General features: G+C 43.3%; 3 protein-coding genes across 6 annotated transcripts in view; 2 read left to right on the forward strand and 1 right to left on the reverse strand.

The window, feature by feature from the left end:
- Window positions 1–11,776: 11,776 nt before the first annotated feature.
- Window positions 11,777–26,788, forward strand: LOC115117044 (GRAM domain-containing protein 2B-like). Its single transcript, XM_029645489.1, has 12 exons — window positions 11,777–12,020; window positions 14,418–14,567; window positions 14,683–14,740; window positions 15,075–15,147; window positions 15,513–15,616; window positions 16,651–16,740; window positions 18,054–18,125; window positions 20,351–20,437; window positions 20,682–20,763; window positions 22,558–22,657; window positions 26,079–26,189; window positions 26,557–26,788. Exons 1-12 carry the CDS (start codon window positions 11,980–11,982, stop codon window positions 26,573–26,575), a joined length of 987 nt encoding a protein of 328 aa, XP_029501349.1. The 5' UTR covers window positions 11,777–11,979; the 3' UTR covers window positions 26,576–26,788.
- A 5,030-nt stretch (window positions 26,789–31,818) lies between these two features.
- LOC115117043 (alpha/beta hydrolase domain-containing protein 17A-like) lies at window positions 31,819–39,039 on the reverse strand. Of its 4 annotated transcripts, none has more exons than XM_029645485.2 (6): window positions 38,831–39,039; window positions 37,865–37,941; window positions 37,325–37,737; window positions 36,911–37,105; window positions 35,931–36,110; window positions 31,819–35,604 (listed from the first exon to the last, which is right to left on the reverse strand). In XM_029645485.2, exons 3-6 carry the CDS (start codon window positions 37,732–37,734, stop codon window positions 35,379–35,381), a joined length of 1,011 nt encoding a protein of 336 aa, XP_029501345.1. In that variant the 5' UTR covers window positions 37,735–37,737; window positions 37,865–37,941; window positions 38,831–39,039; the 3' UTR covers window positions 31,819–35,378. The 4 variants fall into 4 exon arrangements, with proteins under 4 accessions (XP_029501345.1, XP_029501346.1, XP_029501347.1 ...); XM_029645486.2 differs by having other exon boundaries at window positions 37,325–37,740; XM_029645487.2 differs by having other exon boundaries at window positions 37,865–38,056.
- A 6,691-nt stretch (window positions 39,040–45,730) lies between these two features.
- The window catches only part of LOC115118365 (semaphorin-6B-like), a 114,002-nt gene continuing 87,643 nt past the window's right edge, over window positions 45,731–72,089 (forward strand). The window contains exons 1-2 of the mRNA XM_065013619.1: window positions 45,731–45,791; window positions 48,744–48,895. Of these exons, the coding sequence (XP_064869691.1) occupies window positions 45,731–45,791; window positions 48,744–48,895 (213 nt within the window). The remainder of the gene's footprint in view (window positions 45,792–48,743; window positions 48,896–72,089) is intronic.

Consider the following 72,089-nt stretch of genomic DNA (forward strand, 5'->3'; position numbering starts at 1 on the left):
AACCACACATGCAGAGATCATCCGTTCACCTACTCTGCATTTCACAAAGACACGGCGGATGGAACCAAAAATCTCAAATTTGGACTCATCAGACCAAAGGACAGATTTCCACCAGTCTAATTTCCATTGCTCGTGTTTCTTGGCCCAAACAAGTCTCTTCTTATTATTGGTGTCCTTTAGTAGTGGTTTCTTCGCAGCAATTCGACCACGAAGACCTGATTCACGCAGTCTCCTCTGAACAGTTGATGTTGAGATTTGTCAGTTACTTGAACTCTGTGAAGCATTTATTTGGGCTGCAATTTCTGAGACGAGTAACTTTATTGAACTTATCCTCTGCAGCAGAGGTAAGTCTGGGTCTTCATTTTCTGTGGCGGTCCTCATGAGAGCCAGTTTCATCATAGTGCTTGATGGTTTTTGCGACTGCACTTGAAGAAACTTAAAAAGTTCTAGAAATTTTCCAGATTGACTGACCTTCATGTCTTATAGTAATGATGGACTGTCGTTTCTCTTTGCTTATTGGAGCTGTTCTTGGACTTGGTATTTTACCAAATAGGGCTATCTTCTGTATACCACACCTACATTGCCTTGTTACAACAACTGATTGGCACAAATGCATTAAGAAGGAAAGAAATTGCACAAATTAACTTTTAACAAGGTACACCTGTTAATTTAAATGCATTCCAGGTGACTAACTCATGAAGCTGGTTGAGAGAATGCCAAGAGCGTGCAAAGCTGTCATCAAGGCAAAGGGTGGCTACTTTGAAGAATCTGAAATATAAAAAATATTTTGATTTGTTTAGCACTTTTTTGGTTCCTACCTGATACCATATATGTGTTATTTCAAAATGTTGATGTCTTCACTATTATTCTACAATGTAGAAAATTGTATAAATAAAGAAAAACCCTGGAATGACTTGTTCCACGTTTTGTTACATTACAACCTTATTCTAATTTTTTATTTATTTTTTATCCTAACAAGGGGGGTTAATGTAAATAGTCCGGGTGGCCATTGGATTAATTGTTCAGCAGTTCTATAACATAGGGGTAGAAGCTGTTAAGGAGCCTTTTGGACCTAGACTTGGCACTCTGGTATCTCTTGCCGTGCGGTAACAGTCTATGACTTGGGTAACTGGATTCTTTGACAATTTTTGGGCCCTTCCTCTGACACTGCCTACTACAGTTGAAGTCAGAAGTCTACATACGTAAAGGTTACCTAAGTTTACATTAGGTTGAAGTCATTATAGCTCATGTTTCAACCACTCCACAAATTTCTTCTTAACAAACTATAGTTTTGGCAAGTCGGTTAGGACATGTACATTGTGCATGAAAAGTCATTTTTCCAACAATTGTTTACAGACAGATTATTTCACTTATAATTCACTGTATAACAATTCCAATGGGTCAGACGTTTACAAACACTAAGTTGACTGTGCCTTTAAACAGCTTGGAAAATTCCAGAAGATGTCATGGCTTTAAAATCTTCTGATAGGCTAATTGACATCATTTGAGTCAATTGGAGGTGTACCTGTGGATGTATTTCAAGGCCTACCTTCAAACTCAGTGCCTCTTTGCTTGACATCATGGGGAAAAACAAAAGAAATCAGCCAAGACCTCAGACAGAAAATTGTAGACCTCCACAAGTCTGGTGGAGCAACTTCCAAACACCTGAAGGTACCACGTTCATCTGTACAAACAATAGTACGCAAGTATAAACACCATGGGACCACATAGCCGTCATACCGCTCAGGAAGGAGATGCATTCTGTCTCCTAGAGATGAACGTACTTTGGTACGAAAATTTCAAATCAATCTCAGATCAACAGCAGAGGACGTTGTGAAGATGCTGGAAACCGGTACAAAAGTATCTATGTCCACAGTAAAACGAGCCCTATATCGACATAACCTGAAAGGCCGCTCAGCAAGGAAGAAGCCACTGCTTCAAAACCGCCATAAAAAAGCCAGACTACGGTTTTCAACTGCACATGGGGACAAAGATCGTACTTTTTGGAGGAATGTCCTCTGGTCGGATGAAACAAAAAATGGAACTGTTTGGCCATAATGACCATCATTATGTTTGAAGAAAAAAAGGGGGGGAGGCTTGCAAGCCAAAGAACACCATCCTATCCATGAAGCACGGGGGTGGCAGCATCATGTTGTGGGGGTGCTTTGCTGCAGGAGGGTCTGGTGCACTTCACAAAATAGATGGCATCATGAAGATTGAAAATTATGTAGATATATTGAAGCAACTTCTCAAGACATCAGTAAGGAAGTTAAAGCTTGGTTGCAAATGGGTCTTCAAAATGGACAATGACCACAAGCATACTTCTAAAGTTGTGGCAAAATGGCTTAAGGACAACAAAGTCAAGGAATTGGAGTGGCCATCACAAAGCCCTGATCTCAATCCCATAGAAAATTTGTGGGCAGAACTGAAAAAGTGTGTGCGAGCAAGGAGGCCTACAAACCTGACTCAGTTACACCAGCTCTGTCAGGAGGAATGGGACAAAATTCACCCAACTTATTGTGGGAAGCTTGTGGAAGGCTACCCGAAACATTTGACCCAAGTTAAACAATTTAAAGGCAATGCTACCAAACACTAATTGAGTGTATGTAAACTTCTGACCCATTGGGAATGTGATGAAAGAAATATAAGCTGAAATAAATAATTATCTACTATTATTCTGACATTTTACATTCTTAAAATAAAGCGGTGATCCTAACTGACCTAAGCCAGGGAATTTATACTAGGATTAATGTCAGGAATTGTGAAAAGCTGAGTTTAAATGTATTTGGCTAAGGTGTATGTAAACTTCTGACTTCAACTGTAGGTCCCGGGCAGGAAGCTTGGTTCCAGTGAAGAAATGGGCCATACACTACCCTCTGTAGCACCTTACGGTCGGATTCCGAGCAGTTGCCATACCAAGCAGTGATGCAACTGGTCAGCATGCTCTCTGTAGAACTTTTTGAGGATCTGAGCCCCCATGCCAAATCTTTTCAGTCTCCTGAGAGGGGAAATGTGTTGTCGTGCCCTCTTCACGACTCTCTTGGTTTGATGTGGACACCAAGGAACTTGAAACTCTCGACCCGCTCCACTGCAGCCCAGTCAATGTTTATGGGGGCCTGTTCAGCCCTCCTTTTCCTGTAATCCACAATCAGCTCCTTTGTCTTGCTCATATTCAGGGAGAGGTTGTGTTCCTGGCACCACAATGCCAGGTCTCTGACCTCCTCCCTATTGGCTTTCTCATCATTATCGGTAATCAGGCCTACCGCTGCTGTGTCGTCAGCAAACTTAATGGTGTTGTTGGAGTCGCACTTGGCCACGCAGTCGTGTGTGAACAGGGAGTACAGGTGTGGACTAAGCACGCACCCCTGAGGGGCCCGGTGTTGACGATCAGTGTGGCAAATGTGTTGTTGCCTAACCTTAACACCTGGGGGTGGCAGGTAGTCCAGGATCCAATTGTATTGGAATGTGTTTAGTCCCGGGGTACTTAGCTTAGTGATAAGCTTTGTGGGCACTATGGCATTGAATGCTGAGCTGTAGTCAATGAACAGCATTCTCACATAGATGTTCCTTTTTTACAGGTGGAGAGCAATTGAGATTGCGTCATCTGTGGATCTGTTCGGAAGGTATGTGAATTGGAGTGGGTCTAGGGTTTCCGAGATTATGGTGTTGATGTGAGCCATGATTAGCCTTTCAAAGCACTTCATGGTTCCCGACTTGAGTACTATGGGGCGGTAGTCATTTAGACAGGTTACCATCGCATTCTTGGGCACAGGGACTATGGTGGTCTGCTTGAAACAGAGATTGAGAGAGATTGAAAATGTAATTGAAGACACTTGCCAGTTGGGCTGTGCATGCTCTGAGTACACGCCCTTAATATTAGACATCACGCACCAGCAGTTATTGACAAATACACATACACCCTTGCCCCTCGTCTTACCAGACGTAGCTGCTCTGTCCTGCCGATGCACGGAAAACCCAGCCAGCTCTATATTATCAATGTTGTCGTTCAGCCACGACTCTGTGAAACATAAGATATTAGAGTTTTTAATGTCCCATTGGTAGGATAGTCTCGACCGTAGAGCGTCGAGTTTGTTTTCCAGTAATTGCACGTTGGCCAATAGAACCGATGGTAATGGTGATTTACTCACTAACCTCTGAATCCTCACAAGGCACTCTGACCTTCTCCCTCTATATTTCCACCTTTTCTTCATGCGAATGACAGGGATTTGGGCCTGGTCTCCAGAAAGTAGTATATCCTTTGCGTTGGACCATTAAGTACCAAAACAAGGTTGAAGGTAATAGGCTTGATGACTTCATCTTCAACCATCCATAGATCCCCTTGTGACAGGGGAAATTGAAGCGTGTGACAGGTGAAATTGATGCTTGTGACAGGGGAAATTGAAGCTTGTGACAGGGGGAATTAAAGCTTGTGACAGGGGGAATTGAAGCTTGTGACAGGGGGAATTGAAGCGTGTGACAGGGGGAATTGAAGCGTGTGACAGGGGGAATTGAAGCTTGTGACAGGGGGAATTGAAGCTTGTGACAGGGGGAATTGAAGCTTGTGACAGGGGAATTGAAGCTTGTGACAGGGGAATTGAACAGGGGGAATGAAGCGTGTGACAGGGGAATTGAAGCTTGTGACAGGGGGAATTGAAGCTTGTGACAGGGGGAATTGAAGCTTGTGACAGGGGGAATTGAAGCTTGTGACAGGGGGAATTGAAGTGTGTGACGGGGAATTGAAGCGTGTCACAGGGGGAATTGAAGCTTGTGACAGGGGGAATTGAAGTGTGTGACGGGGAATTGAAGCGTGTCATAGGGGGAATTGAAGCTTGTGACAGGGGGAATTGAAGTTTGTTGTGTGCAACAGGAAGGGGTAATTCAATGCAAACTTGACTAAACAATATACAGAAACGCATTGCGCTCGACCGCTCAGTTTTCCACCACAAAACACCAGAAAATGACCAAGAGTTGAACCAGCACACCTGCTTTACACTATGATGTGACTATTAGATGTACAATGTTTCTTCTGAGAAACATATTTAAAATAAATAGTTTCACCATAATAAAACAAGAGTTCAGTTCACATAGGGCTGTTGCAATCATAACATTTTGTCTGACTGTTATTACCATGCAAAAGAGCAAGTGTGCATATGAAGTGGCTATGTTGAGTGTAAAAGTGACCATTTGAAATAGGTCATATATGCTAGATTGGGAGTTACTTGGCCACTTTAGTTGTGAATGATACAAACCTTACAATGTCTCAGAAATCAAAACATATATGGGCTGTATGATATGACTATAGGCTATTGATGATTTTAGAATGTAGCAACAAAAAAAGCTTGCGCACACTGTTCTTTCATCAAATGATGACATTTTCACATCAGGCTATTCTCTATTTAATCTCGTCTTTAATAATATGTAAAAGTAGTTTCGATATAGAATGGCCCATTATCAAATGGGACGGAAGAGGGGCAGGAGAATAAAGATGGCATCCATATGCACAAGGTGGCAGTTTTCCCTTTGGTTCGTTTTTCAGGCTACTCCGGTTATTTCACTCCACACATCAACCACTGTTTGAGGAGCATGCAGCCTCTAGCTGTGCAACGTCATATTCCACCCAAACTCTGCATGCCATGGGCAACCCTGTTCCTACATTTACCAAGTGCCTTTTTTCGGAAGCCAAGTGAAATCTGTTCATCTATAGTAACATGTTTTCACAACGACAGCCTCTCTCTCTGCCTGCTGGAGAAAGGAATGAAGGACAGAGAGGAGGAGATGAAAACGCACGGTGGTGATGAAATATTCTGTATCTAAAGGTAATGTGACAGCCTATTAATTATGAAAATGTAAATATATATTACTAGGCTATTCAAAATCAAATCCAAATTCACTATAATTGTAGGCTTAGCCACCATGCACAATCAATGAGCCAACAGCATCGCCTAGGCCTATACGTTCTCTTCCAGACTCATTAATAGAATGTTTGGAGAGTAGCATAAGGTAACCATACCATACAGTATGCATAATAAAACAGCCCATGCTCAAAGGCCATTACTAGAATGTGTTTCATTTCAGAGTATAGGCTAGACCAGTGGTTCCCAAACTTCTCATAGACCCTTCAAACATTCAACCTCCAGCTGCGTACCCTCTCTAGCACCAGGGTCAGCGCCCTCTCAAATGTTGTTTTTTGCTATCATTGTAAGCCTGCCACACACACACTATACAATACATTTATTAAACATAAGAATGAGTGTGAGTTTTTGTCACAACAAGGCATGTGGGAAGTGAGAAACAGCTCTTATAGGACCAGGGCACAAATAATAATATAATAATAATGTATAATTTTGCTCTTTATTTAGCCATCTTACATATAAAACCTTATTTGTTCATTTAAAATGGTGAATAACTCACCACAGGTTAATGAGAAGGGTGTGCTTGAAAGGATGCACATAACTCTGCAATATTGGGTTGTATTGGAGAGTCTCACTCTTAAATAATTGTCCACACACAGTCTGTGCCTGTATTTAGTTGTCATGCTAGTGTGGGCTGAGAATCCACTCTCACATAAGTACATTGTTGCAAAGGGCATCAGTGTATTAACAGCACGAACGATTTGCCAAGACAGGATATCCTGAGCGCAGCCCAATCCAGAAATCTGGCAGTGGCTTCTGATTAAATTGCATTTTCACAGAACAGCTTGTTGTAATTTCGATGAGGCTCTTGTTCAGATATCGGTAAGTGGACTGGAGGCAGGGCATGAAAGGAATAACGAATCCAGTTGTTTGTGTCGTCCATTTCTGGGAAGTACCTGCGTAATTGCACACCCAGCTCACTCAGGTGCTTCGCTGTATCACATTTGACATTGTCCGTAAGCTTGAGTTCATTTGCAGACAAAAAATCATGGAATGATAGAAATACCTGTGTGTTGTCCTTGTTAATCCAGACAGAGAAGAGCTCCAACTTCTTAATCATAGCCTCAATTTTTTTCCCGCACATTGAATAAAGTTGCGGAGAGTCCCTGTAATCCTAGATTCAGATCATTCAGGAGAGAAAAAACATCACCCAGATAGGCCAGTCATGTGATGAACTGTGGTCAGACAAGTGAAAAGTATGATCAGTAAAGAAAACTTTAAGCTCGTCTCTCAATTTAAAAAAACGTGTCATTACTTTGCCCCTTGATAACCAGTGCACTTCTGTATGTTGTAAAAGCGTTACATGGTCGCTGCCCATATCATTGCATAATTTAGAAAATACACGAAAGTTCAGGGGCCTTGCTTTAACAAAGTTAATCATTTTCACTGTAGTGTCCAAAACGTTTTTCAAGCTTTCAGGCATTCCCTTGGCAGCAAGAGCCTCTCAGTGGGTGCAGCAGGGTACCCAAGAGCCTCTCAGTGGATGCAGCAGGGTACCCAAGAGCCTCTCAGTGGATGCAGCAGGGTACCCAAGAGCCTCTCAGTGGATGCAGCAGGGTACCCAAGAGCCTCTCAGTGGATGCAGCAGTGTACCCAAGAGCCTCTCAGTGGATGCAGCAGTGTACCCAAGAGCCTCTCAGTGGATGCAGCAGTGTACCCAAGAGCCTCTCAGTGGATGCAGCAGGGTACCCAAGTGGCTTCAGGAGCAACTGCTTGCACGCATGTTACCACTCCACCATGTCTCCCTGTCATGGCTTTTGAGTCATCAGTTCAAATACTAACAAATCTTGACCACCAACGTCCATTTGATGTCACAAAGCAGTCCAGTACTTTAAAAATATGCTCTCGTGTTGTCCTTGTTTCCAGTGGTTTGCTGAAGAGGATGTCTTCCTTAATTGACCACCTATAAAAGTAACGGACATATACCAGGAGCTGTGCCAGGCCCGCCACATCTGTTGACTCATCCAGCTGTAACGCATATAATTCACTGGCTTGTATGTGAAGCAGTAATTGTTTCAAAACATCTCCTGCCATGTCACTGATGCGTCGTGAAACAGTGTTGTTTGATGAAGACATTGTCTGTATAGTTTTTTGGGCCTTTTCCCCTATCATTGTCCCAGCCATATCTGCGGCAGCAGGAAGAATTAAGTCCTCCTCAATAGTATGGGGCTTGCCTGTCCTAGCCACTCAGTAGCTCACTATATAAGGTGCTTCTAGATCCTTCTTATTAATGGTATCTGTTGCTTTTATACTTGTTTTACTACTCAAAACTCATCTTAATTCTCACTCAAAAAACTCCTGTGGGTTATTTTTCAAATTGGCATGTTTCGTTTCTAAATGTCTGTGCAACAGTGAAGGTTTCACCCACGAGAGAGTAATGGTTAATGTGATTGGATGATAATTGTTTGACTAGGCTACCTGTATTTGACATTGTGTTGTTATTTAGCTGAACACTAGATGGTTTAATTTGATTTTTGGCAGTGAAACGAGGCTACTCAGGCGAGAGAAAAAACTCACCCAAATGTATAGCCCCGTTGGAAAATATAAATGGACTGTTTGAAAATGTGAAGAATTATTATTATTATTTTTTAAATATATATACGATTTTTATTTGGCGCAACCCCGACGGCGTTGCGTGTACTCCAGTTTGGGAATACCTGGGCTAGACCAATTATGTACCAAGACATCTTCAATCTGTTATTTTTATGTTTTTCTGCCATGCATATAGATGCAGTAGGCTATGTATTGTATAAGGGCAAAATCATTATTTTAATTCAGGTTTTTTTCCGGGTTTGGGCTCATGGATATGCATCAACTCTAATATGAATATCGATGTTTGTTTGAATGAATCATTAACTTAGAAAGCGCTGTCCAGTTCGTTGTGTTAGGCTTTGAAACAGCAGCCACAATGATCATGTTTTACACTCAGTTTCAACCTGTTGTTGAACTTCTTTCTTCAAATTGATCAATCACAGCGAAGTGCGTTTTAAAAGCACATACTTTGTGTTTGATGTGATTTGTCAGAGTAGTACCAGGCCTTTAGCGACCTGAAGGTCTTTAGCAAGTTGGGTACTACCAACGCATGTCCAGAGTGGATATGAGGAGATTACCATGACTCAACGGTCAATTGTAATTTTACAGCAGTCATGACTCATGGCTGTATTATTTTCCATGTGGTTCTATATTAAAGGGGACTTATAACAGGCTTTTGAAATGCATTATTGGTGCACATTTTCTGTCAACTTATCAAAGTGATGCAAAAGGCATTAATTCAGCGGAATGACCCAGAAGCCTTGTGTAGATTTGTGAGAGGGCGGTAGTGAATGCTTTGTTTATACAGTATGGGGAGAAATAGCCAATATGCTAATTGTGCGCTTAGTTGAATGTTTGGTGTTTTTACAGATTTCATTGTTACTGGAAGGCTACATCAATCAATAAGTTGCTAACATTATGTAACAGCTAGATTATGATACATCGTACTTATTCATACCTCACTTTATACTGGAACTTATTAATCAGGCTAGCTAACAGTTTATATATATATGGGGTGGCAGGGTAGCCTAGTGGTTAGAGCATTGGACTAGTAACCGAAAGGTTGCAAGTTCAAATCCCCGAGCTGACAAGGTACAAAATCTGTCGTTCTGCCCCTGAACAGGCAGTTAACCCACTGTTCCTAGGCCATCATTGAAAATAAGAATTTGTTCTTAACTAACTTGCCTAGTAAAATAAAGGTTAAAATATGTATATTATGTATATACATACATTATAACTCAGTTTTCACAATTCCTGACATTTAATCCTAGTAATAATTCCCTGTTTTAGGTCAGTTAGGATCACCACTTTATTTTAAGAATGTGAAATGTCAGAATAATAGTAGAGATAATGATTTATTTCAGCTTTTATTTCTTTCATCACATTCCCAGTGGGTCAGAAGTTTACATACACTCAATTAGTATTTCAATTGTTTAACTTGGGTCAAACATTTCAGGTAGCCTTCCACAAGCTTCCCACAATAAGTTGGGTGAATTTTGTCCCATTCCTCCTGACAGAGCTAACTGAGTCAGGTTTGTAGGGCTCCTTGCTCGCCAATGATTATATACAGTGGGGCAAAAAAGTATTTAGACAGCCACCAATTGTGCAAATTCTCAGACTTAAAAAGATGAGAGAGGTCTGTAATTTTCATCATAGGTACACTTCAACTATGACAGACAAAATGAGAAAGAAAATCCAGAAAATCACATTGTAGGATTTTTAATGAATTTATTTACAAATTATGGTGGAAAATAAGTATTTGGTCACCTACAAACAAGCAAGATCTCTGGCTCTCACAGACCTGTAACTTCTTCTTAAGAGGCTCCTCTGTCCTCCACTCGTTACCTGTATTAATTGCACCTTTGAACTTGTTATCAGTATAAAAGACACCTGTTCACAACCTCAAACAGTCACACTCCAAACTCCACTATGGCTAAGACCAAAGAGCTGTCAAAGGACACCAGAAACAAAATTGTAGACCTGCACCAGGCTGGGAAGACTGAATCTGCAATAGGTCAGCAGCTTGGTTTGAAGAAATCAACTGTGGGAGCAATTATTAGGAAATGGAAGACATACAAGACCACTGATAATCTCCCTCGATCTGGGGCTCCACGCAAGATCTCACCCCGTGGGGTCAAAATTATCACAAGAACGGTGAGCAAAAATCCCAGAACCACATGGGGGAGACCTAGTGAATGGCCTGCAGAGAGCTGGGACCAAAGTAACAAAGCCTACCATCAGCAAGGGCATTGAAGATGAAACGTGGATGGGTCTTTCAGCATGACAATGATCCCAAACACACCGCCCGGGCAACGAAGGAATGGCTTCGTAAGAAGCATTTCAAGGTCCTGGAGTGGCCTAGCCAGTCTCCAGATCTCAACCCCATAGAAAATCTTTGGAGGGAGTTGAAAGTCCGTGTTGCCCAGCAACAGCCCCAAAACATCACTGCTCTAGAGGAGATCTGCATGGAGGAATGGGCCAAAATACCAGCAACAGTGTGTGAAAACCTTGTGAAGCGGAACATAAATGTCCTGTAAAGGAATTAGTGCGCACACACACACACACACACACACACACACACACACACACACACACACACACACACACACACACACACACACACACACACACACACACACACACACACACACACACACACAGTGTGGAGGAAGACACTAATTAGGAGAACGCTGTGTTTTTCTCACGGTGTCTGTTCCAGGTTTGCTCTGCTCAAAGTCAATCATGCCATGATGATAAAGGTTTTTTAGGAACAACTTTTTTACACATATTTCAAACATCAAACAATAATGCTGTACTACACCCATCATATCTCAAAATCTGCACGGTCATTTAGCTGTACTGGTCAGGCTGAGGTATGAACTCTTCTGACAATGTTATCGTTGACAGTGCTGCGATGCGTATCTTCCGCAGGGAGCTTTTGCGAACAGGTCTGAACAGGTCTGAGATAACCAGACTGTGACTGTCACCTGAGCATTCGTGATCATGATACAGCAAAAACAAGCCGGGTGAACTCTGTGTACACTTTCAGAGTGTGTGCCTGCGTGCTTAGGTGCGTGACTTGTGTATGCGTGTGTACAGTACATGTGTGAAGTGTGTTGGTAATTGTGTTTTGATTCATGCATTACATGTGCGCTAATTTGTGGATGGGAGTAGGATTGTACACAACACCTGCAGTCACAGTTACCATGAGCAGTAGAGGTGTGTCACAGGTGGGACCGACCGGAGGCTCCGGAGTCCGAAGCTGATTGGGTAAACTTAAATGGTATTCCCGCCCCCCCCCCAGTAGATGATAGGTGAAACCAGCAATACGCTTGAAGAGAATAGGCTGGCTGGTAACAGGAGAAAGCTGCCTCTCCCTCTAGCCATCTATCAGCTGCCTCTCTGTAGGCTAAAGCCAGGTAGTGGAGTACAGAGTTGCTACGTTTGAGAGTCGGTTTACATAGTCAGTGCAAATACCGTGTGAGGTAGAGAGGAGCTCAGTGGGAGTGGGAGAGACGCTTAACCACTCCAGGCCATGAACATGGAGCATCGGAGGTTCTCCCTCGACAGCTCAGTGTGAGTATCAACCAATCAAACTTTTTAAAATAAGTGTTTTATTATTATGCATTGCTATACATATGGTGTTTCTGTACAGTTCTAGACAGGTTCAGTTCAACTCCAGCTGTAGAGACCATCACTGTTCGTTCTGTACAGTTCTAGACAGGTTCAGTTCAACTCCAGCTGTAGAGACCATCACTGTTGTTTCTGTTTAGGAAGTCAGAATGTCCCTTAACCGAATCTTGGATTTTCTAATAGGATATTACAGTACTGAGAACTGTACATTCCTCAAACGCACAGTAGTGCATACCACCTAGATGAGAACACACACACAGGCCATTCCAGCTGTTTTATTGCCATTTCACTAATGGTTTAGTCTGAACGGAGGACTCACCAGAGTTGAGGAAGAGAAGGAAGGAAGGGAACTTTTTTGTTTTCATTCCCCAAAATGCATTGCAGCCATAGCCCTCAGGACCCTCGTCCAGCCCCAGAAATAACAGGTTGGTCTAATCGGGAGCAGGTGTATCTGCTTCCTTTAGCAGATATCTATATACTCAAAGCTTTGTTGCATAAAGATTGTTTTGTGATGTTTCTGTGCATTTTATTTGGGTTTTCACATTAAAGTTAGACTTGTTGAACTGTAAATGTAACAGCTTTCGTTAGTTAGGCCTACATTGTCCGTACGGAGTGGAACAATAATGAAGATGTTATCCTGGAATAGAATAAACAAAGATTTATATGTTGCACAGGAGGCTGGAACAGACTTCACGGGATGGCATCAAATATCTGGAAACCATGTGTTTGACCTATGTGTTACCATTCCACCGATTCTGCTCCAGTCATAAGAACAAGCCAGTTCTCCCCAATGAAGGTGCCACAACTTCCTGTGATATGTAGGATCTTAATTTGATCACCCTGTTGCATGAGGACTTTCCTGAAAAGGATGAAATGTGCAACTTGTAGTGTATTTGAGGTTTAAAAAGGCTTCTAAAGTCTTTAAATCTAAACTTTGAAATGTCCTACTTGATTTTCCCTTACGAAAAATGTATCAACCGCTACAAAAATGTCCATTGTCCACATACTAATTCACTTTTCCTGTTGCTACAGGATTCTTTTCCTGATGTAGGAAACTGTCTCAAATTAAGATCCTACATCTGGACACCTCAGGCGCTTAAACATAATGCATAGAGTGTACAAAACTCTGCTCTTCCCATGACACAGACTGACCACCTATGATCCCTTATTTATTTGATTGTATTTTTATTTAACCTTTATTTAACTTGGCAGGTCAGTTTATTTACAATGACGGCCTACCCTGGCCAAACCCGGTCAACGCTGGGCCAATTGTGTGCCGCCCTATGGGACTCCCAATTACAGCCAGATGTGATGCAGCCTTATTGATGTCATTTGTTAAATCCAACTCAATATTAGGAAGGTGTTCTTAATGTTTTGTACACTCAGTCTATAACACCTACTTTTCTGTGAAATGTTCTGATCATTTGAATTGCAAATCTTCCTTTGACCTGGATGCCACGTCTGTTCAGCGCTTAAAGACATCCTCGGGCGATTTCTTTCACTTTCCCAGTTAAAAAGTGATATCCCAAGTATAAATACAGTAAAGTACACACACTAAAGGGTATAAAAACAACATGTTTTGAACAAAATAGTCTTTTTTACACACAACTGCAAACTGCAAGGAGAAGGACATTCAAGGAGTTGGTCTGATGGTAAGTTGTGATGTCATCGGCCTCCCCCTTGCCTGACGAACTATAGAGAACAGAAGAGGAAAGCCCCCCCCCACTTTGTCATGACTGACCTGGACCACCTATTGAGATGTCCTTTTTGTTAAATCATTGAGGTGTTAAATGAGGTGAAAAAGATATTTGAGTGCCACTAAGGTGTAGTTGACTATCATAATGACTACTAGCTAGAACTGCTCTGGCAACCATTCTTCCTTATGGTTGTCTGATGGTATCAAGTTAGCCTGAGCTGCTGAGAATGTAAATAACAAGATATCTCACATCTCTAATAACTTATGTAACATGGTTGTGTAGGTTGCTTCCTGGAAAGTCAGAATTGACTTGAAATGATTAGAATCAAAATGATAACAATCAGGTGCATAGCTATGGGTATATTTTGGATTCTTGGTGCACATTTAAAAAAATGTTTTCATTAATGTAACAGCAGTTTTCACCAGCAGACAAAAAAACTATGCCCATGGGTAGGTGAATCAGTTGAGGTTGAATCCACAAATTCAATCCACAACTTTATTGTCCCACTATGGGAAATTCTGCAAACCACAATAAGGTTTAGTACAAAATAAATATGACATATAGGTAAATATGACCTCTAAACAGAGAGTGTTTACAGACACAGGGGGCAACACTGTGACGGTTTAGTGTCCTGTTCCTTCAGGTCCCTGAAGAATGGTGGTGGAGGAGGTAGTCTGGGCCTTAGGAGAGGCAGCCGCAGTAAGAAGAACAAAGAGAAGTGGAAGAGTCTAGAGGAGGCCCAGCTGGAGATCCAGGAGCTGGGACACAGCCGGAACAGGAGCAACTCTCTCAGGTCAAAGGTTACTTCTGAAAACAAGTTTAATGACTAGAATAGGCCATGGACTGGGGGAAAGTACCAAAGCCTATGCAAGTCCATTGATCCGCTCTCAATCACTCCCTATCCATAGGTCAGAGACCATAGAGGAGGAGAGCTTCCACCCGCCTGATGGCGCCGTTGCCAAAAATGTAAGCGCACCTGAAATATACAAGACAACGACCTAGAGGAGGGCTTTAGACAAGATGGTGCTGACAGACACAGTTGCACTGTTTCTAGCTCCTGGCCAACAACGAGCATTTCGCTGCACCTGCGATAACATCTGCAAATCTCGATACGCGACCAATAAACTTTTATTTGATTTGAGGTCCTAGCACTCCTTCTCCACTATATGTTTGGGTTCTTGGTTCTGGCTTGGAAATGTCTCCTGATTGAATGCTTGATTGATTACTTAATTGGTTGATTGATTAATTAATTGGTTGATTAATTAACAGAGAGTTAGATCCTTTTCTCTCTCTATTGTAGAGTTTTGTGAAATACAACAAAACCTTCCACAAATTCTTCCGAGACATTCCTACAGAGGAGAAACTAACTCATGGTGAGTAGATCTCAGTACATGGTGAGTAGATCTCAGTACATGGTGAGTCTGGAACTTATTTATGGTTTGATCATCATCGTGGTCCTGAAACTGTCTGGGCTGCATGTGGATTTCTGTCTGGATTACAGAGCTATGATGGAGTCACATCACAATCATTACTTAATGCGTTGGGATTCATTCTATTTCATTCCATGTGCTTTGTGCTCCTTGCTAACAACTCAACTTAAGCACTCACTCTGCACAATATTTAACTGTACCCTCAGCTGAATATATCACAGGTTATTCTGGGGACAAAGGGAAGTTTCAAGGAGAAACCTACGTGTCTCCCATTTGACTGTGTCCTCTGTCCTGGTTGTGTGTTTCAGTGTTCACCTGTGCCCTGCAGAAGGAGGTGTTGTATCATGGGAAGCTATTTGTGTCTGTCAACTATGTATGTTTTTACTCCTCCGTACTCCTCAAGGACACCAAGGTAAGATATTCACATATAGTAGTGTAGAATAGAGTAGAGTAGAATAGAGCAGAGTAGAGCAGAGTAGTCAGAGTAAAGCACAGCAGAGTAGTCAGAATAGAGCAGAGTAGAATAGAGCAGAGTGGAGAAGAGCAGAGCAGAAAAGAGTAGTCAGAGTAGAGCACAGCAGAGTAGAGCAGAATAGAGGAGAGCAGAGTAGAGCAGATTACAGAAGAGTAGAGTAGTGCACAGCAGAGAAAAGCAGAATAGAGAAGAGCAGAGTAGAGCAGAGCACATTAGAGAAGAGAAGAGTAGATTAGAGAAGACCAGATTAGAGAAGAGTAAAAAAGAGAAGAGTAGAGCAGAGAAGAGCAGAATAGAGTAGAGCACAGTAGAGCAGAGTAGATTAGATGAGAGAAGAGCAGAGTAGAGTAGATTAGAGAAGAGCAGATTAGAGAAGAGCATAGTAGAAGAGCAGAGCATAGTAGAGAAAAGAAGAGCAGAATAGAGTAGAGCACAGCAGAGAAAATAAGAATAGAGCAGAGCAGAGTAAAGAAGAGCAGATTAGAGAAGAGCATAGTAGAGAAGAGCAGAATAGAGTACAGTAGAGAATAGAAGAGCAGAGTAGAGTAGAGCAGGGAAGAGCACATAAGAGTAGAGTAGAGCAGATTAGAGAAGAGTAAAGAAGAGAAGGGTAGAGCAGAGAAGATCAGAATAGAGTAGAGCGGAGTAGAGCAGAGAAGAGAAAAGCAGAGTAGAGTAGGGACCCTATTCAATCCGTATTACAGAAGTTCAGCTTTACGGTGTGATTGAAATTTAAAGGCAACGTTCCCACATTAGCGCAGGCTGCATTCACAGGAAACGCTGCATATGTTGGCTCAATCGGAAATGACTTCACATTTCTATTGGGGAATCTGTAACGCTTCAGCCATCCAGACTGAATAGAGCCGTAGAGTAGACAACGCCAAGTTGGCCAACAAACAGTAGGTAGAAGTAGATGGTCTGTTGTGGTCTGTACCATGTGTTGTTGATGTAGTATCTGTGTCTTGTTGTAGGTTGAGGTCCATGTGTCCAGCGTAAAGGAAGTGAAGAAGCAGAACTCAGCCCTGTCTATGCTCTCCATCCGTACTACTGATGGAAACAAGGTCGGAAACACACCCACAACGGCCCTGTTGTTCTTGTTCGAGTGAATGTGTCTGTGACTGTGTCTGCCTCTGTGTCTACAGCTATGGGTGTGTCAGTGGTTGTTGTTGTGTCTGTGTGGTGGTGTGCCTGTGCCTGTGTGGTAGTATATTGTGTCTGTGTGGTGGTGTAGTGTGTCTGTGTGGTGGTGTGTTGTGTTTGTGAGGTGGTGTGTCTGTGTGGTGGTGTGTTGTTTCTGTGTGTTGTGTTTGTGAGGTGGTGTGGTGGTGTAGTGTGTCTGTGTGGTGGTGTGTTGTGTCTGTGTGGTGGTGTGTCTGTGTTGTGGTGTGTATGTGGGTTGATGTATTTGTGGGGTGGTGTGTTGTGTGCTGGTGTGTTGTGTCTGTGTGGTGATTTGTCTGTGTGGTGGTGTGTTGTGTCTGTGTTGTGGTTTGTCTGTGTGGTGTTGCGGTTTGTCTGTATAGTGGTGTGTCTGTGGTGGTTTGTCTGTGTGGTGGTGTGTTGTATCTGTGTGGTGGTGTGTTGTGTCTGAGTGGTGGTGTGTTGTGTCTGAGTGGTGGTGTGTTGTGTCTGAGTGGTGGTGTGTTGTGTCTGAGTGGTGGTGTGTTGTGTCTGAGTGGTGGTGTGTTGTGTCTGAGTGGCGGTGTGTTGTGTCTGAGTGGTGGTGTGTTGTGTCTGAGTGGTGGTGTGTTGTGTCTGAGTGGTGGTGTGTTGTGTCTGAGTGGCGGTGTGTTGTGTCTGAGTGGCGGTGTGTTGTGTCTGAGTGGCGGTGTGTTGTGTCTGAGTGGCGGTGTGTTGTGTCTGAGTGGCGGTGTGTTGTGTCTGAGTGGCGGTGTGTTGTGTCTGAGTGGCGGTGTGTTGTGTCTGAGTGGCGGTGTGTTGTGTCTGAGTGGCGGTGTGTTGTGTCTGAGTGGCGGTGTGTTGTGTCTGAGTGGCGGTGTGTTGTGTCTGAGTGGCGGTGTGTTGTGTCTGAGTGGCGGTGTGTTGTGTCTGAGTGGCGGTGTGTTGTGTCTGAGTGGCGGTGTGTTGTGTCTGAGTGGTGGTGTGTTGTGTCTGAGTGGTGGTGTGTTGTGTCTGAGTGGTGGTGTGTTGTATCTGTGTGGTGGTGTGTTGTGTCTGAGTGGTGGTGTGTTGTGTCTGAGTGGTGGTGTGTTGTGTCTGAGTGGTGGTGTGTTGTGTCTGAGTGGTGGTGTGTTGTGTCTGAGTGGTGGTGTGTTGTGTCTGAGTGGTGGTGTGTTGTGTCTGTGTGGTGGTGTGTTGTGTCTGAGTGGTGGTGTGTTGTGTAGTCCCTCATTCTGTTTTGCCTCTGTTTCAGTACTCGTTTGTGTCTTTGCGGAACCGGAGAGTGTGTTATGAAATCCTGCAGTCTGTGTGTTCACAAGCACAGGTATACCCAAATGATCTCTCTCTGTCTCCCTTTCTCTCTTAAAAATACCATGCTATTGTTTGAGGAGAGTGCACAGTTATGAACTTAAAAATACTATGCTATTGTTTGAGGAGAGTGCACAGTTATGAACTTAAAAATACCATGCTATTGTTTGAGGAGAGTGCACAGTTATGAACTTAAAAATACCATGCTATTGTTTGAGGAGAGTGCACAGTTATGAACTTAAAAATACCATGCTATTGTTTGAGGAGAGTGCACAGTTATGAACTTAAAAATACCATGCTATTGTTTGAGGAGAGTCCACAGTTATGAACTTAAAAATACCATGCTATTGTTTGAGGAGAGTGCACAGTTATGAACTTAAAAATACCATGCTATTGTTTGAGGAGAGTGCACAGTTATGAACTTAAAAATACCATGCTATTGTTTGAGGAGAGTGCACAGTTATGAACTTAAAAATACCATGCTATTGTTTGAGGAGAGTGCACAGTTATGAACTTAAAAATACCATGTTATTGTTTGAGTAGAGTGCACAGTTATGAACTTAACAATAGCATGGTATTGTTTGAGGAGAGTGCACAGTTATGAAAGTATAAATACCATGCTTTTGTTTGAGGAGAGTGCACAGTTATGAACGTATAAATACCATGCTTTTGTTTGAGGAGAGTGCACAGTTATGAACTTAAAAATACCATGCTATTGTTTGAGGAGAGTCCACAGTTATGAACTTAAAAATACCATGCTATTGTTTGAGTAGAGTGCACAGTTATGAACTTAACAATAGCATGGTATTGTTTGAGGAGAGTGCACAGTTATGAAAGTATAAATACCATGCTTTTGTTTGAGGAGAGTGCACAGTTATGAACGTATAAATACCATGCTTTTGTTTGAGGAGAGTGCACAGTTATGAACTTAAAAATACCATGCTATTGTTTGAGGAGAGTCCACAGTTATGAACTTAAAAATACCATGCTTTTGTTTGAGGAGAGTGCACAACAACAACATGCTTTTATCACAACAACTGGTTTGATGCATTCACCTCTGAAGGTAAATAATGTACTTACATTCAGTAATCTGGCTCTGATTTGTCTTCCTGAGGTTCCAGAGATAAAATGGAGCACAGTTTTGTTTGATAAAATCCATTTTTATATTCAAATGTAGGAACTGGGTTCTATAGTTTGAACCCCGGATGTGTCTTGTTTTGTTCTATTATCTATACAATAGGCTATCATTGATTTTGGCCCAATATTCCTGACATATTACCTCTTTCAAGGAGCTCTCTGTTTTGAGAGGATTATTTTTGCCTGAAAACCTGTAGGCCTTCCTATAAAAAAACAACTCTGTATCCCTGCCCAACCTGGAAAGAGTGGCCGAAGGGTGTTGAGCATCCCCATCCACTGTTGGCCTGCTCTCCAGGCACCATCGCATGAGCCTGAAACCACACTCTGGCCAAACTCGTGTTTCTAAAAGTGGATTCAAATGCCTAGTAAAGCCTTTTAGTTTCGCTTTTATTTCATTGTAATTCTTTCCTATATGCGCAATTTATAGACTATAATAATTTAATCAACAAAATGTTGTTTAAATGCTAAGCGCTTAATGTTCATGTCGCAATCGCAAATGCTTCACAATGTATTTGAGGGGCGGCAGGGTAGCCTAGTGGTTAGATCGTTGGACTAGTAACCGGAAGGTTGCAAGTTCAAACCCCCGAGCTGTCGTTCTGTCCCTGTTAACCCACTGTTCCCAGGCCGTCATTGAAAATAAGAATTTGTTCTTAACTGACTTGCCTGGTTAAATAAAGGTAAAAAAAATATATATATATATTTTGTAGGCTATAGCCTTGAAATCATTGAAATAATGGGCTAATAATATATCCTAAACAATTTATTTTCCTTCCTTCTTAGGCTACATGACTGTATTCTGACCTATTTAGCGTGTTTCTGTGCTGTTTAATACTACATATAGCCTGTTTTTAATTATGAGCGCTTCTTACATTCCCCTTTTTATGTTTATTCAAATACTTTATATTCAAATCATATGGTTTAGTTTCAATTCTTCAAAACCAAGTGTTGGGTTCAGTTAGTCACAGAAAGAAATGGGTGTTGGTTAAATTGTGAAGTTAATAAATGGAGCGAATATCGAGCGGCAGTTTGTTTCTCCTGTGAGCGAGGAGCATTTTTTAGTGGAGTGAGTTCAACTGCGTTTACAGACTCTGGTTTCCACAACAGCTGGGGGAGCAGGTGGAGAATGGCAACAGCAGTCCCCACTTCTCAGGAGAGAACGGCGTTGATGGCGTGGATCGGAACATAGACACAGTAAGAATTTCACTGATGGCCTCGATGTCATCCTATCCTTTTCCTCCCACCATGTAGCTTCCTGTACTGCCCTGTTTTCTTCAATCAGTGCCATCAAATAAAGTTCATTTTGTAACTATTCATATCTCACTGTGAAAATTCCAGAGTACACATTCACTTGTTTTGTGTTATTAATCAAGACACCATTTATACTGACCAGGAGATGTTTGTATAAGGACAGGTTTTAACCCTTCCCTGCCTACAGATCTCCAGCAATTCCAGCCGGGAGGACAGTGTGGAGCGGAACCTTCCTATAGAGGCTGTCTACTCTGACCTGCCCAGCAGCGGTAAGAGAGAACATCTTAAAAAGACCGTTAAGACAGACGAGAGGACAGTGTGGAGCAGAGCCTTCCTATAGAGGCTGTCTACTCTGACCTGCCCGGCAGCGGTAAGAGAGAACATCTTAAAAAGACCGTTAAGACAGACGAGAGGACAGTGTGGATCAGAGCCTTCCTATAGAGGCTGTCTACTCTGACCTGCCCAGCAGCGGTAAGAGAGAACATCTTAAAAAGACCGTTAAGACAGACGAGAGGACAGTGTGGAGCAGAGCCTTCCTATAGAGGCTGTCTACTCTGACCTGCCCAGCAGCGGTAAGAGAACATCTTAAAAAGACCGTTAAGACAGACGAGAGGACAGTGTGGAGCAGAGCCTTCCTATAGAGGCTGTCTACTCTGACCTGCCCAGCAGCGGTAAGAGAGAACATCTTAAAAAGACCGTTAAGACAGACGAGAGGACAGTGTGGAGCAGAGCCTTCCTATAGAGGCTGTCTACTCTGACCTGCCCAGCAGCGGTAAGAGAGAACATCTTAAAAAGACCGTTAAGACAGACGAGAGGACAGTGTGGAGCAGAGCCTTCCTATAGAGGCTGTCTACTCTGACCTGCCCAGCAGCGGTAAGAGAGAACATCTTAAAAAGACCGTTAAGACAGACGAGAGGACAGTGTGGAGCAGAGCCTTCCTATAGAGGCCGTCTACTCTGACCTGCCCAGCAGCGGTAAGAGAGAACATCTTAAAAAGACCGTTAAGACAGACGAGAAAAATAAATGAGGGGTGAGAGCCATAACAGACGACATACAAGAGATATATGAATATGATGCAATATTAATCCTCCCAAATCTGGGAAGGACAGCACCACTCCTAGAAGCAGCATCAGCAAAGCTCAGGATAATCAGTTCACACTCACAGAGGAGGAAGAATCAGGTAGTTAAACACACACTGAAGCAGACACAGATACAGACACACACACTGAAGCAGACACAGATACACAGATACAGACACACACACTGAAGCAGACACAGATACAGACACACACACTGAAGCAGACACAGATACAGCACCATGGTGCTTGCCTACGGAGCTGTGAGGGGAACGGCACCTCAGTACCTCCAGGCTCTGATCAGGCCCTACACCCAAACAAGGGCACTGCGTTCATCCACCTCACCTCTGCTCGCCTCCCTACCACTGAGGAAGTACAGTTCCCGCTCAGCCCAGTCAAAACTGTCCGCTGCTCTGGCCCCCCAATGGTGGAACAAACTCCCTCACGACGCCAGGACAGCGGAGTCAATCACCACCTTCCGGAGACACCTGAAACCCCACCTCTTTAAGGAATACCTAGGATAGGATAAAGTAATCCTTCTCACCCCACCCCCCCATAAAAGATTTAGATGCACTATTGTAAAGTGGCTGCTCCACTGGATGTCATAAGGTGAATGCACCAATTTGTAAGTCGCTCTGGATAAGAGCGTCTGCTAAATGACTTAAATGTAAATGTAATGTAAATGACACACACACTGAAGCAGACACAGATACAGACACACACACTGAAGCAGACACAGATACAGACACACACACTGAAGCAGACACAGATACAGACACACACACTGAAGCAGACACAGATACAGACACACACACTGAAGCAGACACAGATACAGACACACACACTGAAGCAGACAGATACAGACACACACACTGAAGCAGACACAGATACAGACACACACACTCATTCACAAGCACATATACTCAGACATACCACACATTTAAAAAGTGTTTGAATGGCCTTTTGTCTTCTTTTTCTCTTGAACAGCTGACTCGTGGGTTTGGATCGTCACTGAAAGGGTTAAAACCCTCCTCCTTATCAGAGATATGCGCAACCTCAATGTCCTCCTATCCATCTGTCTGTTTCTGTGAGTACTCCTCTCTTCTCCGTCCCTCTCCTCTCCATCTATCTGTTCCTGATCTCCATCTCTCTCCTCTCCATTCCCCTCCCCTGTAACTAGATCTATAGGTGCTGAAGCCCTTGCATCACCTTTCATCTTTTCTCAGGAACATACTGCCACGTGTGAGAATGGGTGTGTTACTCTTCAAACATACTGCCACGTGTGAGAATGGGTGTGTTACTCTACAAACATACTGCCACGTGTGAGAATGGGTGTGTTAATCTTCAAACATACTGCCACGTGTGAGAATGGGTGTGTTACTCTTCAAACATACTGCCACGTGTGAGAATGGGTGTGTTACTCTACAAACATACTGCCACGTGTGAGAATGGGTGTGTTACTCTACAAACATACTGCCACGTGTGAGAATGGGTGTGTTACTCTACAAACATACTGCCACGTGTGAGAATGGGTGTGTTAATCTTCAAACATACTGCCACGTGTGAGAATGGGTGTGTTAATCTTCAAACATACTGCCACGTGTGAGAATGGGTGTGTTAATCTACAAACATACTGCCACGTGTGAGAATGGGTGTGTTACTCTACAAACATACTGCCACGTGTGAGAATGGGTGTGTTAATCTACAGGGGTGGGATGGACTGAGAGTAGCTGAGGGGTGTGGTTGGGAGATAGGTGGGATGGACAGAGTACCTGAGGGGTAGATTTAAAAGCTTATGTTCTATAATAATATAGTGTATAATGTGCTATCTATCCAGATGTAATGTGTTTCAAATTACTTTACTCTTGCTATGTAACTTCTGCAGTAGAAAAAAAACGATATCATGTATGTAAAATGGACATGTAACAACAGAAGAAAAGCTGTAAAAACAAAGTTTATCTTTGTCCTCCGAAGAGGGGGGATGGGCCAAGAAAATCTAAATAGAGTCACATATCATTCTGTTATTCAGGTTCACAGGAAAGTCTTTTTCCAGGAAGTGTAGGTATCTTCCAAACAGTCTGTCTGGTTCAGTGGGGCAAAACAGTATTTAGTCAGCCACCAATTGTGCAAGTTCTCCCACTTAAAAAGATGAGAGAGGCCTGTAATTTTCATCATAGGTACACTTCAACTATGACAGACAAAATTAGAAAAAAAATCCAGAAAATCACATTGTAGGATTTTTAATGATTTTATTTGCAAATTATGGTGGAAAATAAGTATTTGGTCTCCTACAAACAAGATTTCTGGCTCTCACAGACCTGTAACTTCTTCTTTAAGAGGCTCCTCTGTCCTCCACTCGTTACCTGTATTAATGGCACCCATTTGAACTTGTTATCAGTATAAAAGACACCTGTCCACAACCTCAAAACAGTCACACTTCAAACTCCACTATGGCCAAGACCAAAGAGCTGTCAAAGGACACCAGAAACAAAATTGTAGACCTGCACCAGGCTGGGAAGACTGAATCTGCAATAGGTAAGCAGCTTGGTTTGAAGAAATCAACTGTGGGAGCAATTATTAGGAAATGGAAGACATACAAGACCACTGATAATCTCCCTCGATCTGGGGCTCCACGCAAGATCTCACCCGTGGGGTCAAAATGATCACAAGAACGGTGAGCAAAAATCCCAGAACCACACGGGGGGACCTAGTGAATGACCTGCAGAGAGCTGGGACCAAAGTAACAAAGCCTACCATCAGTAACACACTACGCCGCCAGGGACTCAAATCCTGCAGTGCCAGACGTGTCCCCCTGCTTAAGCCAGTACATTTGGATGATCCAGAAGAAGATTGGGAGAATGTTATATGGTCAGATGAAACCAAAATATAACTTTTTGGTAAAAACTCAACTCGTCGTGTTTGGAGGACAAAGAATGCTGAGTTGCATCCAAAGAACACCATACCTACTATGAAGCATGGGGGTGGAAACATCATGCTTTGGGGCTGTTTTTCTGCAAAGGGACCAGGACGACTGATCCGTGTAAAGGAAAGAATGAATAGGGCCATCTATCGTGAGATTTTGAGTGAAAACCTCCTTCCATCAGCAAAGGGCATTGAAGATGAAACGTGGCTGGGTCTTTCAGCATGACAATGATCCCAAACACACCGCCCGGGCAACGAAGGAGTGGCTTCGTAAGAAGCATTTCAAGGTCCTGGAGTGGCCTAGCCAGTCTCCAGATCTCAATCCCATAGAAAATCTTTGGAGGGAGTTGAAAGTCCGTCTTGCCCAGCAACAGCCCCAAAACATCACAAAACATTCTCTGAGCACAGGGTGTTCTCCAGATGGTCAAGGCTGTAATACACTGAACTTTTACCCATAAAGCCAGGTGTTGGTTCCTCTCAAGGGTTCTTCGCTCTTACCCAGATAGATTTTCCTTGCTACAGTCTCCTGTGCTTGCCCTTCATTAGTTACCTGTGGACTGTGGAGGGTAGATGAAATTGTTTGTTTGTGCTTTGCCAATACCTTCTAATTGCCCCTTAGGGGATTCATCAAGTCATATTGAATTACACACATTACACTGATAGATTATACACCACACACAGAACCACAGCACTGTGGAGAAATGGCCTTTCAGATGAAACATTATTCAACAATATAAACGTTAAAGAATAGGAAAATAAACACTTCCCCTTCTTATAGTATTATTATGTTTTCATAACACTAATGTTAAGGGAGAAGAAAAGGTTATCAGTACACACACCCGAGGCTCATAACTAAACACGTCATAACAGCAGTTAAATAGTCATAGCACTTTGACATCTGTTGAAGTAAAAAAAAAAAAAAAAAGTGTATAAATACATTTGATTGAAATAACCGATATTTGTGACAATTATGTCTGCATATTTACCCAGACTTCTGTTTGAACAACTAACTTGTAGCCTGACAAATATGGATTGCCCATGGAGTTTCCTGTAAAAGATTAGGGAAGGGAAAGGTGATACCTAGTTAGTGGCAGATTCAACCGAAAGGTTTCTTCCCGCATTTAACCCAACCCCTCTGAATCAGAGAGGTGAGGGGGCTGCCATAATCCACATCCAAAACACCCAGGGAGCAGTTGTTGGGGGTTAACTGCCTTGCTCAAAAGGCAGAACGGCACATTTTTAAAACCTCGCAAGCCCAGGATTCAAACCAGTAACCTCTCGGTTACTGGCCCAACGCTCTTAACAGCTAGGCTACCTGCCGCTGTCTGTTCTTGATTGACATACAGTACTTATGCCTGGTTCCTCATGATTGATCTGCACTGAGCAATCGGTGCCATCAACGAGAGTGCACTCAGGTATGGATGGCCCAGGGAGGTTTAACAGTTCAGGGTAATACTGAGTGCTGAGTGACGCAGGTGAAAGTAAAACACAAGCTGATTACAAGCTATCAGGAAGTACTGTATCTTACCCATCAAACTGTTTTCACATTAAAACCACCACCTCTGTGTACGTGTGTGTCTGTGTAGGGCGGTGTTGCTAATACTGTCATCGGGGTACATCGGTTTGCGGATCGTAGCTCTGGAGGAGCAGCTGAGTTCTCTAGGAGCCCTGCCGGAGTTCTCCATACACCTCAGAGAGTGAGTACGAACACACACACACACACACACTATGGGGTTGTTTTCCACAGATGACTATGCTCTGATGTGAATTTCAAGGAACTACAAACTTTGACCATTTAAAAGCCATTCAAGGTAGATCAAACCGGTTTTGTAGACAGAGAGAGAGAGAGTTCTCAGACATCAGAGGTACCGTATCAGCAGCAGAGATCACAGTACGTTAGGTCGTCACAGGAGGTTAAGAGAAAAACGGGCCCAGAGGAATGGGCATTTGAGTCTTCACTTTCATGATTAAAGGTGTGTGCGAGCGAACTTGTGCATGAGTATGCATGATAATATCTGAGAGAGTGATTTGGTTCCTCCTCTCACTGCTCCATCCTCATTCCAGGGAACAGGAAACAGCCTGAAGAGACCTACAGCCAGGGAGGATTGGCCATTTGGATATTCTGGCAAATACCAGACGGGCTGGACCATTTTTTTGTTGGGTGGGCTGGTCGAAAATTGTCACTTTTTTTCTATATATATATTTTTTTAAACATAGAAAAAGGTGACATGGCCAGCGGCCTATGAGCTTGTTAAGATAGAAATGGTAAAAAAAATAAAAATCTGTTATGCTAATATGCCCGTGCTTCTACACCTGCATTGCTTGCTGTTTGGGGTTTTAGGCTGGGTTTCTGTACAGCACTTTGAGATATCAGCTGATGTACGAAGGGCTATATAAATACATTTGATTTGATTTTGATTTGAGTATACAAAACATTGAGATGGACCGGCCCCGTTTTCTGCTAGGCTGAGGTCACACAAACTCACATTGAAAGTCAAACACAGCATCAGCAAAGATGACCTGCTTCAACTCTGTCATCAGTTAGACACCAAAGATCATGGATCAAAAAAAAATGAAAAGGGTGCCTGTAAACGTAGAAAGAGCATATTCTACATTGTCACTTCACTGAAAAACATCCTAATTTTGGGACAGCTAAAGAAATGATCTTGCCAAACAGTGAAGTGCATTATCCTCATGATTCCTGTAATGAAAGTGTCTTCCCTGTGTCTTCCCTGTGCCCTCGCTGGGGACTACTGCTGTGGAGAGCGAGCCACTCTCCTCTCCTTCCGTGCACTCCAGAGAAACATTTATTCTGATCATATAACATTTCAAAATGAAATTGCGGGGGAAAAAACACAGCTTTGGAAGCTTCATCCAATTGTCCCTGTTGAAGAGAGGAGGGTTTCAGCTTTCTGTTGGTATAATCTTTATTTCTCAACTCTCAATAGCAACTATTTTACAATCAAGACATTTGATATGGCTTTGAGATATGGAGTGGAGTGTGCTCAAAACATGCACCAGCATAGGCCTCATGGGTAGTAGCCTACAACTGAACCTTTTTTAGGACATTACACTTACGGTTGGATGAATACATGGCTACTAGCAGTGGGTATCACAGGCGGCTGGTGGCACCTTAATTGTGGAAGACGGCTCATAGTAATGGCTACAACGGAGTTAATGGAATGGTATCAAACACATCAAAAACATTGTTTCCAAGTGCTTGATACCATTCCATTTACGGCATTGCAGCCATCTTTATGAGTCATCCTCCCCTCACTAGCCTCCGGTGGTGGGTAATATATCTAATTAATGCGTTTTGAGTTTCCACTTCCTCAGGTGTTGAACCACAAATTAATTAGCCTATGATTTTAGTTGAATTACATGTTTTATGTGCACTATCTCTCTACAACAAAAAAACAAACAAATATGGATATTCTGGAATCCTATTTTGACAGTAAAATAGCAACTATAGTCTAATTGTCAACCCAAAATTCATGACAATCACTGGATTTGCACATGAAAATATGTTGAATCATGCTTAGACATGTTTCTTGAGCTAATGGCGTGCGCAGTGGTGGGCCAATGTGAATGAAATGGCAGAGGAAAATTATTTTCCCAGTCCGCCCTGCCTACAGTAGGAAGACTGAATACCAAAGCCACAGTACAACAAACTACAGTATATAAAGGGTCTCAATTAAAATGTACTCATGAGCTGGGCAATTGTTAATATATATTTATGTGGGTCCCCTGATCATTTGAGGAGACAGATCACTTAAATCTCAAATATGGAAAACCTTGACTTCACACAAAGCAGCTTTTGTTGTTTGTTGCTAGCCTATATTTCATAGGATATATTGTTGTTTGTTGCTAGCCTATATTTCATAGGATATCTTGTTTTGTTTGTTGCTAGCCTATATTTCATAGGATATCTTGTTTTGTTTGTTGCTAGCCTATATTTCATAGGATATATTGTTGTTTGTTGCTAGCCTATATTTCATAGGATATCTTGTTTTGTTTGTTGCTAGCCTATATTTCATAGGATATCTTGTTTTGTTTGTTGCTAGCCTATATTTCATAGGATATATTGTTTTGTTTGTTGCTAGCCTATATTTCATAGGATATCTTGTTTTGTTTGTTGCTAGCCTATATTTCATAGGATATATTGTTTTGTTTCTTGCTAGCCTATATTTCATAGGATATCTTGTTTTGTTTGTTGCTAGCCTATATTTCATAGGATATCTTGTTTTGTTTGTTGCTAGCCTATATTTCATAGGATATCTTGTTTTGTTTGTTGCAGGCCTATATTTCATAGGATATCTTGTTTTGTTTGTTGCTAGCCTATATTTCATAGGATATCTTGTTTTGTTTGTTGCTAGCCTATATTTCATAGGATATATTGTTTTGTTTGTTGCTAGCCTATATTTCATAGGATATCTTGTTTTGTTTGTTGCAGGTTTTGTTTGTTGTTAGCCTATATTTCATAGGATATCTTGTTTTGTTTGTTGTTAGCCTATATTTCATAGGATATCTTGTTTTGTTTGTTGCTAGCCTATATTTCATAGGATATCTTGTTTTGTTTGTTGCTAGCCTATATTTCATAGGATATATTGTTTTGTTTGTTGCTAGCCTATATTTCATAGGATATCTTGTTTTGTTTGTTGCTAGCCTATATTTCATAGGATATATTGTTTTGTTTGTTGCTAGCCTATATTTCATAGGATATATTGTTGTTTGTTGCTAGCCTATATTTCATAGGATATCTTGTTTTGTTTGTTGCAGGCCTATATTTCATAGGATATCTTGTTTTGTTTGTTGCTAGCCTATATTTCATAGGATATATTGTTTTGTTTGTTGCTAGCCTATATTTCATAGGATATATTGTTGTTTGTTGCTAGCCTATATTTCATAGGATATCTTGTTTTGTTTGTTGCTAGCCTATATTTCATAGGATATCTTGTTTTGTTTGTTGCTAGCCTATATTTCATAGGATATATTGTTTTGTTTGTTGCTAGCCTATATTTCATAGGATATATTGTTTTGTTTGTTGCTAGCCTATATTTCATAGGATATCTTGTTTTGTTTGTTGCTAGCCTATATTTCATAGGATATCTTGTTTTGTTTGTTGCTAGCCTATATTTCATAGGATATCTTGTTTTGTTTGTTGCTAGCCTATATTTCATAGGATATATTGTTGTTTGTTGCTAGCCTATATTTCATAGGATATCTTGTTTTGTTTGTTGCTAGCCTATATTTCATAGGATATATTGTTTTGTTTGTTGCTAGCCTATATTTCATAGGATATATTGTTTTGTTTGTTGCTAGCCTATATTTCATAGGATATCTTGTTTTGTTTGTTGCTAGCCTATATTTCATAGGATATATTGTTGTTTGTTGCTAGCCTATATTTCATAGGATATCTTGTTTTGTTTGTTGCTAGCCTATATTTCATAGGATATATTGTTTTGTTTGTTGCTAGCCTATATTTCATAGGATATATTGTTTTGTTTGTTGCTAGCCTATATTTCATAGGATATCTTTTTTTTTTATCAGTCAGTCCACTCCTAAAATCTATTTGGTTTAAGGCACTATTCGTTGGTCTCAGTTTAACTGGTAATGAATATGTTGTTCTCTTTGTAAAGCAATAATGTAAGTCAGAAGTGACTTTAATCTGAAATTTGCTGGCAAATTAAAATGATTTAATGACAACTTTTACTTCTTAATTTGCTGGCCTGTCAGTGGTACTAACAGGCCAGCAGGGGGCACTCTCCCCTCAAAACCAAGAGCAATGACACAGAAATACTGTACACCATGATTAGTACTATATCAATCAGTGTAGTATACTTTCAATGTATACAAGTGTATTTAAAATAAGCCGTTCAAAAAAATATTCAACACAGCTCTTGAATGTCTGTAAATAAAATTATATTGATAGTTCATACACAAGGCACTGTAATTAGAGGCAAGAAAAAGTATGTGAACCCTTTGAAGTTACCTGGATTTCTGCATACATTTTACATATCATTTGACAACAATAGACAAAAAGTGTGCTTAAACTAATAACACATTGTATTTTTCTTGTCTATATTGAATACATAATTTAAACATTCAGTGTATGTTGGGAAAAGTATGTGAACCACTAGGCTAATGACTTCTCCAAAAGCTCATTGGAGTCAGCTAACCTGGAGTCCAATCAATGAGACGAGATTGGAGATGTTGGTTTAAACTGCCCTGCCCTATAAAAATCTCACAAAATGAGATTTTGATATTCACCAGAAGCATTGCCTTGTGAACCATGCCTCAAACAAAAGAGATTTCAGAAGACCAAAGATTTGTTGACTTGCATAAAGCTGGAAAAGGTTACAAAAGTATCTCTAAAATCCTTGATGTTCATCAGTCCACGGTAAGACCAACTCTATATATGGAGAAAGTTCATCACTGTTGCTACTCTCCCTAGGAGTGGCCGTCCTGCAAAGATGACTGCAAGAGCACAGAGCAGAATGCTCAATGAGGTTAAGAAGAATCCTAGAGTGTCAGCTAAAGACTTACAGAAACCTCTGGAAGATGCTAACATCTCTGTTGACGAGTGTACAATACATAAAACAAGGATTGTGTTCATGGGAGGACACCATGGAAGAAGCCACTGCTGTCAACATTGCTGCATGTCTGAAGTTCGCAAAAGAGCACCTGGATGTTCCACAGCGCTACTGGCAAAATATTCTGTGTGCAGATTAAACTAAAGTTGTGTTGTTTGGAAGGAACACAACACTGTGGGAGAAAAAAAAGGCCCAGCACAGCACAGCACACCAACATCAAAACCTCATCCCAACTGTAAAGTATGGTGGAGGGAGCATCATGGTTTGGGGCTGCTTTGATGCCTCAGGGCCTGGACAACTTGCTATCAGACGGAAAAATGAATTCCCAAGTTTATCAAGACATTTCGCAGAAGAATGGAAGGCTATCTGTCCGCCAATTGAAGCTCAACAGAAGTTGGGTGATGCAACAGGACAACAACCTATTAGACAGATGTAAATCAACAACAATGGCTTGAACAGAAGAAAATACACCTTCTGGAGTCGCCCAGTCAGCGCTGACCTCAATCCGATTGAGATGCTGTGGCATGACCTCAAGAGAGCGGGTCACACCAGACATCACAAGAATATTGTGGAACCGAAACAGTTTTGTAAAGAGGAATGGTCCAAAATTCCTCCTGACCGTTGTGCAGGTCTGATCCGCAACTACAGAAAACATTTGGTTGAGGTTATTGCTGCCAAAGGAGGGTCAACCTGTTCTTAAATTCAAGGGTTCACATACTTTTTCCAACCTGCAATGTGAATGTTTACACGGTATGATCAATAAAGAGATGAAGAATTATAATGGTTTATTCTTACTTTAAGCAGACTGTGTTTGTCTATGGTTGTGACTTGAAGATCAGATACAATTTTATGACCAATTTATGCAGAGATCCAGGTAATTCTAAAGGGTTCACATACTTTCTTTCCATTGTACTAAATGGATTCACAGAATCAACAACACAAGTTTATATTTTTGTACATAATTGTTTATTGTTTTTCCCCCATTGTCAATAAAAAGGTCAAGATTCAGTCCTCTGAATTAATGACATTACATCATATTGTCAGTCATTTTTTCATATTACAAATCATAATAGAAACAGAATAGGTAACTACAATAACCATATATAAACCACACCCTCATGTTCTATCCCCACCCAGCCTTTCCCCATCCAAACTAGCACAAAAGTCAAAAACAATACATTAGTTTAGTTTCAGTAATAAAAAAACAACTAAATCTATACCCCCGTTTAAAAAGCACGATACCTTGAGTTGACATTTTCCCTCTGGCATCACACACACTACGTTACATACCCCAACACTTGCCCAGCAAAACACAAATAATGGACATGCATAAAGTTGTCAGAATATTGATACCTCACTTCATTATCATAGTGAGTGAGACTATTCTCTATTCAGTCTCAATGAACCACTGTGTTAATTAGTCCCCATTATATTTTGAGACCTTCTTAGCAAGAACCCATACAGTAGTGTACAGTAATGACAACTGACAGTCAGGTCTAGTCTCATTGTATCTTAGGAGAGCTTAGAACCCTGGAGAGCTTAGAACCCTAACCAGCCTAGAACCCTGAAGAGTCTGGCACGGGAGCCTGAGGGATTTCCACCTTGGGTCTGGTGACACACAGCATACTGTGAAAATGGAATTAGATTCCTGTTCAAAATGATCCCAGAAAAACAGCCACCTACAAAGTGCCACTTTGACCCAGGATGACTGCAGTGTTATGCATTGTTTAATCATCAACATACAGTGTCCCCTCAATAGAGAGTTACTGTAACTGACAGTAACTTCAGTATTCTATGACTAGGTCATTCCTAGAATCCTTGCTTCTGGTCTTTCTGGGGGCAGGTAGTCAACAATGCAAAGGAGACACAAACATTATATTTTCAACTACACTTTGGATGCTTTGTACAATAGTGCTGAACTTAAGACCTGCTTATCATGCTTGCGCGCTCTGTGTGTGTGTGTGTGTGTGGACTGATGTGGTGGAACCTGCACCACACTAACAGTGAAAGGCTCGTTTATGGCTTGGATCAATACTGCCACCATAGAAAAGCTCCTATACACCAGACATTGTATCATCAGTTCAAGAAACTGGCATCCATGTTGGCTCCATGCTATTGACTTAGAACCACCATGGAACCCAATTAAAATTCAACATTTCTAACACTTTGACGAACTCTGTGGCTCCGCTATACACTATAAACATTTGTATTACTTTGAGAGGGAAATGCACGATTAAAGATTGAGGATAAATGTGAATGAATGACTTTGTATTCCTTTCAGATCTCAGAAAGTCAGTCAAAGTGTTATATTTATAAGATGCTATAAACACCATTTATTTCTCATGAGGAATAGTCCTCAGGAATAGTCTTATGCAAGTGACAGTTGAATAGCAGCAAAGTGAACAACCATTTCATACACTACATGACCAAACGTATGTGGACACCTGCTCGTCGAACATCTCATTCCAAAATCATTGGCATTATTAATATGAAGTTGGTCCCCCGTTTGCTGCTATAAGAGCCTCCACTCTTCTGGGAAGGCTCTCCACTAGATGTTGGAACATTGCTGCGGGGACTTGCTTCCATTCAGCCACAAGAGCATTAGTGAGGCCGGGCACTGATGTTGGGCGATTAGGCCTGGCTCGCAGTCGGCGGTCCAATTCATCCCAAAGGGGTTCGATGGGATTGAGGTCAGGGCTCTGTGCAGGCCAGAGAAAGCGTTTCCACTACTCCAGAGTCCAATGGCAGCGACACCACTCCCACCGACACTTGGCATTGCGCATGGTGATCTTACGCTTGTATGCGGCTACTTGGCATTTCATGAAGCTCCCCACAAACAGTTATTGTGCTGATGTTGCTTCCAGAGGCAGTTTGGAACTCGGTAGTGAGTGTTGCAACTGAGGACAGACCATTTTTACGCACTTCAGCACTCGGCGGTCCCATTCCGTGAGCTTGTATGGCCTACAACTTCTCGGCTGAGCCGTTGTTGCTCCTAGCAGATTCCACTTCAGAATAACAGCACTTACAGTTGACCGGGGCAGCTCTAGCTGGGCAGAAATTTGATGAGCTGTCTTGTTGTAAAGATGGCATCCTATGATGGTGCCACATTGAAAGTCACTGCTCTTTCAGTAAGGCCATTCTACTGCCAATGTTTCTCTATGGAGAATGCATGGCTGTGTGCTTGATTTTATACACCCGTCAGCAACCGGTGTGGCTGAAATAGACAAATCCACTTATGAGGGGGTGTCCACATACTTTTGTATATATAGTGTATATGTGCGATCAAATGTAACAGAAAATGCCAGTTGAGACAGCCTCACGGACACCATCCACTGTCCTGCTCTCTCTATCGTCATGAGTCAACGGACCCGTCTCAAGAGCCACAGAGAAGACTGGATATAAATGAACATTATTTTCTCAAACGTTTTTCCCACTATAGTTCATTCACATTAGGAATCTATCAAGAGACAGAGGTCTCCTTACAGAAGAAAACAAACTAGATATATGTTTTTGTTGCCTGATTCAAGATTGGTTTGTGATCAAAAACAGATCTGGGATCAGACTCTCCATGTTCATCTCAGGCTTCAGAGACATCAATGTCTCCACAACCCTTTCACTTCAGACACATTAGATAACATGGACAGGCAACAGTCAAAACAACTAGTCAGAGTAATACTGCAGTACATCCTGCATTCCCCACTCTCACTCAGTTATCACAACCTTTAACTCAGAAGAAGTTCAAATGGCTGCCTTCTACAGCCAAAGACAAACACACAGGAGAGCAGACTTTCTCTTAGACTCTCAAAGGCCAGTTCTATTCTTCGCCCTAGTCCTTAGTTAGGACAGGATAGTTGAAAGAAATCCAGAGAGAAATGTTCATTATTAGAGAGACAAGGAGAGAGAGAGACGGGGAGAGAGACAGAAAAGTAGACAGACAGATGTCCACTGCAGACACAGGGAGGAGTGATGTCAGCTCAGGTCCATACAGAGAGCATCTTCAACTCTGGGAGTTGTACGTACATACATACATGTACACAGAGAAGACAGTTCGTAGTGCACAAATGCTCTGCCTCAGGAAGTCTCTAGGAACACGTATCCAGGCGTCTGACAGGTGTCAGATATCAAGATCCTTCATTCCCATGAGTCAATACACACAACCTCAACCACAGACACACAGCCAGACACACAGCCAGACACATTTACAGCATAGTGGATGCTCCTTTTCTACAGACTTAAGGCTGTAGTTTGATGTTGTACAGCTCCTCACACACACACACACCCTCACCTCCTCACTCAGGCGTGTGCTGCAGCCAGGTCTTGGTTGATGAAGCGCCGTAGTCTCTCCAGGTACTGGCTGTACAGCTCTATGTCGTTGTGTCCCGCCCCCTCCACCCAGAGTGGCTCCACAGCCTTGGGACAGAGCTCAAACAGAGCCAGGCCATGGGAGAAGTCTATCACCTCGTCCTCCGTCCCGTGGATGATCAGCACCGGGGATGGGATCTTAGACACCTTCTCTATGCTGCAATACACATGTCACAAGCAGTTTGTAAGTAGTCTATACTCACGTTTATAAGTCACGTAAGGAGTCTATAAGCAGCTTTGAGTTACGCTTCATAACCTGTCGTTGAAGTCATAGTTTATTTTATGTCATATGTGTACGTACGATTGTTTTCTAACGTGCTTATAGCTGAGTCACAATATCTATTCATATCCTAAAATGTAGGCCTTTGTGACAATTTCTGTTGTTGTGGATCTAAATGAAGCATTCTAGTGTGTGTGTGTGTGTGTGTGTGTGTGTGTGTGTGTGTGTGTGTGTGTGTGTGTGTGAGAGAGAGAGAGACACACTTGGGAAAGGCGTCGAAGCAGTACGTCTTCTTGGTGTCGGGGAAAGCCACCCTCATGCCAGAGGTGAGAGGGGAGTGGAGCACCACAGCAGCACACTCAAACCTGGACGCCAGGTCCACTGTTGGTACTGTGCCAATACTCTGCCCATACAGGATGATGTTCTCTGGGCTGATGCCATACCTGGGACACAAACACAGATAACTGAGTAAACAAAAACACAGCCGAGATGACCAGAATATGCCTTCTTGTTGTGCACTCCTGAAGGGTAACGGTGTGTACAGTTTTCAGCCCAGCACTACCCTATCCTTGTATGGACCAGAAGTACTCCCAAGGATAGTAAACCAAGGAAAATTGGGGACATTTTGCCAGTCTCCACAAAGAAAACTACTATTTTAGGTTTACAATTGGGGTTAAGGGTTACGGTTAGGAGTTAGGTATAGTTTTGGGGTTGAGGTTAGGTATAGTTTTGGGGTTGAGGTTAGGTATAGTTTTGGGGTTAAGGTTAGGTATAGTTTTGGGGTTGAGGTTAGGTATAGTTTTGGGGTTGAGGTTAGGTATAGTTTTGGGGTTGAGGTTAGGTATAGTTTTGGGGTTGAGGTTAGGTATAGTTTTGGGGTTGCGGTTAGGTATAGTTTTGGGGTTGAGGTTAGGTATAGTTTTGGGGTTGAGGTTAGGTATAGTTTTGGGGTTGAGGTTAGGTATAGTTTTGGGGTTGAGGTTAGGCGTTAGATATAGTTTTGGGGTTGAGGTTAGGCGTTAGGTATAGTTTTGGGGTTGAGGTTAGGAGTTAGGTATAGTTTTGGGGTTGAGGTTAGGCGTTAGGTATAGTTTTGGGGTTGAGGTTAGGCATAGGGTTAAGGTTAGGTTAAAGGTTACATTTAGGGTTAGGGAAAATAGGATTTTGGATGGGAATCAATTCTTTGGTCCCCACAAGAATAGCAATACAAAAGTGTGTGTGTGTGTGTGTAACAGCTGTTTACCGCGAGCGCAGGGCGTGCCAGGCAGCGTCTATGTCAGCGTAGAGGTTCTTCTCTGAGGGTTTGCCGGTGCTGACACCGTAGCCAGAGTAGTCGTAGGAGAAGATGTTGCAGTTGATACGAGTGCCCAGGCCAATGTAGAAGCTACTCATCTGACCCAAATCTACTGCATTACCATGGGAGAATAGCACTGTGAACCTGGGAGAGGGGGAGGGAGAGGTAGAACAGATAGAGGAAAATAAAGAAGAGAAGAAGGGAGGGAACGGTGATGTATACACAACCATAGAATTTAAAAAATAACTCTATAATTCATGCATCTCTATAAATAGAAAAACCTGCACAAACTCCCTTGTTGTGCAAGAGAAATGTTGCGACCCATCATCTCTATACTAATCTAGTTCTTCTCTCTCCTCTCACCTGGCGTTGGGGGCACATCGGATGTACATGCAGCCCACCCTGTTCCCCCGGCTGGACCTGGTCAGGAACACATCTGTCATGTCCAGCTCTCTCTGAGTGTACTGGAACTCCGCCCTCTCTGTCAGATGGAGCTTCCACCTGCCCTCTCCGCCACCTCCTCCCCCTCCACCACCACCACCACCTCTGTCTCCCGCACCACCACCCAGCCGGGATCGCAGGCCTGGAGCCCCCAGAGAGGGGGGAGCACCCCCTGGCGTGGTCCCGGCTGCTGCCGCAGCTGTAGCCTCCGGGTCAGGCAGCATGGAGTAGGTGGGCTCTGGAGGGAGGAAGGCCAGCTTGGCTGCGATGCGGCTGGGGCAAGGAGGGCAGCAGAACAGGCAGCAGAGCTCTCTAATGGACAGGCCGTTCATCTTCTACTGAAGACAAGCAGAAGGAGGGGGAGGTGAGAGAGAAAGTGAGTGTACTAAACAGCTTATCTAACAGTACACATGACACACTGACAGAAGGAGCATCTGTGATGGTGTAGAGAAAATAATCTACCTGTAAGGTTCCTCTGGGACTTGGAATGAGATGACACACAAAGGTGCCAACACCACCTGGTTAAGTCACTCAGCAGTCTTGGGCAAAAAGAGCATTAGTTATGAACACAGTACAGACCTCCTCGCCTAGCTAGCCTTCTACCACACTATTCTGTGAGGTGGGTCAGTCACAGCACGGTTTGAACCAGTGAACCTGTGGATACATGCCATAAAAAAAAATATTTCAGGAATACCTAGGATAGGATAAAGTAATCCTTCTCACCCCCCCCCCCCCCCCCCCTTAAAAGATTTAGATGCACTATTGTAAAGTGGCTGTTCCACTGGATGTCTTAAGGTGAACGCACCAATTTGTAAGTCGCTCTGGATAAGAGCGTCTGCTAAATGACTTAAATGTAAATGTTAAATGTAAAAAAAGGTCCTGACCTATTGGCACAGACGTAGTATGCTAGCTTTGCAGGAATAGAAAGACGTAAAGTTAGCTACCAGCTAGTCAACGATGCAGGATAATATCAGAATTCACACGCTAACGTTAGCTAGCTACAGTACCTAACTACAACGTCCTAACGTTGCACATAACGTGTGAATGTTAGCTAGCAACCTAGATTAACAGCCACCTCTGGTTACAACTAGCAGGAAGAGATGGTGATAGGTAAAGCTTCGACATCATACTGCATATTATGGTGAATCACTCTGTAAACATTGTTGCTCAATAATACGGATAGTCCAAGTTAACGTTGGCTAGCTTGATGCACTAACGTTAGCGTAGCTACCGGACATAATGTGTCCAAAAATATAGCTTGGGAAAGGAGGAAATGCTTAGCTAGCTAAACCAGTGCAATAACGTTAGCTAGCTAGCTATCGGTAAATAGCTTGCTAGGTGGTGCAGCAAGTGCTAGTTGGCTAAGCTACGTGTCAAAACATCAATCAGGTAGAGTAACGTTAACCTAGTGAACGTTCGCTAACTTACCAATTCGCGGTGGGTTTGCAGACAAGATAAAATATTCCTGTCTATGACAAAAAGTTGCACAATACTGCGAAAATGCTTATTGGACCCTGACATGGATAGTGTACTCTGTATAATTGTATATGTATCTGTCATTTGTAGATTGGCAAGCTAAATATCGTGACAACCATTTTTTTCACAACCCCGTCCGTTAGACCCGGAAGTGATGGAGGGAGAGGGCGTAGCCGAGTTACAATGTTACAATTCAATTCAAGGGCTTTATTGGCATGGGAAACATGTGTTAACATCGCCAAAGCAAGTGAGGTAGACAACATACAAAGTGAATATATAAAGTGAAAAACAACAAAAATTAACAGTAAACATTACACATACAGAAGTTTCAAAACAGTAAAGACATTACAAATGTCATATTATATATATATATATACAATGTACAAATAGTTAAAGGACACAAGATAAAATGAATAAGAATAATAAGAATAATAAGAATACATTTCACACGAACTTGCCGGTTTCACAGAGTGTGTGTGTGTGTGTGTGTGTGTGTGTGTGTGTGTGTGTGTGTGTGTGTGTGTGTGTGTGTGTGTGTGTGTGTGTGTGTGTGTGTGTGTGAGTGAGGAGAGGTGGGGGGTGGGGAGATAGATAAGGTTTGGTTTTGGTCAGTGTGATTCCTCTTAGACCCTAATTAGACCCTTACAAAAAAATATGTAAGTTTTGAAACTGCAGTAAAAGTGCAGTAACGTCAGTCTACAGTGTTATTTTGGAGGTCACCACCTCTGTCTCCCGCACTGCCACCCAGCCGGGAGCGCAGGCCCGGAGGCACCAGAGAGTGGGGAGCACCCCCTGGCGTGGTCCCAGCTGCTACCGCAGCTGTAGCCTCCGGGTCAGGCAGCATGGAGTAGGTGGGCTCTGGAGGGAGGAAGGCCAGCTTGGCTGCGATGCGGCTGGGGCAAGGATGGCAGCAGAACAGGCAGCAGAGCTCTCTAATGGACAGGCCGTTCATCTTCTACTGAAGACAAGCAGAAGGAGGGAAAGTGAGTGTGTGCTTGTTTGTGTGTGAGAGAGAGAGAAAGGGAGGGAGGGAGCGAGCGAGAGATAGACCAGATAAGGTTTGGGTCAGTGTGATTCCTCTTGGACCCTGATTAGACCCTTACAAAAAATATTTACGTTTTGAAAGTAAAAGTGCAGTAACTGTAGTACACAGTGTTATTTTGGAGACAGTATTTGCAACATACTGCAGTTATACTGCACTCTAACTGCACGTATACTGTACTTTGACTGCAATCTTTTTTTTGTAAGGGGAGAGGTCAGGTCAAAAGTATAAAAGTGCCTGCCTCTTATACCAGTGGGGATCAGAACATTTGTACCCAAAGTTTGTGGAGTCTATGTGGTGTCGTTGTTTTTGCTGTGTCTGCTGGATAACTATTTTTAGAACCTTGCGTTTTTAATAAATGTTTGCGGTGTGTTCAGTTGTACTGAGGTATGTGTTTCCTTTCTTTATCAGCGTTTATTAATATTTGACAGGCTATGTATTGCTTTAAAAGTTATGCCACTGCACTAATGTCCATTTGTTTGCGGTTTATTCTTTGTGTGGAGTGATGCTGATAGGACAGTGGAGACATGTGGTAATGGAGTAGGGGCCTGAGGAAACACAAATAGTGTGTTGTGAAATCTGTTATGAATGTATTGTAATGTTTATAAAATGGTATAACTGCCTTAATTTAGCTGGCAGCAGCTGATTTATCAGCAGCAATTTGGCAGCAGCTGATGGAGATCCATAATAAATACAAATAGGGGTCCAAGCTGTATATTGAACCCTAGCTATGGATATGCAGTGGTGGGAAAAGTAGTCAATTGTCATACTTGAGTACAAGTTAAGAAACATTCATAGAAAATGGCTCAAGTAAAAGTGAAAGTCACCCAGTAAAATACTACTTGAGTAAAAGTCTAAAAGTATTTGGTTTTAAATATACTTAAGTATTAAAAGTAAATGGAATTGCTAAAATGTACTTATTAAGTATCAAAAAGTATAAATCATTCCAAATTCCTTATATTAAACAAACCAGATGGCACCATTTTATTTGTAATTTAATTGACGGATAGCCAGGCGGCTAGCCAGGCACACTCCAACATACACACATCATTTACAAATGAAGAATTTGTGTATAATGAGTCTGCCAGATCAGAGGCAGTAGGAATGACCAGGGATGTTCTCTTGATAAGTGTGTGAATTAGTGTGTGAATTTTCCGGTGAAAATGTAGCGAGTACTTTAAGGTGTCAGGAAAATGTTAAAAGTACATCATTTTCTTCAGGAATGTAGTGAAGTAAAAGTAAAAGTTGGCAAAAATATAAATAGTAAAGTAAAGTACAGATACCTCCAAAAAACGACCTAAGTAGTACTTTAAAGTAGTTTGACTTAAGTACTTTACACCACTGGGATATTGTTTAGATAATGAAACCCGTCCTCCGTTGAGGTGATTGTCTTTCAGTTAGCCTATGTATTTGGATTTTAAAAAGATTGACCATTTATCTTATAATATGGCTACCTGTTTTCTCTTGATTTCATACTGTAGTTTTATTTGTTACTGTTTTTGGTCTGATTTTGGTCAGTTGTGAACTCAGTCAACCTGTAGTCTGTGAAAGCACGGAAGCTCTATGAGCCATCCAAGTCATTTGTTTTTATGTGTTTTACTGTCGCTTTTGTAAAACAATTAAAACCTTAATTCCTTAATAATCTTTGCCTCTATCTGCCTCTGACTGTGTTCATGATCCTAGAAAGTGTGATATGAATAGTTGTTACAGATGGATGAGACTATTTATGTAATTAGGAAAAACATAATTTACAACCATGATTTTGTCTCTCCTATCTCACAGAATATAATGAATAGGCTAAATCAAATTTGATTTAGTGAATATATCGTTACTGTCCAAAATTATAGATACCCTGTTCTTATTTGTTGAGATGCTTTCCTGAAGACATCTGCCACTCAGCCGCTCCCATGTCCTCCCCCATCCTCTTGTTTCCTTAGTTTTGACAGCTTCCACTGACAGCAATGGGAGTGGATGACAACATAATTCCCTGTGGGAAATGATCCCACTCTCATCTTACCTCTCACTCTATTCCCTCCTCCAGCAGGGGTTCCTTTATTATGCACACTTTTTTAGGCTATTTTAATATTTGACATTTTCACACCAAGATTTGTCCTTCATGGGTTATAAAATAACTGTGTTAGATAACATTTTATTGGATCCTTACCTGAATGTAATTCTTTCTCCAAAATAGACATTTGCAGTTTGGTCCACATTTCTAGTGATATGCTACAGTGTTCAAAGACAAAACCTAATGTTTACATTTTTGGGGAGAATTGTTTTGTTTGTTATACACTGAGTGGACAAAACATTAAGAACACCTGCTCTTTCCATGACATAGACTGACCAGGTATATCAAGGTAAAAGCTATGATCCCTTATTGATGTCACTTGTTAAATCCACTTCAATCAGTGTAGAAGAAGGGGAGGAGACAGGTTAAATAAGGATTGTTAAGCCTTGAGACAATTGAGACGAGTTGTGTCGTGGTACAGTGCTGCTCAGTTGGTAGAGCACTGGTACCACCCATAAATAAAATGTATGTACGCAAGACTGTAAGTGTCTTTGGATAAAAACGCTTGCTAAATGTCTTACATGTTACATGTGAATGTTTGCCCAGGGTGAATGACCCAGGGTGAATGACCCAGGGTGAATGACCAATGCCAGGGGTACATGTTTATGTCAAGAAGTGCAACACTGCTGGGTTTTTCACACTCAACAGTTTCCTGTACTTGTCAAGAATGGTCCACCACCCAAAGGACGTTCAGCCAACATGACACAACTGTGGGAAGCATCACTGTGAAATGCTTTCGACACCTTGTAGAGTCCATTCCCAGAACAATTGAAGCTGTTCTGAGGGAAAAGTGGGGGGGGGGGGGGGGGGTGCAAACTCAATATAAGGAAGGTGTTCTTAATGTTTTGTACATTCAGTGTATTTTTCATGATGAAATACCTGCTAGATTTGAATATGCAAGAAGAAAAAAATGTTTGTGTGTATTTGTGTGCGTGTATGCGTGCGTGAAAGAGAGAGAGACAGAGAGAGAGAAAGAGAGAGAGACAGAGAGAGAGAAAGAGAGAAAGAGAGAGAGACAGAGAAAGAGAGAGAGAGAGAGAGAGAGAGAGAGAGAGATCAATGACGTCCCCCTTCATGCATTGTGGGGTGCTTTGTCATTTTGAAACGTTCCCTGAATATTTCTGTCCCTGTGTTGGTGGTGCTAAATATGTGTATGCGACCAATAACATTCGATTTGACTTGATGTATTATTGCATGTTGGAGACATTCTGCTTTGGTATCCTTCCTCAACATAGTGTTGGAATATATCCATTATAGCCTGAGCCTGTGCTAGCTGAGAGCTTGACCAGTATCTTTCTTCGGCTGTCAAGGGAGCACTGCATGCAAACCTGGAAAGACTGCACAGCTGGGGTCCACAGACAGAGAGAATGAATTAAGACAGAATGAAAAGACTCGTGAGTATTTTGTCTGCACATATAGCCTAAGCCTTCTGGTCATTTGAAGGTGACGCTTACCCCTCTACACCGATTATAGCCCACTCTTGGATTTCATTGTGTGATTTGCAGGGGTGCGAAAAATATCCTTATCTTCAAACAAGGCACTGAAATGTAGCCTATAAAAAAAGCACTGCACCTGCAGGTACCATATTTCTCTTTTACCCGGGAAAGGTTTATTGGAAAGGTTTGACCTGGTCTGGACTCGTTCACTGGAAGATAACGGGGATGCCACGGTTACGCGCAGAAGCCGCTCGAGGAAGAGACAGGTGCGGCAGAGGGGATTGGTAGTTTAATAGCCGATTCTCATCCAGGCATTGTGATTACCAAGACCCAGAGAGAGCTTGGTGCCCTGCTCCACCCTTTGTGTTGATTTCAGACGTGGAGGAAAACCGGTCTGCGTACGAGAGGACGACTGGCAACAAACCAGACATCGCCTGCTTACCTGTCCATCTCGCACAGTGAATGGTGAGTGAGTTTAGCCGTAGAGAGAGATGGTGGAGGATGGATGAACAGGTATTGCATTCGCTTTAGCAGCGTTTTTACCGCGGCCGCGCCTTCGGTTGCTGGTGCTCTGAATGTACACATGCTATGTTTAATCAGCTGCCATTGAATGCTTTGTTTAGGTTCTTGTCAATGACAAAGGGTGTTGTGTCGTATTCTTTTGAGGTACGTGTCTCCTTTGGCTGCTACACTGTGTGGGCTCTGTGTTCTTTGTGTTATTCAGTGCATCATTGTTTTCAGAATTGGACATGGACTAATATATTTTAGTTGAATGAATCATGTGTTGCATCACTTGCATGATGTAGTCCATTAGTTTCATGTGGGTATGATCATTCAAGTTTTACTTACCAGTTATAAGAATGACAATGGTCAATATGATGAGTTTAATCATGTTGACAATTAGTCTACATGCTGATCCTATATGGAACAACAGCTCTTATTCATCCTATCCAATAATGCAAGGTTTTTTTTTCTACATGTTGGGTCATTCTTGTATATTGTGACTCTCAACCCCAATTGACCAGGGTAAGTAAGTGGCATTAAAGAGTGACGTTGATTGAATAATTATGTTTTTCTAAAGGTTTCCAGTGATATAGACCAAAGGTCAGACATATGGTAATTTGCCTGCCATCATTGCATTGATTGGCTCATTATTCTTTCAGTAGCTCCTTGGGCTATGCCTGAGTGTAGAACAATGTAAAGCACTTTGAGACCTACTGTAGGAAGAGCTAGCCTAGGAGTTGGCTATGCAGCACAAACAGATCTGGGACCAGTCAAGACCCAGTTGGGTTGAAAAGGGTAGTGGTTAATATTTGCATGGCAGGCTTGTGTTTTTAATTGTATTGGTAGTTAAGTAACTTATTGTACATCCTGACTGTTCTTTCTTGTTCTGCTGTTGGCTGTTGTTCATTCCAAATGTCCTCAAGATGTCCTGTGATTGGTCCATAGGGTTTTTGATGTGGGAGCAGAACCATACAGAGTTCTGCAAACTAACTGGCCACAAACTGGTTGAATCAATGTTGTTTCCACGTCATTTCAACAACAACAACAAAAATGAATCATTGTGGAAAACTGATTGGATTTGCAAAAAGTAATCAACATAAGGGGATTTCTTAATTTTTTCACCCAAATTTTAATCTAAATCCAATGACATGGTAAATGTTTAGTTGATTTAATGTTGAATTCACGTTAGTTGACAACTAAACCAAGTGTAACTCATAACTTGATATTGAACTGTGGGTATTGTGTATTCCTACTAGAATGTAATGGGTTTGGAAATTCAGATGGCATGACAGGGTTTGGAACTTCAGATGGGATGACAGGGTTTGGAACTTCAGATGGGATGACAGGGTTTGGAACTTCAGATGGTATGACAGGGTTTGGAACTTCAGATGGGATGACAGGGTTTGGAACTTCAGATGGGATGACAGGGTTTGGGAACTTCAGATGGGATGACAGAGTTTGGAACTTCAGATGGGATGACAGGTTTTGGAACTTCAGATGGGATGACAGGGTTTGGAACTTCAGATGGGATGACAGGGTTTGGAACTTCAGATGGGATGACAGGGTTTGGGAACTTCAGATGGGATGACAGGGTTTGGAACTTCAGATGGGATGACAGGGTTTGGAACTTCAGATGGGATGACAGGGTTTGGAACTTCAGATGGGATGACAGGGTTTGGGAACTTCAGATGGGATGACAGGGTTTGGAACTTCAAATGGGATGACAGGGTTTGGAACTTCAGATGGGATGACAGGGTTTGGAACTTCAGATGGGATGACAGGGTTTGGGAACTTCAGACGGGATGACAGGGTTTGGAACTTCAGATGGGATGACAGGTTTTGGAACTTCAGATGGGATGACAGGTATTGGAACTTCAGATGGGATGACAGGGTTTGGAGCTTCAGATGGGATGACAGGGTTTACTGAACTCTATATCTCTAACTGTGAGTGGGAGGTGCTAATGATGCCTGTAAGGGAAGTTATAGCATGGGGTCAGACCATTCCTAAGGGAATTTACAGTATAAACTGGGTGGTCCAAACCCTGAATGCTGATTGTCTGACAGCCAATACCACAGGTATGACAATACATTTGTTTTTACTGCTCTAATTCGGTTGTTAACCAGTTTATAATAGCAATAAGGCACCTCAGGGGTTTGTGATATATGGCCAATATACCACGACAAAGGGCTGTGTCCAGATACTCCGCGTTGCGTGGTCCATAAGAACAGCCCTTAGCTGTGGTATATTGGTCATATACCACACCCCCTCGTGCCTTATTGCTTAATTATGTCATGGGGTGAGACCATTCTCATAAAGAGCTGAACGTGTGAAGGAGGAGGAGTAGTTGCTAGATGACCATGCTTGCTTGAATGGACCAAATTGGATGAGCTTTGTGGTCTTAATGAGGTGTACGGTTAAGGTTAGTGGCTATAATCACAAGATAGAGTTGTACTTGTGTCCTTTCTAGCATGACCAGATAGTGATGACCAGAGGGAGGCTTGAGAGAAGAGGGGTCAACATCAGGCAGCTTTATTGGGCTAAATCCCACAGACAGAGACTCTGAATATATTGTAGACTAAAGCCCGGGCTGCCAACATCCCACCCACTCTCAATGTTTGTGTTCATCAGACTTACAGCCTACTGCGGATCCCTTAAGCACCCAACATGGTCCTCAGTGGCAAGGAAAACTGCTCACTTACTGCTGGCATTCCTGGGGCCGGCAGAGCGATTTACCCATTCTAATTTATTTATTGTTTACAACTCCCCCCTTTTCTATCAGGGCCATCGAGTTCCAATGGCCTTTAACAGCCTTTGGTTGCAGTTGTTTATGTTTGTGTCAAAAGAGACAGGCAGGAGAAAGAGAAGAGAGAGAGAGGGGAGAGAGAGGGGAGAGAGAGGAGAGAGAGAGGGGAGAGAGAGGAGAGAGGGGAGAGAGAGGGGAGAGGAGAGAGAGGGGAGAGAGAGGGAGAGAGAGAGGGAGAGAGAGGGGAGAGAGAGGAGAGAGAGGAGAGAGAGGGAGAGAGAGGAGAGAGGGGAGAGAGAGAGGGGAGAGAGAGGGGAGAGAGAGGGGAGAGAGAGAGGGGGAGAGAGAGGGGAGAGAGAGGGACATGGAGTGAAGTGCAGAGAGAGATAAGGGAAGATGGGGAGCAAGAGGATATGTCAGAAAGGGTAGAGCAAGGAGGAGAGAGTGAGACAGGAAGTAGAAAGAGAGAGACATGGAGTCTGAGGGAGTGAGAATGGTTTCCCTGTTTTGCCTGCTATGGCCACAGACAGCCTCACAGCAGCACTGTGAGCAGGTGCTCACCCCACCACAGCCACCACAGGGAACAACAGGAGCAGCCAGTGTTTCCCTTAGGCTCTCTTTAGACGGCACAAAACCCGCAGGCCAGAGCTATCTGAGATCCTTGGGACGACCATACCCTAACGCCTTACCCTTACCCTTACCTTAACCCTAACCTTTACCTAACCCTAACCCTTACCTTAACACTAACCTTTACCTAACCCTAACCCTTACCTTAACCATTTGAAATGTCAACTTCAATGGGGTAGGGCATCCCAATGATCCCTTATAGCATTCACCCAAGGCAACGTCACAGGGCTGTTGACTGACATACCAAAACATTCAAACCAAAACCAATTGAAACCCTTTACACTTACACGGTATATCACTTATAGCCAAGCAATTATAGCCTCTGCTACAGAATCAGTAACACATGATTTACAGCACAGGGATACAATAAATGATTCATCAATGATTCATTAAACAGTATAATTACTCAATCCTAATGTAAGGAAAAAATAATAAGAATTTCATTTATGAATTAATATACGAAACTGATTTGAAAAGCAATTAAACCAATAAAAAGGTTTCATCTGAAGCAATCTTGTAGAGCCAGAGGGTACAGCACAGCCCAAAGGGATTGTTAATGACTTTTATTGATCACAACTACGGGCTCTGTGGCTCTCAACATGGTAGCTATGTTGATCATGGTAGCTACATTGTCGCTGCATACCAAGAATGCAAGTTTGGGTTCATGTACTAAATACGTCTTTCTACCAGACGTGTGCATGTCTGTTCGTTGATGTCCAGGAAGGCATTGCAAACGTTTTCTCCTTGTTTAGTTCTGTTACACCCGGTAAACACTGAATGATTGATTTCAAAACTGCAGAGTGTGAAAAATGCTGTTTCACTTTAAGCTGTAAAACGTGTAAACACCCATTTGCATTGTGTTAGTGTTCCTAAATGCCTGATTGGTAGGAAAATGGAGGCTGAGTATAAAGTGCTTGTTTATTATTTAAACTGAGGCGCTTAGGCATCAATAATAAAATAGCACTTTTTATTGTACAGTACTTCCATTTCCTACGAGAGTGGCTGATGTCTCACACATTCAGTTTGCTCCATTTCATTCATGAGTAACAGAGGTTGGTCAGTGAACCACTCGTGCATGATGTGTAGCCTTTCCTGAGACCTGAAGACTGTTATCTTCCGTAGCATCCTGCACTATTCTGTGGCAGTGCAGGGATTAATCAGAATTTCAGAGCCAGGTTTGAAATATCCAGATGTGACAGGAAGTTGATATATAGGCTACTAAGAGAGCGAAAGAAGCCCACCCTCTCAGTTCTAACAGACTGGACTGTCTGGGTGGCTATAACTCAGGACACACTTCATCCTGGTCCATCTTACAGAAGAACACTGACATATATCACATCAGTTATGCCCCATATATGTCAGTGTCTGTTAGAACTGAGAGGGTGGGCTTCTTTCGCTTCCTCAGCACTACATCAACACTTTTAAAAGCCTCTGTATACCTCAGGGTCTATAGGACCAGAGGGCTCTGGCTGTGCAGGCTTCTCCTCTGTGACCTATACCAGCGGGGGTCCTGGGAGCAAGGACCCCAGGCAGACGTTTTTCAGCATGAAGAGGGCAGAGGTGCTGGGCTCGTGGAGGCAGGCCATTGTGCTGCCCGTCAGAATGTAGATCTTGTTGTAAGGAGAGAAAGAGAGAAAGGACGGGATCTTATTCTTGCATGGGCCACACTCACATATAGAGAATATTAGCAGTCGTCTTATGTTGCTCTGGATAAAATGGTCTGCTTTATGATGTGTTATTACATTGGTAATATAAGAGAGTATTTATGTTCATTTTCATGCTCTCCTTTCATCAATAATGTCTCCCCTAAGCTTTACCCACGATCAAGAGAGCCTGACGCCCAGTATGGGGTCTCACATACCCGATGAGGGATGCTAACACGTGTATTCACTTCTGCAACATATGGCTCTCATATATCCCTCAGCCCTGGATCCCCTAGCGTAGCGACGCCTTTGCTACACTCTCATTAAAAAGAACCAGGGAGCGAATTGCACATATGGTTCAGGGCAGGTGTGTGGTGCACATTTGTGTGTGTGTGTGTGTGTGTGTGTGTGTGCACATTGTGTGTGTGTGTGTGTGTGTGTGTGTGTGTGTGTGTGTGTGTGTGTGTGTGTGTGTGTGTGTGTGTGTGTGTGTGTGTGTGTACAGAGCAGGTGTTATGTGGATATTTCATGCTGAACCGTTTCGTGTTTCCCACACGTTGCCATATTGCTAGAGCCTTCGGGAGATTGTTATTCAACCAGGATGTGATTCTGATCCTAAACAATCTATGGCACTTTTTCCCAAATGGCTGGTCTGAAATGGGTGACAGATAGGTCCTATTTGGGTTGTGGCTTAATGGGCGAGAAATAGTGGCAAGAAATATTGTTTTTTGTTCTTGAGGCTCATAAGGAAATTCAAAAGACTGTAGGTAAGTCATCGTGGCACAGAATAGTTTGGGAACGGCTGATCTAGGACCTGCACTTTTCAGAGCAAAGTCAGTGTGAACTGTATAAAGAGAAGAATACAACTTTTAATTAAACACGTGGTCCTTATCAAAACTAACCTTAATTATAAACTGGGTGGTTCGAGTCCTGAATGCTGATTGGCTGACAGGCATGGTATATCAGACCACATACCACGATTATGACAGAAAGTTTATTTTTACTGCTCTAATTACGTTGGTAACCAGATTCTAATAGCAATAAGGCACCTCGAGGTTTCTGGCATATGGACAATATTCCACAGCTAAGTGCTGTATCCAGGCACTCCTTGTTGCGTTGTGCGTAAGAACAGCCATGAGCCGTGGTATATTGGCCATATACCCCACCCCCGCGGGGCTTATTGGTTAATTATACCACAGGGTTCTTATCAAAACCTCCAGACGTAGGACGGAGAGTTACTCCTTTGTGGAAAGCACTTTTAAAATGCTTCACAAAGCCTTTAGGTCACTTCCACAGCTTTATTATCTTCATGAGTTGACTATAACACCTTTATATCACAATAATGCAAATATATACAGACAGTTCTTCTGAATATGGATACGATAACTTTATCTTTGTCTTCTCTGCTCTCTGGAAAGATGACAGCTATTCCCATGGCTGTGTCTTATCTCTTGTGCTCATTTGCATGACAGTAGCTGTCCACTTCATGTGCCTCACTCTGACTCAAACCTTTTCAAAATCCTAGTTTGTCTTTGCACTTGACTTCTTGTTTCTTATGGAGAGTAGCTGGGAGTTTCTTGCAGTCTGAACGTTTGCCACTTTACCAATCCAAGAGAGAGTTCACAGAGCCTGTAAGCCAAAGAAAGGCATTTAAAAGGCATTGTAGCCTAACTAAAGAGCTGGAGAAGGATTTTATTGGGAGACAGAGGCACAGCAGTGTCTTTTGTCTTGACTGCTGGAGAAGGGTTTTAGTCTGATTGTGTGTTTGCTGAAGATAATTTCACTCCACCTCCTCATCCCCTCCTCACCCGTCCCTTGTTCCCTTCCTCCTCTTCTCCCTCCACTTTCAGACATCAAGGTTGTCTCTTAATGATGTCTTTTCATCAGGAGGATAGTCCCAACTGAGAGAGGAACAACAGAGCAGAGCAGCATCACAATGATGACTACCTGAGAGAAGGGAGGGGAACACATTCCGGGGAGAGGTTATCTCTGTGTGTGTAGGTGTGTGTGTGTGTGTGTGCATTTTTCGAGTGTGTGTACACGTGTAACCTGGTGCACATGCAGTACCTGTACAGACCGAATATGGTCACTTTGCTATCATAAAGTCTATATTTATCCTCATTACAAGCCATCAAAACAGAGGGTATAGCTTGTTCCCTGCTACTGTATAGGTGCTCAGGGGAAACCTTGTCTGAAGCTATCTGTATAGAACTGGAGCACTTTGTGGTAACATTTGCAGTGAAGGAATTCGAATATACAGTATTTAGTAAGGTTAGGGTGGGCCATTTTATACTTTATTACATATGGACGGTTTCACACACATACAGGGCCTTCGGAAAGTATTCAGACCCCTTGACTTGTTCCACATTCTGTTATGTTACAGCCTTATTTTAAAATGGATTAAATAAATAAAAATCCTCATTAATCTACACCCAATTCCTCATAATGAAAACAGGTTTTTAGAAATCTTTTCAAATTTATGAAAAAACTAAAACAGAAATACCTTATTTACCTACATAAGTATTCAGACCCTTTGCTATGAGACTCGAAATTGAGCTCAGGTGCATCTTGTTTCCATTGATCATCCTTGAGATATTTCTTCAACTTGATTGGAGCCCATCTGTCGTAAATTCTATTGATTGAAAATGATTTGGAAAGGCATACATCTGTCTACATAAGCTTTCACAGTTGACAGTGCATGTCAGAGCAAAAACCAAGCCATGAGGTTGAAGGAATTGTCCGTAGAGCTCAGAGACAGGATTGTGTCGAGGCTCAGATCTGGGGAAGGGTACCAAAATATTTCTTCAGCATTGAAGGTCCCCAAGAACACAGTGGCCTCCATCATTATTGAATGGAAGAAGTTTGGACCCACCAAGACTCTTCCTAGAGCTGGCCGCCCGGCCAATCTGAGCAATCGCAGGAAAAGGGCCTTGGTCAGAGAGGTAACCAAGAACCCAGTGGTCACTCTGACTGAGCTCCAGAGTTCCTCTGTGGAGATGGGAGAACCTTCCAGAAGGACAACCATCTCTGCAGCCTTCCACCAGTCAGGCCTTTATGGTAGAGTGGCCAGACGGAAGCCTCTCCTCAGTAAAAGGCACATGAGAGCTTGCCTGGAGTACCAAAAGGCACCTAAAGACTCCAGAGAGACCTGAAAATAGCTGTGCAGCAACGCTCCCAATGCAACCTGACAGAGCTTGAGAGGATCTGCGGAGAAGAATGGGAGAAACTCCTCAAATACAGGTGTGTCAAGCTTGTAGCGTCATACCCAAGAAGACTCAAGGCTGTAATCACTGCCAAAGGTGCTTCAACAAAGTACTGAGTAAAGGGTCTGAATTCTTATGGAAATGTAATACTTCATCTTTTTATTATTTATACATTTGCAAACATTTCTAAAAATCTGTTTTTGCTTTGTCCTTATGGGGTATTGTGTGTAGGTTGATGAGAGTTAAAAAAAACTATTTAATACATTTTAGAATAAGGCTGTAATGTAACAAAATGTGGAAAAGGGGTCTGAATACTTTCCGAATGCATTGTTGATGGAATGAAATATCATTCAGTGATCTGGCTATTTGAAAAGGTTTAATCTAAGCCAACATCAGCTTGTACAAGATGTTTTCGGCAATGCATGTGCAGATCGGAGATACAGTAGATGTCTTTGAAAACACTGAAAAAGTATCTTTCTAATTGAAAGCCCTGTCTTATCTTAGCTGATAACAATGTCGGTGGGCTTGACATCTCAGTGTTGTGCTGCGTACTCTATGGGCTTGACATCTCAGTGTTGTGCTGCGTACTCTATGGGCTTGTCATCTCAGTGTTGTGCTGCGTACTCTATGGGCTTGACATCTCAGTGTTGTGCTGCGTACTCTATGGGCTTGACATCTCAGTGTTGTGCTGCGTACTCTATGGGCTTGACATCTCAGTGTTGTGCTGCGTACTCTATGGGCTTGACATCTCAGTGTTGTGCTGCGTACTCTATGGGCTTGACATCTCAGTGTTGTGCTGCGTACTCTATGGGCTTGTCATCTCAGTGTTGTGCTGCGTACTCTATGGGCTTGACATCTCAGTGTTGTGCTGCGTACTCTATGGGCTTGACATCTCAGTGTTGTGCTGCGTACTCTATGGGCTTGACATCTCAGTGGTGCTTGACATCTCAGTGTTGTGCTGCGTACTCTATGGGCTTGACATCTCAGTGTTGTGCTGCGTACTCTATGGGCTTGACATCTCAGTGTTGTGCTGCGTACTCTATGGGCTTGACATCTCAGTGTTGTGCTGCGTACTCTATGGGCTTGACATCTCAGTGTTGTGCTGCGTACTCTATGGGCTTGACATCTCAGTGTTGTGCTGCGTACTCTATGGGCTTGACATCTCAGTGTTGTGCTGCGTACTCTATGGGCTTGACATCTCAGTGTTGTGCTGCGTACTCTATGGGCTTGACATCTCAGTGTTGTGCTGCGTACTCTATGGGCTTGACATCTCAGTGTTGTGCTTGACTCTATGGGCTTGACATCTCAGTGTTGTGACATCTCTCAGTGTTGTGCTGCGTACTCTATGGGCTTGACATCTCAGTGTTGTGCTGCGTACTCTATGGGCTTGACATCTCAGTGTTGTGCTGCGTACTCTATGGGCTTGACATCTCAGTGTTGTGCTGCGTACTCTATGGGCTTGACATCTCAGTGTTGTGCTGCGTACTCTATGGGCTTGTCATCTCAGTGTTGTGCTGCGTACTCTATCGGCTTGACATCTCAGTGTTGTGCTGCGTACTCTATGGGCTTGTCATCTCAGTGTTGTGCTGCGTACTCTATGGGCTTGTCATCTCAGTGTTGTGCTGCGTACTCTATGGGCTTGCTGCAGTTGAGTTCTGTGTTGTAACGTTTGCCCTTGCTGCGGCTCAGGACTGTGTGTGTGCGTTTGTGTGTGTCTTATCCGACTGTAGCATAGTACTGCACCATAAATACATACAGTACATCTGCTGCAGACCCAGCTCCAAGTTATAAAATGTGTGTGTGATGCAGTCGCGCATGTATATATGTGTGCATGCATGCATGTGTTCGTTGTGCGTGTGTCTGTTTGTGTGTGTGAGTGTGTGTGTCTGCCTATGTGTGTGTTTTCGGGCTCGGCTTTCTGTTGCCTGAGGAGATATTTCAACCGGGGCTCAAAGGCGAGCCAAGGGTACTGCTAAACACTCCCCATTAGCTAGACCAGATTAACATGTACAGTCAGAGAGAGAGAGGGGGAAGAGGGAGATGGTGAGGGATTTTAAAAAGAGGGAGTGAGTGGAAGGGGGGGAGGGACCAGTCCAAGTTGATTATGAATATGCAAATAAGGCAATTATAACCTAAGGTGTTATGTTAATTAAGGATAGAGATCTCGCCCATGTGACCTATTCTAGCTCTTATCTGCCCCTTATCAAACGTATCAGCTGTCTAACCACTCCTATAGGGCTCCTCAATGCTCAGCTCTCCTTAATAACTGACCTATGATCAGCTGTCTAAACACTGCTATATGGCTCCTCACTGCTCAGCTCTCTTTAATAACTGTTTTGGGATCAATAATAAGCTGTCCCTAACATACAGTAGCTCTTACTGAAACAATATTTGTATTTACTTGTTTTGAATAGTTTAATTCTTAATACAGATACGTTAACCGTTTTCTTATGAGTTACATATACAGTTGAAGTCAGACGTTTACATACACTTAGGTTGGAGTCCACAAATTTCTTGTTAACAAACTATAGTTTTGGCAAGTCGGTTAGGACATCTACTTTGTGCATGACACAAGTAACTTTTACAAAAATCATTTACAGAAAGACTATTTCACTTATAAGTCACTATATCACAATTTCAGTGGGTCATAAGTTTACATACACTAAGATAACAGTACCTTTAAACAGCTTGGAAAATTCCAGAAAATGATGTCATGGCTTTAGATTAGAAGCTTCTGATAGGCTAATTGACATCATTTGAGTTAATTGGAGGTGTACCTGTGGATGTATTTCAAGGCAAACCTTCAAACTCAGTGCCTCTTTGCTTGACATCATGGGAAAATCAAAATAAATCAGCCAAGACCTCAGAAAAAAAATTGTAGACCTCCACAAGTCTGGTTCATCCTTGGGAGCAATTTCCAAACGCCTGAAGGAACCACGTTCATCTGTACAAACAATAGTACTTAAGTATAAACACCATGGGACCATGCAGCTGTCATACCGTTCTGTCTCCTAGAGATGAACGTACTTTGTGCGAAAAGTGCAAATCAATCCCAGAACAACAGCAAAGGACCTTGTGAAGATGCTGGAGGAAACTGGTACTAAAGTATCTATATCCACAGTAAAACAAGTCCTATATCGACTTAACCTGAAAGGCCGCTCAGCGGCCTTTCAGGTTTGCAACTGCACATTTCACATTCTTAAAATGAAGTGGTGATTCTAACTGACCTAAGACAGGGACATTTTACTAGGATATAAATGTGAGGGAATTGTGAAAAACGGAGTTTAAATGTATTTGGCTAAGGTGTATGTAAACTTCTTACTTCAACTGTAAACTGTAACTGCAGACATGTTTACACATTTCATACGAGTTCCACATATACTGTAACTGCAGATATATTCACCCAATGCTGGACCCGCGGAGAGAGGGAGCTGTGGGAGAGGGAGCGAGGGGTTTGAGGTGCTCTCTAGCTGGTTACTCTCCAGGCCAGAACCAGCCTCTTTATAATTGTCTACTGGCATAGACCAAGGGGGAAACGTTCTCTTTCTTCTCTTTCTATCCCTCTCTCTCCATCCATCCCTCTTTCTCTCCCTGATAACACTCAGCACTATGCCACTGAATCTAATGTAACCTGGGCATTAGCATATGAATTACCATGCAGATTGAAAAGTACATTAAGATATTTAGAAGAGAAAATGCCATATTCCCTTAGTTGTGATTAGGTCCCAGTCTGGGGAGACTGTTAGACACTTAAGGGAATGCTGTATTATCCAATAACACACCCTCCTTGATTAGATAAAACCTGAACTCATTGATTTCTATTCTGATCTGTGTGTGCGTGTGTGGGTTTGTGCCATCTACCTCCAATACCCATGCCGACACACCCAACCATTATCAGTGTCAGTCCAATAATGAAATGAGTGAATGTAATGTACTGTAGATCCAGTTATCCCAGTTTATCCCCCTCGTCTCAGGCCCTTTAGTCAACAATTTTAACCTGCAGAGAGAGAGAGAGAGAGAGAGAGAGAGAGAGAGAGAGAAAGAGAGAGAGAGAGAGAGAGAGAGAGAGAGAGAGAGAGAGAAAGAGAGAGAGAGAGAGAGAGAGAGAGAGAGAGAGAGAGACTGTGACAATCCATCTCTCTCAGTCAACCTGATATAATGATGCTGACTTTGTATAGAGTAGTAATTGGAACATGTTGTGTTCACTAAAAGCCTGGGATTTCAAAGCAGTTGCTCACTACAATGGAGATAATGCTACGGAACACCGAGATAAGACCACAGCACAATGGAACACCTCATTCAGAATGCCAGGTTAGGAGTGGAATCAGAGCCATGATTCTCTCTCATCTGTGGAAGAGGACTGGAAAACTCTAAACGGCAGCTGACTCAGACAGCAATGTTTTAATATCCACTTCCTACAGTGGTAGAAGGGTGAAAATCAAACTAATTAGTGCACTCATCTGTGGCGGTGTTTTTAAAGATATGTTTTCAACTACCTCATACCCTGCACGTTGACTAAGTACCAGTACTCATTGTATATAGTCTCATTATTGTTATTTACAGTGCATTCGGAATGTAATCAGACCCCTTGACTTTATCCACATTTTCTTACGTTACAGCCTTATTCTAAAATGGATTACATTTTTTTTTTATATCATCATCAATCTACACACAAAAATCAAGCATTGAAGTCGAAGGAATTGTCCGTAGAGCTCCGAGACAGGATTGTGTCGAGACACAAATCTGGGGAAGGGTACCAAAACATTTCTGGAGCATTGAAGGTCCCCAAGAACACACTGGCCTCCATCTGTCTTAAATGGAAGAAGTTTGGAACCACCAAGACTCATAGAGCTGGCTGCCTGGCCAAACTGACCAATCAGGGGAGAAGGGCCTTGCTCAGGGAGGTGACCAAGAACCCAATGGTCACTCTGACCGACCTCCAGAGTTACTCTGTAGATATGAGATAACCTTCCAGAAGGACAACCATCTCTGCAGCACTCCACCAATCAGGCCTTTATTGTAGAGTGGCCAGACGGAAACCACTCCTCAGTAAAAGGTACATGACAGCCCGCTTGAGTTTGCCAAACAAGATTCTCTGGTCTGATGAAACCAAGAATTCACTTTTTGGCCTGAATGCCAGGTGTCACGTGTGGAGCAAACCTAGCGTTATTCCTACGGTGTAGAATGGTGGTGGCAGCATTGTGCTGTGTGGATGTTTTACAGCGGCAGGGACAGAGAGATCCTCGATGAAAACCTGCTCCAGAGAACTCAGGACCTCAGACTGGGGCGAAGGTTCACCTTCCAACAGGACAACGACCCTCAGCACACAGCCAAGACAACGCAGGAGTGGCTTCGTGACAAGTCTCTGAACGTCCTTGAGTGGCCCAGCCAGAGCCTGGACTTGAACCCGATCTAACATCTCTGGAGAGACCTGAAAATAGCTGTGCAGCGACGCTCCCCATCCAACTTGACAGAGCTTGAGAGGATCTGCAGAGAAGAATGGGAGAAACTCCCCAAATACAGGTGTGCCAAGCTTGTAGTGTCATACACAAGAAGACTCAAGGCTGTAATCGCTGCCAACGGTGCAACAAACTATTAAGTAAAGGGTCTGAATACTTATGTAAATGTTTTATTTAAAAATATATATCAATTAGCAAAATTTCTAGAAACCGTTTTTTGCTTTTTCATTATGGAGTAGATTGATGAGGGGGGAAAAAAACGATTTAATCAATTGTAGAATAAAGCTGTAACGCAACAATGTGTCTGAATACTTTCCTGATGCACCTTATTGTGTTACTATTTACTGTTCGCTATTTTCTTTTTTTACATGCTTCTTTAGCTTGTAGGTAAAAGCATTTCACGGTACAACTGTTGTGTTCAGCACAACATTTGATTTGATTTATAGTGGATGTAAAATGGCACCACTTATCACACTGTAACCATGTTATTTCTCATGAGTTAACTTCCTGTCATTTGCTCACCCTCATTCAGCATTAAAGCGATTTTTATCTTTTGAGAGAGTGACTTTAATCAAATTGTTGCAGTAATTCTAGTTATGTGTGGTTTATATTTGAGTATATGTGCTTACAAAAAAAGCCTATTCCTGTTCTTTCCCTGTGAAACAAGAAACCCTGAAACTCCGATTGAACCTGTCCTGTCCTCTCTTCTCATCTCGCCCCCATCCCCCTCTCTGTAGAGAGACAGAGAAAGGCAAATGGAGATGGAGAGAGAAAGCCCTCCTAGTGTGTGTGTGTGACAGAGAGAGAGAGCCCTCCTAGTGTGTGTGTGTGACAGAGAGAGAGAGCCCTCCTAGTGTGTGTGTGTGACAGAGAGAGAGAGCCCTCCTAGTGTGTGTGTGTGACAGAGAGAGAGAGCCCTCCCTACTTTCTTTTGCATCTGCTGCTGCAATAGATTGCCATGGCCTGACATTGCTATCGGTTGCTATGGTAACACAGGGCACAGTGAAGAGTGGCTGCAGGAGAGAGAGAGAGAGAGAGAGAAAGATAGAGAGAGAGAGAGAGAGAGAGGTGCAGGAAAACAGTGACCCTAACACAAGGACACATTTTACATTAATACAACACAACATAATGGAATAATACAGACCCAAAAGAAAACAGCAACAACTCACACATTTCTATTACAGCATAGTGGTTAACTGTCGATATGTTTAGGCTACTAAATGATACTTGAATTTACCCTATACCCATCATGAGGTTGCTACAACCTAGCCTATGTATCAAATGTAGGTGCACACAGGTCGAAATAAAATGTTGAGGTGACAGACAGTGACACATGGACAGACAATGACACATTCAATACCGCCTGGCACACTCTTGTCTGCATTTATCTGATCTAGGGTGCAATCATTAGTCCAACAGTTGCAATCAAGATTTTCTATAGGACAAATTCTTATATATTTATCCCTGTTTCGTTCCGTTTGCTTCCTTTTTAAGAAACGTTTTTCAACAGAATCGGCAGAATGAATACACCCCTGATCACACGCAAACACAGTTCACTTTCATAGCAGCCACGTTGTATTCATTTCCAAGCCAAACCGTAGCATAACTGCTACACACAACCTACATCGTTGTCACCATATTAGCTAAAGTAATGTCATAGTCAACATAGCTAATACAATTAACGTGTTAATAAACCCACTACAATCATGCAGTACAGTGTACAGTCAGAAAGCAGTTTAGCAGTTACACTAGCGGGCCCTGGTGGCAATAAATTAGTAAAACCAAAAGCTTACCTTGAATTGGAAAAGTTCCAGTGTTCTGTTGGATAGTAGCCACCTAGCTAACATAAAATCCCTCTTTTTGAACTGGGTGTTTGAGAAAGCTAAGCTAGCTAGCTGCATTTGCTAGCTAAGTAAGTGAAAGTTTTTTTTTTTTTAAATCTCTCTCTCTCTCTCTCTCTCTCTCTCTCTCTCTCGCTCTCTCTTGATTATCCTTCAGTTTTGAATAAATTAATTTGTTAAAATCTGGTCGAGGAGTGAATTTCACAACACTGATGTTACCACAAAGACCAGGGAGGTTTTTCAATGCCTCGCAAAGAAGGGCACCTATTGGTAGAAGGATCAAAATAAAAAAGAAGACATGAAATATCCCTTTGAGCATGGTGAAGTTATTACACTTTGGATGGTGTATCAATACTCCCAGTCACTACAAATATACAGGCTTACTTTCTAACTAGTTAAAACAATTCTAGATGGCTGTGGAGTGAGTTTACAACACATTCTCATCTCTGTTGCACAATACCCAGGTTAACATGCTATAGGATGCAGGGTTGGGGAGTAACGGATTACATGTAATATGAAAGGGATTACAAAAAAACGGTAACTGTAATCAAATATGTTACCAGCAAAAATATTGTAATCAGATTACAGATACTTTTAAAAAACTAGATGATTACTACGAGGATTACTTTTAAATTCAGAAAGGATGTTCTCTGTTTTCACAATGACATTCAAATCAGCATTGAAAAAATGTGCAAGTTTAAGTTTGTTCCAGCAGAGCGAGACTGATCACAAGTCAGAGAACACTATGATGACACACCAAATGGGTTTGATGGATCACAGGGAAAGAGCAGGAATAGGCTTTTGTAGGTTACAGTCCAAGCAATGTCTTCCAATAGTACGACTGCTGTCGGCATCCAAAGATGATCCAACTTGAATAAATGGTTGGAGGTAAGGATGACAGAAGTGGTGTCGCCTACGACGATACGGATATCACTTATTATTGATATCTACAGTTGAAGTCGGAAGTTTACGTACACCTTAGCCAAATACATTTAAACTCAGTTTTTCACAATTCCTGACATTTAATCACAGTAAAAATTCACTGTCTTAGATCAGTTAGGATCACCACTTTATTTTAAGAATGTGAAATGTCAGAATAATAGTAGAGAGTGATTTATTTCAGCTTATATTTCTTTCATCACATTTCCAGTGGGTCAGAAGTTTACATAGACTCAATTTTTATTTGGTAGCGTTGCCTTTAAATTGTTTAACTTGGGTCAAAGGTTTCGGGTAGCCTTCCACAAGCTTCCCACAATAAGTTGGGTGAATTTTGGACCATTCCTCCTGACAGAGCTGGTTTAAATGAGTCAGGTTTGTAGGCCTTCTTGCTCGCACACGCTTTTTCAGTTCTGCCCACAAATTTTCTATAGGACCAAAGTAGGTTCATGAACAAGGAAGAAGACGTGTTCTGTCTCCTAGAGATGAACGTACTTTGGTGCAAAAAGTGCAAATCAATCCCAGAACAACAGCAAAGGACCTTGTGAAGATGCTGGAGGAAACTGGTACTAAATTATCTATATCCACAGTAAAACGAGTCCTATATTGACACAACTGGGACTGTTGCACTTCACAAAATAGATGGCATCATGAGGGAGGAACAAGATGTGGGTATATTGAAGCAACATCTCAAGACATCAATCAGGAAGTTAAAAGCTTGGTTGCATATGGGTCTCCCAAAAGTTGTGGCAACAAAGTCAAGGTATTGGAGTGGCCATCACAAAGCCCTGAACTCAATCCCATAGAAATGATTTGGCAGAACTGAAAAAGTGTGTGCGAGCAAGGAGGCCTACAAACCTGACTCAGTTAAACCAGCTCTGTCAGGAGGAATGGGCCAAAATTCACCCAACTTATTGTGGGAAGCTTGTGGAAGTCTTCCCGAAACATTTGACCCAAGTTACACAATTTAATGGCTATGCTACCAAATACTAATTGAGTGTTTGTAAACTTCTGACCCACTGGGAATGTGATGAAAGATATAAAAGCGGAAATAAATCATCATTCTTAAAATAAAGTGGTGATCCTAACTGACCTACGACAGGGAATTTTTACTAGGATTAAATGTCAGGAATTGTGAAAAACTGAGTTTAAATGTACTTGGCTAAAGTGTATGTAAACTTCTGACTTCAATTGTATGTTATGTCGGAAAAAGTCATTTATAAATTATTTAGTCCTAGTTATAAACAAGTTGTCATCTAGTAGGCTTTGATTACATTTCCAATATCCTCGCACACGTGGAAATTCTGTAAGAGTAATATATATGCCAATAATGTGATGATCCGAACACATTCTGTCCCCTATCAACACTTTTAAACTTTTGGTGCCGGAGAGAGAATGACATAAGAAAGTAATCAAGACGACTAGCTTGATTAAGCCTCCGCCATGTATATCTCCCTCGGTCACGGTATTTAAGTCTCCATATATCCACTAATTCCAATATATCTATGACATTCATGATTTCCTTAAGTGCCTGAGGGTGATAGTTTGTAGTGTGATTTCCTTTACAGTTCATAGAGGTATTTATAACCGTATTAAAATTCCCCACCATAATAATAGAGTCTAGTGTTGCTTCTAGAGTTGATAAATTCTTATATATATTTTCAAAGTAGCTTGGATCATCATTATTTGGACCGTATTGGTTAATAAGCCGTATCTGTTTATTGTCCAATAACATATTTAAAATAATCCATCTACCTTGAGGATCTGTTTGGACAATTTGCACATTTGGATCAAAATGATTGTTCATTAATATCATCACCTGTTTTGAATTTCTTTGCCCCTGGGATAAATATATTTTGCCCCCCCCCCCCCCCCCAGTCCTTTTTCCACAAAACCTTCCACAAAATCTAAAATTGTTGAATAAGTTTCCTGTAAACAATAGATATTATATTCCTTCTCTTTTAGACAGGGAAATACTGATAGTCTTTTCTTATTATCCGCTAAGCAATCACAATTATAACTGGCTATACTTATTTCACCACTTACCATAATGAGACACAACTTTCAATTCTATTTATCAAAATATATGTTTGTAAACGTACCATTAAAAAGTAACATGATGATTGAGTGTCTATATAGCTGTACCATGATATTTGCATTGCTACTAAGTAAACCTCAATTGGTCCCCACTATTCCACCCGCTAAAAGCCCTCCTCATCCCTCGCAACAGTTGTGGGATATACACATACACACTCATACACACTCAACCCCTTTCCCCACAACAATGGCAAAAATAACTGAAATAAGCAATGAGAAATGACAGTCCATCGTTATTCCAATTTGGCTAATCTATACTTCCACATTTTCAAGTCCTATTCCTGAAGATCAAGGGGTATAATATTTAATGGAAACACTGGAATTCTGATAGACTTTGGTTTTTAATGTAAAGATATAATTTAATCGTATTATTATGTGTAGTAGAAAGCGATGGGTTAGAAGAAGTCTACATAACCAACCCATAAAGTAAAATGTAACATCCATATATGGCCAGCTATGTAAACTTTAACATTGATTTATCCTGCAATAGATGTCGTTCAATTGGTAACATACATTTTTGCCTTCTCCTAATGTCTCTTAAGGGGAAAGTCATCTAAAAGTAATGGAATGTAATCAGATTACGTTACTGAGTTTGGGTAATCCAAAACTTACATTACTGATTAACTAGTAACTGTAACTAGTAACTGTAACGGATTACATTTTTAAAGTAACCTACCTCTGTAAAACTGCCTTATACACAAATATAAACCAGTGTTGGGACATTCTAGCGGTCAGAGAAGGCATGCCTACATTTTGTTATAAAATGCAATGGTGGGTGTGAAATGGCTGAGCCTTACACAGTAAACATGCAGATCATAGGCCTTCGTGGTTTTGTAAATATCAGACACCTTCTCAGACTAATAGAGAAAGCTTTGGACAGTACTCTCAAGAGACACAGCTGGGCACGTTCTAAAAAAAAATACAGACTCCATTTCAAGAAGAGCTGCTCATTGGACCATTGAAGGTAGACGAAAGAGGGGGAGGCCCAAGACACAGTGGCAGTCTGAGCTCCAACATCATGGTGCACAATGGAGAAGATGCTGAGCTCCAACAGAAATGGAGAGCCTTCTGTTGCTGCTGCCCTCTTCACGCCACAGGCCAATACTTCCTAAACAACCAACCCTGTTTGTGTTGAATGGAGTCCTACCTTCTTCCTTTAAATGGAGGCATTAGCTTGTTTTGTAGCATTTCTTTTCATAAAGATAAGTAATGCAGCTATTGATACTAGTAGACCTAGTCCCGCCGAACCCATCTACTCATTGTTTTTACAAGCATATACCCACACTGGTATATTGAAAGGTGAATGAGGTCCACACTCCAGTCCAGTTATGGCGGTAATATACCTTTAAACTTGGTTGCCAACTGCCATATAAAATCCTCAGAAGAAGAACAATGAACACGGGGAGACCAATCAAAGAAAGGCTCTTGATCTAGGAGGGATCTCTGCTGTTACCAAGAGAAGCTTGATTTTGCAAGAAGTTAACCCTGATCTCCACATTCCCAGTGCTGAACGGGCCACCCATACGAAAAGACATGCATGACTAATCTGCTTTAGATAAAATGATGTGTGTATGACATTTCACTGTCACTCTCATTACATCATGGAATCCCACAGCTGGTTACTGTAGAAACCATGTCACTGTCATTACACCCTTCAGGAGGCAGGGATGGAACAAATACTTACACATCTATTTATCTCTTTTTTTTCTTAGCCCCATTCTTCCCTAAACAATTTTATAGCAGATCCAGATATCAAAGGGATCAGCACAATAGCCCTGTCCCTATTTCACATTGAAAACCAATCACCTGTTTTGATATAACTCCTGACCTAGGACCATTGATAGCCAAAAGTGGTCTATAAACTCTCCTAGACCTATCGTCGATAGCCAGTAGTGTTGTGCGATATATATACTGCCGTTGGCCCAGATCTGGAGAGGGATCTCAAAGATCAATAACCTACCTAATGATGGGGCTTAATTAGTGAGTTGTTGCAGTATGTGTGTGTGTCTGTGTGTGTCTATGTGTGTGTGTGTTTGTGTGAGTTTGTCAGTCTGTGTGTGTGTTTGTGTGAGTTTGTCAGTCTGTGTGTGTGTGTGTGTGTGTGTGTGTGTGTGTGTGTGTGTGTGTGTGTGTGTGTGTGTGTGTGTGTGTGTGTGTGTGTGTGTGTGTCTTTGTGTTTGTGTGTGTGTTTGTGTGTTTGGGTTTGTGTGTGTTTGTGTGTTTGTGCCTGTGTGTGTTTGTGCCTGTTTGTGCCTGTTTGTGTTTGTGTGCGTCTGTCTGTGTGTGTGTGTGTGCGTGTGCGTGTGCGTGTGCGTGTGATTCATCATCAGTAGGCTTCAATGAGCTACACTGAACAGAAATATAAACGCAACATGTAACGTGTTGGTCCCATGTTTCATGAGCTGAAATAATAGATCCCGGAAATTTGCACATATGCACAAAAAGCTACTCCCATCTGACATGTGTGACATATCAAGAAGCTGATTAAACAGCATGATCACTACATAAAAGGCTACTCTAAAATGTGCAGTTTTGTCACACAACACAATGCCACAGATGTCTCAAGTTTTGAGAGAGCATGCAATTGGAAAGCTGACCACAGGAATGTCCATCAGAGCTGTTGCCAGAGAATTTAATTTAGCCGCCTCCAATGTCATTTTGGAGAATTTGGCAGTACATCCAACTGGCTTCACAACAGCAGACAACAGCAGACCACATCCGACTTCTTTCCCTGAGGGATCATCTGAGACCAGCCACCCAGGCAGCTGATGAAACTGTTGGTTTGCAACAACTGAAGAATTTCTGCTCAAACTGTCAGAAACCATCTCAGGGAAGCTCATCTGCGTGATCGTAGTCTTCACCTGGGTCTTGACCTGACTGCAGCTCGGCATCATAACCGACTTCAGGGGGAAATGCTCACCTTCGATGGCCACTGGCACACTGGAGAAGTCTGCTCTTCACGGGTGAATCCCGGTTTCAACAGTACCATTTCAACTTTACTGGGCAGATGGCAGACAGTGTGTACGGCGTCATTTGGGTGAGCGGTTTGCTGATGTCAATGTTGTGAACAGAGTGCCCCATGGTGGCAGTGGGGTTATGGTATGGGCAGGCATACGCTACGGACAACGAACACAATTGCATTTTATCGATGGCAATCTGAATGTCACGACTTCCGCCGAAGTCGGGTCCTCTCCTTGTTCGGGCGGCGCTCAGCGCTCGGCGTCGCTGGTCTTCTAGCCATCGTCGATCCACTTTTCATTTTCCATTTGTTTTGTCTTGTTTTTCCACACGCCTGGTTTCAATCCCCTCATTTACTTGTTGTGTATTTAACCCTCTGTTCCCCCCCATGTATTTGTGTGGGATTGTTTATTGTAGTGCTTGTGCACGTTCTCCGGGAGAGCACGACAGGTTGTTCATTTATTCTTTTTGTTCTGATGCCGCTGGTTTTGCTTAATAAATCTCTGGTTATTACCAAGTTTTGCTCTCCTGCGCCTGACTTCTCTGCCGCCCATTACGCACCCCGCTACACTGAATGTACAGAGATACCGTGACGAGATCCTTAGGCCCATTGTCGTACCATTCATCCATCGCCACCACTACATTTTTTTGCATGATAATGCACGGCCCCATGTCACAAGGATCTGTATACAATTCCTGGAAGTTGAAAATGTTGCAGTTATTCAATGGCCTGCATACTCACCAGACATGTCACCCATTGAGCATGTATTGGATGCTCTGGATATTAGTGTACGATAGCATCCTCCAGTTCCCGCCAATAACCAGCACAGCCATTGAAGAGGAGTGGCACAACATTCCACAGGTCACAATCAACAGCCTGATCAACTCTATGGGAAGGAGATGTGTCCCACTGGTGGTCACAGCAAATGGTGGTCACAGCAGATACTGACTGATTTTCTGATCCACAGTCCAACATTTTTTTAAGGTACTGTATCTGTGACCAACAGATGCATATCTGTATTCCCAGTCATGTGAAATCCGTAAATTAGGGCCAAATGAATTTATTTAAATTGACAGATTTTCTTATATGAACTCTAAAATCTTTGAAATTGTTGCATGTTGCGTTTATATTTTTGTTTCAGTGTATTTCGAAAGGCTTGTGAACCATCACATAACCTCTATTCCATCATTCAATCTGAGGGTACCTTCTCCTAGGGGGATCAACACCAATACACCCCACAATTTCCTGTAATCTCCCCTCCCCCTACATCATTCCCATGCAATCTGGTGTCACTCTGATTGCTTTCGCTCATTTATCTCTCTTCAGTTTACAATGTGTATGTGTGCATGTATCCAATAACTGCTTATTAACTTAGCAACGAATCTATGTACCTTTCAATGTTCCTTACTGTCTCTCCAATTACTGTTTCTGAGGGAGGGTGGGGAACGGAGGTAGGGAGGAGAGAGGAGGAGAGAGGAGGAGGGGGGACATGATAGGGGGAGGGAGGAGAGAGGAGAGGGGAACATGATAGGGTGAGGGAGGAGGGGGTACATGATAGGGGGATGGAGGACATGATAGTGGGAGGGAGGTAGGAGTAGGGGAGACATGATAGGGGAGGGAGGAGGGGGACATGATAGGGGATGGAGGACATGATAGTGGGAGGGAGGGAGGAAGGAGGAGGGGGCATGATAGGGAGGAAGGGCGACACGATTGGGAGGAGGGAGGAACATGATAGGGAGGAGGGGAGAGACATGATAGGGAGGAAGGGCGACACGATTGGGAGGAGGGAGGAACATGATAGGGAGGAGGGGAGAGACATGATAGGGAGGAGGGGGAACATGATAGGGAGGAGGGAGGAACATGATAGGGAGGAGGGAGGAACATAATAGGGAGGAGGGGAGAGACATGATAGGGAGGAGGGAGAGACATGATAGGGAGGAGGGAGGAACATGATAGGGAGGAGGGGAGAGACATGATAGGGAGGAGGGGAGAGACATGATATGGAGGAGGGGAGAGACATGATAGGGAGGAGGGGAGGGACATGATAGGGAGGATGGGAGAGACATGATAGGGAGGAGGGGAGAGACATGATAGGGAGGAGGGAGGGACATGATAGGGAGGAAGGGCGACATGATAGGGAGGAGGGAGGAACATGATAGGCAGGAGGGGAGAGACATGATAGGGAGGAGGGGAGAGACATGATAGGGAGGAGGGGAGAGACATGATAGGGAGGAGGGGGAGAGACATGATAGGGAGGAGGGAGAGACATGATAGGGAGGAGGGGAGAGACATGATAGGGAGGAGGGGAGAGACATGATAGGGAGGAGGGAGGAACATGATAGGGAGGAGGGAGGAACATGATAGGGAGGAGGGGAGAGACATGATAGGCAGGAGGGGAGAGACATGATAGGGAGGAGGGGAGAGACATGATAGGGAGGAGGGGAGAGACATGATAGGGAGGAGGGGAGAGACATGATAGGGAGGAGGGAGGAACATGATAGGCAGGAGGGGAGAGACATGTTAGGGAGGAGGGGAGAGACATGATAGGGAGGAGGGAGGAACACGATAGGGAGGAGGGGAGAGACATGATAGGGAGGAGGGAGGAACATGATAGGGAGGAGGGGAGAGACATGATAGGGAGGAGGGGAGGGACATGATAGGGAGGATGGGAGGGACATGATAGGGAGGAAGGGCGACATGATAGGGAGGAGGGAGGAACATGATAGGCAGGAGGAGAGACATGATAGGGAGGAGGGGAGACATGATAGGGAGGAGGGGAGAGACATGATAGGGAGGAGGGGAGAGACATGATAGGGAGGAGGGGAGAGACATGATAGGGAGGAGGGAGAGACATGATAGGGAGGAGGGGAGAGACATGATAGGGAGGAGGGAGAGACATGATAGGGAGGAGGGGAGAGACATGATAGGGAGGAGGGAGGAACATGATAGGGAGGAAGGGCGACACGATTGGGAGGAGGGAGGAACATGATAGGGAGGAGGGGAGAGACATGATAGGGAGGAGTGGAGAGACATGATAGGCAGGAGGGGAGAGACATGATAGGGAGGAGGGGAGAGACATGATAGGGAGGAGGGGAGAGACATGATAGGGAGGAGGGGAGAGACATGATAGGGAGGAGGGAGGAACATGATAGGGAGGAAGGGCGACACGATTGGGAGGAGGGAGGAACATGATAGGGAGGAGGGAGGAACATGATAGGGAGGAGGGAGGAACATGATAGGGAGGAAGGGCGACATGATAGGGAGGAGGGAGGAACATGATAGGGAGGAGGGAGGAACATGATAGGGAGGAGGGGAGAGACATGATAGGGAGTAGGGGAGAGACATGATAGGGAGGAGGGAGGGACATGATAGGGAGGAGGGGAGAGACATGATAGGGAGGAAGGGCGACACGATTGGGAGGAGGGAGGAACATGATAGGGAGGAGGGGGAACATGATAGGGAGGAGGGAGAGACATGATAGGGAGTAGGGGAGAGACATGATAGGGAGGAGGGAGGGACATGATAGGGAGGAGGGGAGAGACATGATAGGGAGTAGGGGAGAGACATGATAGGGAGGAGGGAGGGACATGATAGGGGAGGGAGGAGAGAGGAGAGGGGAACATGATAGGGTGAGGGAGGAGGGGGTACATGATAGGGGATGGAGGACATGATAGTGGGAGGGAGGTAGGAGTAGGGGAGACATGATAGGGAGGGAGGAGGGGGACATGATAGGGGATGGAGGACATGATAGTGGGAGGGGGAGGAAGGAGGAGGGGGGCATGATAGGGAGGAAGGGCGACACGATTGGGAGGAGGGAGGAACATGATAGGGAGGAGGGGGAGAGACATGATAGGGAGGAAGGGCGACACGATTGGGAGGAGGGAGGAACATGATAGGGAGGAGGGGAGAGACATGATAGGGAGGAGGGGGAACATGATAGGGAGGAGGGAGGAACATGATAGGGAGGAGGGAGGAACATAATAGGGAGGAGGGAGAGACATGATAGGGAGGAGGGAGAGACATGATAGGGAGGAGGGAGGAACATGATAGGGAGGAGGGGAGAGACATGATAGGGAGGAGGGAGAGACATGATATGGAGGAGGGGAGAGACATGATAGGGAGGAGGGGAGGGACATGATAGGGAGGATGGGAGAGACATGATAGGGAGGAGGGGAGAGACATGATAGGGAGGAGGGAGGGACATGATAGGGAGGAAGGGCGACATGATAGGGAGGAGGGAGGAACATGATAGGCAGGAGGGGAGAGACATGATAGGGAGGAGGGGAGACATGATAGGGAGGAGGGGAGAGACATGATAGGGAGGAGGGGAGAGACATGATAGGGAGGAGGGGAGAGACATGATAGGGAGGAGGGGAGAGACATGATAGGGAGGAGGGAGACATGATAGGGAGGAGGGAGGAACATGATAGGCAGGAGGGGAGAGACATGATAGGGAGGAGGGAGAGACATGATAGGGAGGAGGGAGGAACATGATAGGGAGGAGGGAGGAACATGATAGGGAGGAGGGGAGAGACATGATAGGCAGGAGGGGAGAGACATGATAGGGAGGAGGGGAGAGACATGATAGGGAGGAGGGGAGAGACATGATAGGGAGGAGGGGAGAGACATGATAGGGAGGAGGGAGGAACATGATAGGCAGGAGGGGAGAGACATGTTAGGGAGGAGGGGAGAGACATGATAGGGAGGAGGGAGGAACACGATAGGGAGGAGGGGAGAGACATGATAGGGAGGAGGGAGGAACATGATAGGGAGGAGTGGAGAGACATGATAGGGAGGAGGGGAGAGACATGATAGGGAGTAGGGGAGAGACATGATAGGGAGGAGGGGAGAGACATGATAGGGAGTAGGGGAGAGACATGATAGGGAGGAGGGAGGGACATGATAGGGAGGAGGGGAGAGACATGATAGGGAGGAGGGGAGAGACATGATAGGCAGGAGGAGAGACATGATAGGCAGGAGGGGAGAGACATGATAGGGAGGAGGAGAGACATGATAGGGAGGAGGGGAGAGACATGATAGGGAGGAGGGGAGAGACATGATAGGGAGGAGGGAGGAACATGATAGGGAGGAAGGGCGACACGATTGGGAGGAGGGAGGAACATGATAGGGAGGAGGGGAGAGACATGATAGGGAGGAGGGGAGAGACATGATAGGCAGGAGGGGAGAGACATGATAGGGAGGAGGGGAGAGACATGATAGGGAGGAGGGGAGAGACATGATAGGGAGGAGGGGAGAGACATGATAGGGAGGAGGGAGGAACATGATAGGGAGGAAGGGCGACACGATTGGGAGGAGGGAGGAACATGATAGGGAGGAGGGAGGAACATGATAGGGAGGAGGGAGGAACAAGATAGGGAGGAAGGGTGACATGATAGGGAGGAGGGAGGAACATGATAGGGAGGAGGGAGGAACATGATAGGGAGGAGGGGAGAGACATGATAGGGAGTAGGGGAGAGACATGATAGGGAGGAGGGAGGGACATGATAGGGAGGAGGAGAGACATGATAGGGAGGAAGGGCGACACGATTGGGAGGAGGGAGGAACATGATAGGGAGGAGGGGGAACATGATAGGGAGGAGGGGAGAGACATGATAGGGAGTAGGGGAGAGACATGATAGGGAGGTGGGAGGGACATGATAGGGAGGAGGGGAGAGACATGATAGGGAGTAGGGGAGAGACATGATAGGGAGGAGGGAGGGACATGATAGGGAGGAGGGAGAGACATGATAGTGAGGAAGGGCGACACGATTGGGAGGAGGGGGAACATGATAGGGAGGAGGGAGAGACATGATAGGGAGGAGGGAGGAACAGGATAGGGGGGGAGAGACATGATAGGGAGGAGGGAGGAACATGATAGGGGGAGACATGATAGGGAGGAAGGGCGACACGATTGGGAGGAGGGGGAACATGATAGGGAGGGGAGAGACATGATAGGGAGGAGTGGGAACATGATAGGGAGGAGGGAGGATCATGATAGGGAGGAGGGAGGGACATGATAGGGAGGAGGGAGGAACATGATAGGGAGGAGGGAGAAACATGATAGGGAGGAGGGGAGAGACATGATAGGGAGGAGGGAGGAACATGATAGGGAGGAGGGAGAGACATGATAGGGAGGAGGGGGACATGATAGGGAGGAGGGAGGAACATGATAGGGAGGAGGAGGAACATAATAGGGAGGAGGGAGAGACATGATAGGGAGGAGGAGAGACATGATAGGGAGGAGGGAGGAACATGATAGGGAGGAGGGAGAGACATGATAGGGAGGAGGGGAGAGACATGATATGGAGGAGGGGAGAGACATGATAGGGAGGAGGGGAGGGACATGATAGGGAGGATGGGAGAGACATGATAGGGAGGAGGGGAGAGACATGATAGGGAGGAGGGAGGGACATGATAGGGAGGAAGGGCGACATGATAGGGAGGAGGGAGGAACATGATAGGCAGGAGGGAGAGACATGATAGGGAGGAGGGGAGAGACATGATAGGGAGGAGGGGAGAGACATGATAGGGAGGAGGGGAGAGACATGATAGGGAGGAGGGAGAGACATGATAGGGAGGAGGGAGGAACATGATAGGCAGGAGGGGAGAGACATGATAGGGAGGAGGGGAGAGACATGATAGGGAGGAGGGA

This window comes from Oncorhynchus nerka, linkage group LG9b, assembly GCF_034236695.1.
Source record: "Oncorhynchus nerka isolate Pitt River linkage group LG9b, Oner_Uvic_2.0, whole genome shotgun sequence".
Classification (NCBI taxonomy): Eukaryota; Metazoa; Chordata; class Actinopteri; order Salmoniformes; family Salmonidae; genus Oncorhynchus; species Oncorhynchus nerka.

Coding starts and splice junctions, on each gene's coding strand:
- LOC115117044 (XM_029645489.1), top strand. CDS start 11,980: ATGAACATGGAGCATCGGAGGTTCTCCCTCGACAGCTCAGT. Junction 14,741..15,074: donor ATGGCGCCGTTGCCAAAAAT/GTAAGCGCACCT, acceptor TCTCTATTGTAG/AGTTTTGTGAAATACAACAA. Junction 15,148..15,512: donor AGAGGAGAAACTAACTCATG/GTGAGTAGATCT, acceptor TGTGTGTTTCAG/TGTTCACCTGTGCCCTGCAG.
- LOC115117043 (XM_029645485.2), bottom strand. CDS start 37,734: ATGAACGGCCTGTCCATTAGAGAGCTCTGCTGCCTGTTCTGCTGCCCT. Junction 37,106..37,324: donor CGATGTGCCCCCAACGCCAG/GTGAGAGGAGAG, acceptor CCCCTCTCCCAG/GTTCACAGTGCTATTCTCCC. Junction 35,605..35,930: donor TGCTTCGACGCCTTTCCCAA/GTGTGTCTCTCT, acceptor TGTGTATTGCAG/CATAGAGAAGGTGTCTAAGA.